Source organism: Plectropomus leopardus, chromosome 14 (genome assembly GCF_008729295.1).
Source record: "Plectropomus leopardus isolate mb chromosome 14, YSFRI_Pleo_2.0, whole genome shotgun sequence".
Lineage (NCBI taxonomy): Eukaryota > Metazoa > Chordata > Actinopteri > Perciformes > Serranidae > Plectropomus > Plectropomus leopardus.
The window spans coordinates 15,434,007-15,506,095 of NC_056476.1; the positions used below are offsets into that span (position 1 = coordinate 15,434,007).

At 40.1% G+C, this 72,089-nt stretch overlaps 1 protein-coding gene across 1 annotated transcript; it reads left to right on the forward strand.

The window, feature by feature from the left end:
- Positions 1-783: 783 nt before the first annotated feature.
- rnf144aa (ring finger protein 144aa) lies at positions 784-40,574 on the forward strand. The gene is made up of 8 exons (XM_042501172.1): positions 784-1,349; positions 22,730-22,880; positions 24,799-24,903; positions 25,917-25,977; positions 28,741-28,957; positions 31,406-31,553; positions 32,269-32,358; positions 35,350-40,574. Exons 2-8 carry the CDS (start codon positions 22,746-22,748, stop codon positions 35,479-35,481), a joined length of 888 nt encoding a protein of 295 aa, XP_042357106.1. The 5' UTR covers positions 784-1,349; positions 22,730-22,745; the 3' UTR covers positions 35,482-40,574.
- The last annotated feature ends 31,515 nt before the right edge of the window (positions 40,575-72,089 follow it).

Sequence of the window (72,089 nt, forward strand, 5' to 3'; positions counted from 1 at the left end):
GCTGCTGAGTCCTGTACTTCTACATGTTTTAGTACAAATGTATTTCATTTATGAAGTCGTACATTCCCTGCATTGCCGACAACACGATCCTGTAAATGTTTCAAGATAAAATGCCTTGTGAGAGCAACTGATGGGATTCTGTCTATAGATACGTTGTTAGAGGGCTTTTATTTTGAGAGGGACCCGGGGGAAGTTGGAGTAAAACAGACGTCTTTGTAGTTCCTCAGCTTTGTGACAGAGAGAGACTTTAAAACTGCAGTAAACGGTGGCACAGAGTCAATATGACTGTCAAAGCACAATTTTCTATTCCTGCTGACAAACGTGCGTGGCACGGGTAAAAAATCGGCGAGCCTCCGTTTCTGTAGACGCGCTGCAGCTGCAGCTGAGACGCTCCTGAGTGCGCAGTGTGGATGCTCTAACTTGATAACACGGGCGCCGAAATTAAAAAAAAAACAAGAAAATTTACAGTTTAGAGACACGCCACCCACGTAGTTGACGACGATATGACGTATGTTTGTCATTAAGTCCATTAGTCCTTTCGCATTAATTGCAGCGTGAAACCAAAACCAACCGGACCAAATATATACAATGTAACAAAAACTCGAACCATGGTGCGGACCCTAGTCCGGACTTTCAGGTGTGAAAGCACCCTTATTCTACTTTCTTATACTTTGCCGAAGTAAAACTGTCAATACATTATTTGTAGTGGTTACAGGGTATTTTCACAGTGTGGCGCTGTCGTGCATGAAAAGCTGGTGTATGCTGAGCTCTCCTTTAAGCGCCAGCAGACGGGAAGCCTCTCACGGACAAATGGCGTCTCTCCGGTGCGGAGCAGCTGATTTCCCACCGAGCACGGCAGCACGGACGGCGGAGAGCTAAACACACACCGCCCCCGGATTTCTTTGCAGCAAGATCGCGTCTTGCTTTCCGCTGGGCTCGTGTAGCAGCGGCGGCTGGACGTTGCGCACTCTCTAGTGGTCGAGATTAGACGCTGTTCCGGTGTAATAACAATCCCACTGTCAAGCAAAACACAGAGGAGAGTGTCAGCTGCAGCTCGTGCTTCCCGCTGCTTTGCTTATTTATCTACGCTGCCTTGTTTTTCTGTTTTGGCCTCCGCTGATGGTTATATGTGTATCACCAGGGCCTGTAGGCGACAGTAGCAGGTCAAATGTTTCCACCCTGACGTTGGAGGGACACATAATGAACATGGGCATCACCCCTTCAGAGATATCCTCCTCCTCCTCTGCCTGACTGGTTGGCCGCCTCTTCGTTAATCCAATTCAGGAGATCATCTTTTCAACCTTTTCCCGAGGTTACACCATCAAGACGGCGTTATCTCAGAAAGCCAGGTAAGCTTTTTGTGCTTTTATTCTTAACACAGACGGAGCAGCTTGTGATGTGGCTCAGTTATGAAGTGCTGTCGCATTTTATTTTCGCCATTTCCTCGTTTTTACAGCAAGATATGCTACACTTTGGCTCGCAGTCGCCCGCTATTAGCTTGAGTATAGTCGTGAACTCTGTTGGTATGTTTTTGTTGTGATCAGCTGTAGTGATAGATGACAAAGCATGGCTGCAGGTAGCTGCTTCAGAATGACATCAGTAAGGCTCCGTGTGTGTGTGTGTGTGTGTGAGAGAGAGAGAGAGAGAGAGAGAGAGAGATACTGACTGTTGCTGCTGATCGAAGTTGCTGTAATTGTTGCTCACCACAGCTTTAAATGACACTTGTTTTCCCCCATGCAGCAGCTCCAGTGTTGCATCTGAGCTCTAAGCATAACACGCTCAGAATGGATGGCTCCACCAGAGCTCTGAAAGGTCACTCAGTGCCCAGCTATTTCCATTTTAAGCAGCAGGTTCCCCCCTTAGGGTCCAGTCAGATTATAGGCAAAGCTATGAAACCAGGCTACTAGACAAACACAGCTTTCCTGCAGTCAGCGCCGGTCAAGGCTGTGAGGTGTGTGTGGTACGTGAAATTCATTTTTTAATGTCTGTGCTACCTGTACATTGTGTTCTCTCGTCTTATCCCCTCTTATCATGTTTGTATGTTTATTTTTTCTATTATTTTCTGCTAAGTAAGCCAAAAATATTGTCAGCATCCCGCAAAGACAAAATGTGCATTAAATGTCATGGGTCAATATGTTGAGAAAATGTCTATGGTGTGTTCAAGTGCCTGGTTTTGTGTGTGTGGCAGCCTGCATTACGGACATGTAATACATGAGGTCCATCCAGTCATAAACCTCAGCTTTTAAAATACCTCTTATTGTGTGCTATTGATTCTGTCTCCAGTTTCATGCTTCTAGCCATGGACACATGATGAGACAGTGGGCCCTTGGGCACAGATATGCCAAAGGCCCCGCCACCTAGGAGCAAAACACACACATTCTTTGTGGTTGTGTTGCTTCTGTTTTTTGTTGATTTGCATCTCTTAGGAGTCATTATGAATGTTTTCATGGCTTTGTGCCTCTATGGTCATTTTGTGTCAATTTTGATTGTTTTGTGTCTTGTGGTTATTTTGCCCCCTTTTTGTAGTTGTTAGGTGCTTATTTGGTTTTGAATAATCTCTTTTTGTGCCCTTTTTGGTCATTGTGTATCCATCTTGTGCCTCTTTGATGTAATCTTGTGTATCTGTGTGGTTGTTTGCCCCCTTTTTAGTTATTTTGAGTCTCATTGCAGTCCCTGTGCATCTATTTGTGGTCTTTTGTGTCACTTTCAGGTAATTTGGTGTCTTTTTTAGCTGTCTGTATCTCTTGGTGGTTGTTTGGCATCTCTTCAAAGTCATTTTGCATCTCCTTTGGTCATTATTTTGTCTCTATGTATTGTTTTACCCCTTAATTGCCGTTATCTTGTGTGTCTTTGTAGTTCTGGGCATCTCTGCATCTCGGCATCTTTTTGTTTTGCCCCCCTTTTTTTGTAGTTCTTTTGTGTGTATTTGCGGTTCTGTGCATCTTTTTGCGGTCTTTTTGTGTCTCTTTGTGGTTGTTGTGCCCCCTTTTTTGTATTTTTTTTTTTTGTGTGTGTCTTTTTGCAGTTCCTGCATCTCTTAATGGTCTTTTTGTGTCTTTTGAAGTAATTTTGAGTCTCTTCCTGATCATAAGTGTTAATGTAAGTGGCATCATGAAGGTGAAGACGACATAGGCTCTGACACTTTGAGCCCCTGGGCTTGTGCTTGTTAGGACTGTTCCGTCTCTCCATGCTGGCAGCCATATCACAGGAGCAACACAAAACACAAAACAAAACACATACGTATGAGCAAACATTTAGGGAATGTTGTATGTTCCTCGTAGAATTTGACTGATATGCAGGCAGTGTTGTGATGTTCTTTTTCCACTCTCCTCGGAAAAAGCCTCAGTTCCCATCGGGAGAGTAAATGCATCAAGCACGCTACTTTTGCTGCAGCAGCAGATTTGTTCATAACAAGAGAAAGATGGTCTTGTACAAAACAGTAACACATTCCTCAGAGTGACCAGAGGCAGTCAGCCTGCTTCCAGAGGAAAGTTGAGATGAGTTTACTTAGGAGTGAGAAGGAATGAGGTTATGATGCCCAGAACTCAGCGTGCCACCCCGGAGGGAGTACAGGTCAAAAATACACACACATGAATGTACATGGAAACATGTACATACACAGGGCAGCACATATAAGGGGCACTTTATATAGACCAGGAGGGGCTGTGATTGTTTTGGCGTGCTGTATTGGCCTCACAGAGCACAGGCTGTCTCTCAGTAAACACTTAATGATTATCTAAGCCTTTCATGGGGCTGCATGACCTTAGCATCACCATGCACTGAAAAATATTACTGCTGCATTTTGAAAAGGACCTCTGCTTAATATGTTTTTGTGATGGTGATGATAAGACAGATAACAACAGATAGATACTCTGATTCCAGGAAATTCTGTAACTGGATTTGTTTTACGTTGACTCAGCTTTGGGTTGGGCTTTTTAAGCAATCTCTAAGCTGTTGTTCTGCAAAACACAGCACCCACCTGACACATTTGTAGTTTTCATAGATGAAAAAAATGCAGTAAGGACGGCTACTCTAAGACTTTCTGGTGCTTGATTTGTAGGATGTCGTTTTACATTCTGTCGCAATCACACAAGTGTGTCTGGGGAATACACAAGGAGTTGCTTTGGTTTTCCAGACTTGAAGAGGCTCTCTGACAGTTTAAGAGTAATAACGGAACTGTAGATCACACAGCAGCACCTAATGTTAAGGAGATTAGTCAGCCTGAGACGGAGTTGATCTAGAAATGTGGCACCCATTTTGTTTAAATACACTTAATCAGTGATTAAAACTCAATTAGTGTCAGTTCCTGGTTACCTAAGTCTTGAGTGGTTTCACTCACAGAGGATGGTCTGTGAGGGCAGTACACTGAATACAAGTCCTCTGTGGATAGATAACTGGCATTTCTGAAGACACTTAGCTGTCTCAGATGTACAGTACATTACTGCAGTGTACACTTGTTGAATCGCGTCTTTTATTCTCATGTACACGTCTAGAGAAGTCATTTTGGTGTAATCTGGCTCCAGGGGTTGTAGTCTGTCTCTGTGCAGTCAGGTTGCCAAAGATTACGCAACGTCTAAAATGCCATTTCAGAAAGGTTTTGTGAGTGAGAGTTCAGGGTGGTGCCGGTTTCCAGGTGTACTGCATGTATGTGTGTGTCTGAGGCTCACGTTGAGGGAAGGGTAGTGCACAAACCAGACAGTCAACAATGCAACCACTTGAGGTTTAAATAGCTCCTGAGAATGATGTTCATTGCTCAGAGAGCGCTTTAGCTCCGTGTGTTATGGCTTGTATCCAGCCAGTTAGGATTGCGTTAGGATGAGATAGGGATTGTTATGAGAGCATTATGCGATGCCTGTGTGTGCCGTGCTTCTTCCACACAGCTGCCTGGCGTTTTGAACTGCTCTCGTAGGCTCCATTTTCTCAGACAGGTAGATCTTGTGAAGTGACAGACTGTTATGTGTCAGTGCACCGGCAGATTCTGCTGACCGCCTGACACTTTCCAAGATTTAGCATTTCAGGAATGTGTAAATTGCAGCATGCCCTTGGGGGTTGAGTGAGTCCCATACGGGCAAGAAAAAGCTTCATCTGAACATTCAGGTTTTGCCTATGAACTCACAAATGTGTGTTCATCTTCTTTGGACATTGAAACAAAAAGCCACTTACTGTTAACTTCAGTCAATGAAAGAACATCCGTTAATGTATTGACAGTCAGCCATATTTTCAAATTAGCCTACTGCTAACAAGTTTATTTTAGCATAATCACATGCTAAATGCTAGCACATCATACTAACATGTTAAATGTGAGCATTTTACAATGCTAGCATGATAAATGTTACAGACTAAAGATCAGTATGGATGCGCTATAATATCAGAATATCAGGATTGAAGAATATTGAGACAAATGTGCAGTTTCATTATTTTAAGGTCTGGTGATTCTAAGGCAAAAATATGAGAAATAACTCGCTTTGAATCATGCCTTAGCATGATACCAATAACCTTCGCGGTAGCCTAAAAAATTAGTAGAATACAGGACTTTAAGGAACATCCATCCATCTAGCCCTGAATGACTGCCTAATGAGGGCAACAGCCATGTTTTTAGAAACAGATGTCACTGCAGCTCTGGGTACATTTTTATTTGGTGGTAGATTTTACTGACTCCTGCAGAAAATGGCCTGAAAATAGATAATGTAACATCATTATGTCAAGATATCTCCACTGCAGCTATAATGGAGTTTTACAGCAGTAAGAAAAATTCTGAAAAGCTTTCTAAACCATTTCCAATTTTGGGGTACATCCCACGCATTCGCACTGCATGGGCTTCTTTCTAAAGTTCCTCATTTGGAAAAAAAGTCAGGAAGGAATATTTTGTTGGAGGAGAGAGTAGTTTTTCCACCCACGGTAGCCTCAATAGACTATAGGCCAACAACAAATGATATTTCACGATCATTAAAGGGGTACAACTCACACTTCAGCTCGACTGGGAATAAGCCAACCTTTTGCTCTTACTACGTCTGTCTCTGTTGCTGATGCTCCCCACCTACACATGAAAACAGCAGAATAAACATGTTCAGGCTCGTACTCCTCTGAAAGTCATTCTCTAAAATGTAGGAAATCACTGAGGTAGAAGTAGATGAGTCAGGAGGTAGGCCGGGATCTGGGAGTGCCAGTGATGAGCCAAAAGCTGGTGCAACCTGGCATAGAGCTCAAGCTCATACCATGGCAGGAAGAAAACAGATGAATGGCGCAATGACGATGTAAAGTACGCACATTTAGGAGAGATCTGGTGACATTTTATCTTGGCATGCTGTCATTTTTTGGGCATATGCTCCTAAAATCGACACCTCTTTCTTTGTCTCCCTTTGGAAGGGCCTGACTAATACTTGGACAACAGTAACTTTCTAAGCACTGGAGACACTTTTTACTCCCCACTGAACCTGCAGCCTTCTAGTTCTATCAAGACTTAATTACTTAAACTTAACAAAAGGTTTTAAATTGTAATCCTTGAGATTTTGATCCTAGTAGATTTGGCAACACTAGTGGTTACCGTGGTAACAGTAAGTGCAGTTTAACACAACAGCAAACATCTCTGGAGGAGCTACTTTGTCAGAAATACAATAGGAGAGCAACTCGTGTTTCTTTTTACCCAGCAGCCAAACACATTGTGGTGTCTTAATGAAAAAGTGAGTCAAACATAATTGCAACCATGATCTGATTAATGCTGCATGTAGTTTTCCACACAACAGCGGGGCACAGTGTTGTTAGTTACCATGCTGAGTTGTGAAAGTAAAAAAAAAAAAAAAAAGAAAATCCATCGTCCAAGAAGGGAGAAATGACTTATGTCTTGTTTTGTAGATCTTTTTTTGATATCCAGTTGCCATTGGCTGCTTCACATTAAAAGCCATCCCTTGTTTGGTCAGTTGAATATAGTCAATATGAAGCAGCTGCAGTAGGAAATGTTCTGTTGAAGTGAAGTGAAAATTTAGGCTTTTATCAATTAGATAAAATTGTCATGGATTACATGCATGCATCATTTTCCATTTTGCATAAATACATTTTTCATTGTATTGCTGATGTTTCCACCCTTAGTTGAAATCATTATTTTTCAGACATTACAAGCAGCACTGTTGTCATCTTTCTTCATGAAATGATGCTGCGTTCTGGAAAGTTTCTTCATCCCTCCATGACTTCTCTTGTTGCAAGTTTCCAGCAGTGTAGACACATGAGTTTGATGTAATTGCTTTGCAATGTGTGACTGTCAGAATAATATACCAGGAGTGTTAAAAAAAACTGATAAGCTTGGAGGCAAACAATTTTGATGGATCAGAACATTTGGAACATGTTCTGAACTAGAACTGGTTCTTGAGCTCCCTGTCCATGGATGATATCAAAATTTGGGTTTTACTGCATGATAATCTTAGTTTATAACTTAAATTAAGGTGAAAATGTTAAGTTATTTTTTTGTCCTTCTGTGATGTTATATGTACATTTCTGAGTTGTATTTGCAGTCACAAAGTATTTGATCTGTTCGCCCTTAGCACTGCTAGTTGTTTGAGTTTGGCCTTCATTGTCAGGGCCCTGGGAAGCTTAATGAGACTACAGCTCTTTCAGGTTATCTGAAAATAATAGTCTAATCAGTAATTCTGATAACAATTTCCTCCCATGCTGATTACTGGCTGATAGCCCTTTAGTATAATCCATTATGTCCAAACCCTGACAGTGATGAGTGCCTCACTTGTGGCAGCTCTACCTACACTCTGACTGGAGATCTTAAACCTTAAAAACGTGCAGAGAATATAACGTCTGAATACAGACTATAAAGTTTTGAATAAGGCCAAGCTGTTATTTTATCAGCGAAAAAGATGAGTAGATGAATAGAAGCGCTGTTCATAGCACACCCTTGAAATGTGTCATCATGGTGTTGTAATTTCTTTTTTCCTCACTCTTTTGATATGTTAAGTCACAAGAAGACATCTGCCTTTTGGAGTGTTTCCTTTCCTCACTTTTAGTGGGTTTGCATCCTTTGTGTGTCGGCAGCAAACCCAACAACAGGACGCCAGCGCATTTCCTAAGGTAGTTTTTGGCTTCCTTCCCATTCTCTTGCAATGGGACTCAGAGACTGGGTTCACTTTACTCGGCAGCAGCTCAGCAAACAGCGAGGATGAGGGTGGAGGGCAGAACAATGAGTAAGAGACAAAATCTGCTGTTGTGGAGCGATATAGAAAATGTGAAAACGCCTGCTATTGTAAGGCTGGGTGATATGGAAAAAAAAACAGATATAACAACATTTTTTACCAAATACCTCAATATTGATATTGAGACAATATTGTTGGGTTGACTATTAGGGCTTTCACAAAATATTTAAATAATGACATTTTTACTAATCATCAGTAAGGTGGATATAATGACTAAGTGGTTAAAGTCGTGTCAGTTCAGAAAATTACACTTCACTGTAATTCTGCCTTTAAAACCAGGAACACTTCTGATATTACTATATCTAAAATCTAAGATGATATCTAGTCTGACATGTAACATGTTGCCCAGCCCTACCTCTACTGAAGATGATATGTTGGACTGTCTGTAGAGACTGAAGAAAGATAGCGACAGAGGATGCCTGAGATCCTGGAACAGAAGAACACAATGTAAAAAATTCCTGAATCCCAACTCAGCGATTACTGAAATTGCTTGTGAATTGTTTTGCCCACTGTTGGTAAAGGAGTCACCGCACTCTGCAGATTAGGCTCTGAGTGCCTCTCTGTTGGAGAGGCTCTCTCCTCCTGTGACCATGAAAACTCTATTGTCCAGTGGAGTGACGGCAGTCCTCACTGTGCAGCAGTCATGCTCATTAGTTTAATGCCAGTTATGTAGTGTTCTCATCAGTCATTTCAGCTAAAGGACAAAACTATTGATGTGATATGACTCCATTAAAGTGTTTTGATCCGCATGCAGTCACTTTTTAGGTGAAGTGAAATGGCAAATGTTCTTTACTTTTTGCCACGTTGTCTGTCAGCTGATTTTCACCATGATCTGCTCTGGTCTTTTAGCCTCCATAAGTGTGACACAGTCAGCATTGCGTGGTGGCATAATTGATTTGACCCCAGGGTTGTTTGTGAGTGTGAGTGTGTGAGTGTGTGTGTGTGTGTGTGTGTGTGTGTGTGTGATAAAGTTGATGAAGCAGGGTCTATACATTGAAAGTGAAGCTATGCCAATAACTCATGGAGTGTTTAACCTCCTCATGACATAAGATAAATCAATTCCTCATACTCATTCATGTGAGCATTCACACGCACTGTTTGAAGTAACCTCAACCAATATGAATGTCTTTATGAGGGGCTGTGCATGGTTCAGTCAGAAATCTAACTGTCAGTGTGTAATTGCCCCTATACAAATGGTTTTATTTGTCAACAGTTACCAAACAACAAAACTAAATGGCTCTTGTCATGGCAACATTTTTCCAAAACTTGAGTTTCCTTTAAAAAACAACCTTGCTTCATCCACCTGGCTCTGACTTACTGCAAACTATGCAATACGTAGTTGGAGTTTCACCCACATTCTCTAATCCCACCCAACTAAACCTTTTTTTCTTCAGGTGAATTGAAATGCTTGCTTGCACCTAAACTCATAGTTTGCCGCCATTTTCTCTTGAGTGCCTGACGCATCAATGACGCATCAATGTATATGCGATGCCACATTCATTCCTATGAAAATTGCTCAGTGGTGCATAAAGCCAAAAAAGTTTGACTTGAAGGCTGTAAAATTACCCAGATCTTCTGCAATGTGTAGGCCAAGCATACTTCTAACTTTACTGTCTGAGCTGGCTTCTCCCTTTTCAGCACTCCGCTAACTTTAATTGGGATAAAATGCTTTAATCGTGCGGCTCTTCTTGACTTGTTTTCCAATCAAATGGATCAAATCCCAATCGTGAAATGAGTCATTTTGTGGGGGTTGTGACGCTCTGAAAAAATGTCTGATTTCCAGACATCTCTTTTGAGCCCCTTGGCATCACAGACTTGAAAGATAGTCTGACCACGATGTCAAATTGGCTTCAAGTTCTGGCACATTTCCTGGGGGCCTGGTCCAGTCAGTACTGCAGGTCTCAACAGAAATGAGAAGGAGGCAAGAAAGCTCTAGCTTTTCCATCATCAGCTCCGGAAGATATGTTAATTTCTTTTTTCGGGCAAGTGAGTTGCTAGATTTACTCGCCCAACAAGGCATTTTACTTGCCTCGGACAGTCCTTATCGATGAGCCCGGCTGTGTTTGCGTGCTTTTCATACCATTCATATTAAGATCAACTGTGTGATGATTGAAGGATAATGTTGCCAATGTTTTTAGTATTATCAACAATTTAAGTTATCAGTTGAATTTAATCCTACAAAGAACTACTGTCTGTATAGCCAGATTTTGGTTTAACTTTTGCCTCCATTGTAATGAAAAATTGACAACGGATGGAAGAGTCTGCATTTGGTGACACATCCCTTCATTCTTCACACAGATCATGTAGTTAATCTACACCTATCAGAGCGACGTTTACGTATTAGACATTTTAATCAGGTTATCTTGGTCAAATAGGGAAGGAAATTAGTAAGCATGACTGGATTCTGATGCATGTCAGTTGCCATGAATCAACTAATGACTTGCTGCTGCACACAAAAAGTAGCATGACTATTGGTGGTGAAAATACAGATTACATTAGTTCATATTCAGCTCTGTTTTGTGGCTCTATTAAGAGGTTTAATATGGGCTGCCACACGTTTTTTGGCTAGTAGCCATTGGGCAGAAACGCTGCCAGCAGTGTGCTGAAGTGTCCACCAGTTACGTCACATTCAGACAGCCTGTGAATACAGCCCTTATTTGTTGGTTTTCAGCCACTGTCCTCAGTGGGTGTGACCTTGTGTTTGTTTACTGTGTTGATGAAAAGTGAGAATTCTTTGGAGAAAAGAACAGTCAATTAGTGAATCTATTCAGTCTCCATTAATAAACAACTAAGTGGATTTGGGGTTTTTTCACATTGTTTTGGATGGAAATTCACAAGGAATTCTAATGAGGTTTACTTCAAAGACGAAAGTTAAAAAAACAACCTGGCAGAAAAATCACTATGAAATAATCAAAAATAGGCCAGAAACATTCACCGACAAAATTTAGGGAGTTGTGAAACTATTAGTTTTGCCAGTTTATATTTTTGTTGGATTCTGTTTTGGATAGAAGTACAAAGGGAATTCAGGATGGATGGATATAACTGTCCTTTAATGACAAACTTAAAATAACTTCCCATGATGACACAAATAAAAGAGCAGTTGAGTCTAAACATGTTTGCAGCCAGCTGAGCGAGCGGTGTCATGACGTTAGAGAAATGTCCTGACTGGTTTTGTGAATTTTTTGCTTCCATAGGTAACATTTCATGATGGTCGGAAAATCCACATTAACGGCCTGTGATCTTAATCAGATTATTTGCTGTAATCTGGTTATAATGTGCATTAATACACAGTGGCTGAAGCTGCAGAACAGTGAGTGACAACAGATTGCCAGCAAAGTCGACCCTTTGCTCGGGCTCTCTGCATCTGTCAATAGAAATAGGCTCAATGTGGCACGCCTGTCGTCTTCACTTAGCTTCTGAGATGCTAATGTGAGCCTGGATGGCTTTTTGGAAGGGAGAGCAGGGCTATTGTCGCTGCTCAGAGCCTTGTTTTAAGCACTTGTTGGGTTGGCAATATATGACTGTCTCAAATAAGGACATTCTTCTAGCTGCCTTATCTTGTTTTTTATGTTCTTTGTTTTTCTCCCGTATGTTGTCACCCTTGTCCAATACAGTCTGCCTTTGATGCCCTTAACAATGAGACTTTGTGGACAAGAATTGCCTCTTGCCTCTTGTCAGGCCCTAGTCTGAAGGTTTTGCTCTGTGCATGTTGCTCATCAGTATGTCATCAAGTTTGCTTTCTCTTTTGTGAGATCAGCACAGCGGGGTGTGGTATTCACTGTCTCCTCCAGGTACAGAGAAGTTATCTTGGGTGTAGAAATGAACTAATTCAAGTGAAAAAAACCCAACAAAAAACACTCTAAATTTTAATTGGGAGTGGAGCTGTAGGAATTTAAAAGTCAATGAGTGTCGCCCAACCAGGGGGTCCAGTTAGGCAAGAATTGAAATTGTCTTTAATGTCGACTCTTTAACACTTAAAGGAAGAAACAGAACATTTCAAATGCTACTGGAACTCATGAATATTTACAGTCAGTCATTAAACACTGCCAAAGCTTCAGCTTGTTGGAGTCCACTTATGAGGCTTACAGGGGTGTGAAAATAGTCATTTTTTATTGCAGTTTCACATTACTTCTTGCATTACCTTCCATTTTCTTACTGTCTGTTTTTTCTTTTCTGTCTCATTGTACTCTCTTTTGCATGATTACTGTTTCCTTCTCCATATTCCTTCCTCTTTTTTTTTGTCCCAGCTCACTTGTCTGTTTTTGTTCCGCTTTGTCTCTGACTTTTGTCTCAGGGCAACTTTATGGTTTATAAGTCTGGGTGGCATTAATGCTGCGAGACTGTTATCTCTGCTGACAGACGGTGTTTTCTGGTAAATGTGGTATAGCTCTGAATGCTAAGTAGGGCTGTACCCAACTCAGGATTATGTCAGTAGAATCGGATTTGGCTGTTCAATATGAACTCGACTATTTGTTACTTTTTCTCCAAATAGAGTTTGAAATTTTGAACAGGGTTTGATGGGATGGTAACATTGAGTTTACATTCAGGTAATAAAGTAAACAGTAGGGTTGAGCTGAATACTCAAATGAAATTAGTATGTGGTACAGATAACACACTTTTTTACAAGTAAATTGTGTCGATATCTGTACTCATGATGAAGTAATCTCTTACTCTTGTGATTGAAAAAAGAAAACAACCTAAAGCTCAATTCTGATGCCGTTCTGTGAATAGCTTTCTAAGAAATAATGAATACGGCAAATTCTAAACAATCCATATCAATGGTTTGCTTAAAATGACAACTGGATAGGTCCCACCTCCTTTAATGGGGTGGCTATGGCTCAGAAAGGGTGTTATCCCCAGCTCCTCCAGGTAGCATGTAGAAGTATCCTTGGGCAAGATACTGAACCCCAAATTGCTCCCAATGCTGTGTCATCAGAGTGTGAATGCATGTGATACAGATGCAGATAATGGTATTCTTGCTCAGCTAACAAGCCAAGGTAGCCTTCCAAGCAGGGTAACTATGTTGACAATGATCAGAATAGTGCAACGTTTTTTGCAGACATTAGATACCAAACAAAAGCCAGAAATTGTATCGTATTAGGTTGCTGTGAGCTTTAAATTCACAACTCTAAGCAGAAGGCAGAAGACAACATTATCTCGGAGCTCGACCGGGCAAAGCCTTTCTTCCTCCGTCTCACTCAGACTCACTCTGGCTCTGGGCCTGCAGCTTCCTGTACGGGAGAGCAGCAGAAAGCTAGGAGCACTCGCTCTGCAGCTAAATCTGGGAACCGAAACATCCCCACAGGTACACTGTACCTTGACTGACAAAAGAAGAAAAAAAAAGAAAACAACCAAAAAATGACCTCTGGGCTTGAAGAATCTCTGTTGGCCAAGGTGATTCGATCAAATCCTCAGCTTTCAGGGGAAGGCTCTAGTGGTTATAGTTTCTGTCCAGTTGCAAACATAATGACCATTAAGCCATTGTAACTTACAAATTGACTACAGATTTGCCATCTAGTTTTTTGCCATTTTTGGTCTTCTGGTCTCTCCATAGGGGTGTGCTGGTAGGAATATAAACTGGTCCTTGGGTACAACCTGTACTTTGTAGTGTTATTGATGCTATGCTGATTTACATTTCTCATTCACTTATTGAATGAGAGTATCAGCAGTGATTGTAGGAGAGCGATGACACCAGGTTTGCTGGATCAGAAATAAACAGATTTAGCATTGCTGAGACAATTTAAAAAAAAGATGACCTAACAGCTCTCCAGCTTTTCAGGCTTGTTGTCACTGTCAACTTAAAGTACAGTAAATGCAAAACAGCAGGTCATTTACAGCTTTTGCAGTAACTGTGTAGAGGCGATATTTAGCTTGCATTGCAGCAGAAAAATGGCAAGAGACCAAGTGGACATGAGACTACGGGTTTTTTTGCCCCACATACCCAGGCATGACCACCGTCAGTGTCTGTCTGGCCCAAACTGCAAAACGGACTTTGACTTGCCTGACACCACCTGACACACACACACACACACACACACACACACACACCACTCACAATGCCAAAATACATCTGGGTGATTGTGTAACTCCTCAGGGCATGGAAAAACTAGGCCTATCACCACTCTTAGCTACCCTCTTAGCGCTTCCCTCAATGCCAAGGACAGACGGAGGCTGTCACCAACCGCTGTCCCTCCACGAAGGCATGTCACCTTTCACATTCAGCGATTGAGCTGTCCAAAAATAAAGTCTCTACCAGTGCACTTTGGGTTACGAATGTGGGTTAGTAGAAGGAGTACGTGGGTCCTGGCTTTGTAACGTAGCGTATGATCTACATCAACCTATGGCCTACATACACCCATGACCTACATACTGCCTACAATAAATGTGCCTGAAATAGATACTGCCATGAATTTATCAATGTTATTTTTCCATCAGGAGATGGTAGCAGTAATATGTCGTTGTAGTGACAAGTCTCACACAGACTGTATTTTAATAGTGCACCAATGTTGTAATTCAGAGGGAGATAGACTATGTAAATATGCTGGGAGCTGTAAAATTACTGACAGGCTATTAATTTTATTTATTATGTCTCAGTTGTAGCCTTAAATGTGCTTCTTGGTTTTGCATTTGCACGACTGTTTCAAGAGGAATCATTTATTACTGTATGAATAATGCAGAAGATTTCCTATCCAGACAAAGGCAGAAGTTGTGCCTGAAATGACTGTTGTGTATGACCAATGTGCTGTACAGCTTTTTTCTACAACATGGAACGTGTTTTGACTGTATATGAGAGCAGATCAATTTCCACACACGTTTATGTCTCTGGCTAAGGTAGAGGTTTTAAACATCGTACCCGGCGTTGGGATTCAGATTTGATTACTATTAGTTTTTCTGCAGGCAGCCATCAAAAGGTAAACCGGTGGTTATTATTTGTTGTCTTGGTAGACTGAACATTAGCGGGGTCTGTTTTAGGTTCACTGCAGTGCTCACTGTAAGATGCAGAGGATTTAATGACAATAGTGTCATATAGAAGTTGTTGTCTTATGTAGGTGTGATTTGTACTCTATGTTGGTCACATTGTGTATTTACCAGCCATGCTTTCATGTTGTCAGCAGGAAGTGAACAAAACAGCATGTGGAATAAAAAGCAACAGAAACACTTGAATTTAAATGTAAACGCTTTATACACTACACTGAAAAGTAAGTACACATTTAAGTCATTACAGTCATTATTTAATGATTCTAAAATTTACTCACTTATTTGCGTTGTGCTGAAAAAATTGTCCTATCATTTCATTTAATGAAAAGAAAAGAGGGAAAATACACTTCTGGGGATTATAAAAACATATTGCTATTTCTGTGACAAGTATTACATTACAGTCTTAATTTTAGGGAGGAATGATAAGTTTTGCATATCATTTTCATGAGGAATATTTGATTTTGCAGCACAATGGTATGTCGTTGCGACATATTTGACCTTTGTCCAAAAAAAAAATACAGCTCCTTCGATTTGCATATTGCACTTGGCCATACTGTGATTTTGATAATAATTTGATTAAGTGTGCAGCCCAAATCATAAGGCAGAAATAAATTGTATTCCTAATGGTGACTACATGCTCTCCCTATAATCCACAGCGCACAGTCTGATGTTGTTGCTCCAGTTTACAGTATGCTCCTGTATTCCATCTGCAGTAAGAGTTTTTAAACCATGTTTGTCTGCATGCGTGTGTCTGCGTGCGTGCGTGCGTTCGTGCATGCGTGTGTGTGTGCGTGCGTGCGTTCTCTCTGTGATTCGTTCTGCCTGTTTGTTCTGTTGCCCAGTCATAGCTTTCTCAACAAGGTGACGAAGACGTAATCGCAGGCAGTAAAGGTGAGCTGAAGGAGTCTGCAAAATGGCCAAAATTGGCGTGTCGCCACTGTCCTACCCTCTCTCACTCCCTCTTTCTTTTTACTTGGTCTCTCTTCTTTTCTCTGTAGCAGTGGACACAAAGAGGATATGACATAATTGAAAGTTAAAGGCCTCACTAATTGGCCATGAAGCGCAGGGCTGGGCTGTGATGGCAGGAAGGAACAGGGGAGGGGAGAGCAGACAGCAGGATCACTAAGTGCTCATTACAGACCCTCAGCTCCCTCGGATCAAATTGCTGTGCTATGATTTCAGGTGATTTAATATATGTGCATTTTGAGGAGGATGAAGTCTCATGCTTTGTGAACATACATGTATGCAGAACGTAATTACAGCTGCAGGTTCAGCAGGACCGTAGCAAATGATTGTCGCAGCAGAATGTCAGACAGAAATGTTGACAAGAGTAAACTTGAGGTTAGATTCGGTTTCGCTGATGAGACCATTTGGAACAAAGTTTGTTTGAGTCGGCTGGTATCATATCATGCTTCTCACTACATTAATTCTGCTGCAGCAAATGATGACACAATTTAACATCTTCTGAATTGGCTTGTCCCCAGACTTTAGGTAGAATATTATCTGCATGGCCGCAGTCCTTATTTCGGCCCTGCCTTTGTTGCTAGCTGGCATGCAGTTTCATCGCACTCTCCGACTTCTCTAATCGGTTCACAGTGCATTCTTGTACATCAGCTGAAGGGTTGCTTTGTGCATGTGTTAGAAGAACATTCATCTGTCGGTTATGTGTGTGCAAGGGAATGAGTGAAAAAAATACGTAGGCTGCTCTCACTCCCCGATCTGCTAACAGTTGTTAGCAGCTTTCTTTCATATCAGCCATAGGTGAGGTATATAAATAGAGTCTTATGCAAATGCTTTGATGTGACATTATATAAATACACACAGTAAAAGTCAGGTGAAAATGGAAAGCTGAAAAATGGTTCACTCTTATTTCTTTTTCTCTCTCACGTCTCTCTCCTCTGTAGGAGCAAGTGGCGGGGTAGGGTGCACACACTGTGCATTGAGAGTACTTCGTTGAGTTTGGTTCCGTGTGAATCGAAAGACTGCATCGCTATGCAGTGTGAGGCTTCATGTTGTATCCTCTGAATCTGTTCAGGAAGAGAGGAGAATTTGCATGTTATGCATTTATGTGAATGCAGAGCAAGGTTTCTTTCCTGTGTGGACACTTGCACTGTAACAGCAAAAACATTGAGGCTGTTGTTTTAAATATCAGTCTCTATCAGACTCCATTTATATTTAAATAGAAATTAAAAATCTTAATCTATTGATCATTTTTCAAGTAATTGTTTGGTAGACTGTAATGAGCATTTCCCAGGTGTTATTGAACAGAGCCTTTAATTTTTTTTTTTTTTGAGTACCAACAGTCCAAAACAAACAAACTTGATTGTTGTGGGCTTATACAAACAATATCTGCACTTCACCCATTAAAGGAATGTGTTGACAAGAACTGCTCAGTGCAATTTGAGATATCTCTTGGAAGCTGCATGAAATCATTAAAAGTTATGAAAACGAGGATATATGGAAGCCACAGTAAAAGATCCTCTCTACAGTCTAATGAAACAGGAAATGGCTTTACAGTGAACATGTGTAAGACTGTGTCTGGTCTTGTGTTTTGGCCCTTGTAAGTTGCAGTTAAAGGTTGACATTACTGGCTTTAGTGATTCTCAATTATCCAGTCATATGCTCAGTTCTTCCCAAACACGTGTTTTTTTTCCCCAGACATTACTATTTAAAATATTTCTGAATAAACAGTCTCATGTTCAGGTAAGTAGTATGTGAGAAGTTCAAACACACAAGCTTGCCCAGGCATGCTACTCATATGCAGATGTGTTTCAATTCGTAAGATTTTAGAGAAAATGGATGTGTTTGGGAAGTACTGAGCATAAGACTGTGTAAATATACTGCATGAGTTGTATAAGAATTTGTAAAGAGATGTTTTGTTAATTTTTTTTAATGTTGTCAAAAGTGACTTTACTGAAGTTTATTTTAGTTTTTTTTTTTGATTCCTCATTTACTGTTAAGGCATGCAAGAAAAGCAAAGTTTTCTTCACAAATTCACTGTAACAGTGGGTGAATAATTGATATACAAATGATCATGTTGTGGGTGGAGTATTCCTTTAATGGATGGTATCATGTATACTGCAGTAAGAAATCCCTTTCACTTCAAGCTCCCTGGAGAATTTCTCCTCAATTGCTCCTACATGACCATTTCCACCCCAGTTATGCAATAGATTGTTAATGCATATCTGTGTGTGAGTGTGTGTGAGTGTGTGTGTGTGTGTGTGTGTGTGTGTGTGTGTGTGTGTGTGTGTGTGTGTGTTTGTCTCTTGGTTATGGAGTCATTATCGCACAAGTGCTGCTGCAGCCAGTGAAGGCATGAGTGGAGCCCCTTCAGACTGATGACTGACACATGGTGACCACTGCTCAGGATGGATGTTTGACTTCTGACTCACTTTCTGACTCTCGCTTTATTGATCGTAAGCTCTCTGACCTGACCTTTTCTGACATATAGTATTCTGCAGGGCTATATTTGAAATGAGCACACATAGAGCATGAGAAGCCTGCATGCAATAGTCCCGTTGCTCGGAATATATGGTACGTGTGTGTGTTTATGTGTGTGTTTCTTGGCGATAATGGACCATCTAGTTAATAATGCAGCAGGGGGATGGCACTGCACCACCTTTTCTCATGAAAACTAATTTTCGCTTTCGCTCTTTCTCACTCTCCCCTCCTCTCCTCAGGCCATCCTTACAAAACTATTTCATTTGTCCCCATCGACCCAGTGTGTCAGTATTAGCACAGCCAATATAAAGTCTGGGAGGAGAGAAACAGATTTGAATGTAAAAAGCACACACTGTATTAGAAAGTCCCACTCTTTACAGTGCAAATTACTTTTTACTGTCAGTTTTTTTTGCCACAGGGGTAATGGAGTTCAGCAGCTTAGACATGGAGACAGATAAAGAAACAGACTCATTTCAGTCCTCGTGGAACTGCTGTCATTCGAGTCATGAGCTGCACAGTTTGAGACTCTACTACAGAGGTGTTGATAAGGTTCCCGGGGCCTTTACTTTTAGTGTTAAGCACGTGCCGTCTGAAGTGTCTGTCAGTCGCAATAAGTCAGCTTTCACATAAAATTTCTGTCTCTTCGCCTGTGAAGTTTTTTGAGATCGCTTTGATGTTTTTATCATTGATGCTCCTATCACCTGCACTTTTCTCCTTTTGGTACTCGTGTTGCTTTTTCTGTCAGACCTGCTTTAAAAGTGACAAACACGATGTATTTGCACATAAATATGGCTCAATTCCAATTGTGGGATTTAATTACTTCAGTAGTAAAGTTCTCTTCCGTGTATTATTTTGGATCACCAAAGCGCATGCCTTCCCACACACTCCCCAGAGGGTCGTGTTTGTAAGTCCTTGGCTCCATCCTGATAACAAATTGCCATTTAAGCTTTTGTATACGAGCTCAGCACCTTCATAATAGCGCTTCCTCGCCACTCAGTGCTTTCTGGTCAGCGTGATGGATGGCAGATAGATGGACGGATGCCAGGTGATTTGAGTGAGTCAAACATGAGGTGCATCTCATTTTTTCTCACTTGGCAATTTCCTCCTCTGTCCTCCTACTTAAAACACGATGAAGAGATGCGAAGGAGGAAACATTGAGTGAATCAGATTTCATCAAATGAGACATCTTTTCTTTGTCTAGCATCATGTGAATGGATCCCTTACTGAGTTACAGGTGCACAGCTGGATCACCTGCTCTGTATTGTCTGGTTATTTAAGAGTTTGTTGTTGTTGTTGTTTTTACAAAATTAGATGAAATATTTTGCATGTTTTCACTTAACTCTGCCCTTTTGACGGGCAGTTTCCTTCCTGTGAGTTGCTTTTTTCAAATCTGCATCTGAAGTTATTTGACCTGACTTACAGCTTTTCCTCCAGTAGGTTCATTACTAAAAAACTATGATTAGGCTGGTCTCATTATGTGTTGAAATAGGTCACTTATCATTTTAGGGAAATAAATGATGGTGTATCTGCCCAATATGATCATTATTATGGATACTTCTCTGTGACTAAATGGGAAACTGTTACCGGCGGGAATCTCTCACAATTGCGATTCAGAGGTCTATAATGTGATGATAAAACGATTGATTCTTTTTGATGCTTAAAAATGTTTGATACCTATACGTGTGCAAAGATGCATATTAAAGTAGTGAAAAGATGATGCCATCTGGCTTCTGAAACCCTCACTTAACACGTATCCGATGAATCTGTCTAAATGATGAATCAGAACAAATATCATCCGACACCTACATGCCTTCCTCTACTGTCTCTGCTTGTAGTCTGACAAACCTGCAGTGAAGTATAGTGATGCACTTCGCCTGCAGTATCCAATCACTCACAGATTTCCAATGAGTGCCTCTCTATTAATAGACTTCCACACAGGAGGCACTCGTGTATCCTCACTCAAGTCTCCTTTGGGAATCTTGCTCTCTTCTTGAGCAGCAGTGAGAGGAGCGAGATGTCCTTACTGATGGCAGACCCAGTATTTGTCTGTGTTACATGAGGACAAAGAACAACAAGAAATGAAATAAAAGACATTAAAAGGAGAAATATTTTTCCTGACAAACCATACTCCCAACATACTCTTTATGAACAGATAGGTCAGATTCAGATAAATGTATTCATCTCACCAGGGGCAATTTGTTTGAACAGCTTTCCTCACATACATACATACTATAACATACAGTGACATGCAGACGCAGGGTAAAGGATAAAAATAGAAAATAAAAATAAAAATATGCCAAGGAGTTCAGTGCAATAAAAGAATCTATAAATGGAAAAGAGTTAAAAGTTTAATTAGTTTTTCAATAAAATAAATAAAAACAATAAAATAATTGAACAAAAACATTTACAGAGAATTTCAAAGAATTGCAGAGGTGAAAAAAGATTTGATCTGAATATATATGCAGAATCTGTAGGTAACAAACCAAGATTTTGGTATCTGGTATCTCATTGTACTTTCTGGTTTTAGTGCCTGGTAAACAGTGTGTGTGGAGAGGGGAAACGCATTGGCTGAACTGCAATCTTACAGCCAATCACCACTTGGTTTTATGTTTTGAACTGTCAATTTTGGCATTTTGGCCGTTGTCATCTTGGATTTTTGAAGCCAGAAGTGACCCAAAGTTGCCATATTTGGACGAGAGGGGTGGGCCTTACTCATATACTGTGTGTTCCTTAACAGATTGTCTGTCACTCAAACCAGCCACACTCTTGAATCTTGTACCTTCAAGCCTTAATAAAATGTAAACAAGTGACTTACATAGATATACACTTCCATAAAGTTGTTGTAAGTATTGAAATTAGTTAAAGAGATCAAAGCATTTTTAGTACCATACTGTAAACATTATTATTTCTGCTGTAAAGTTGGGAATTTTAAGATAGGGATCTATGGGGATTTATTCACTTTTTAAGCCAGGTGCCCCGTAGTGGAAGTGCAGATTTTCACACTTGTATGCTGGCTTCGTTTTACAGCTCTGGAGTTTGCTGCTTGGTTTTGTCTCATTACCACAACGGATTGGTCTCTGCCTCATTTGTATTGTATTGCTCTTGCATGTATCATCTGTCGTTTGCCTTCACCTAGCACCTTAATTAAGATGATCCATGGTGGATGCATTTTTCTTCCTCCTTAACAGAGGTTTGTTAAAAGGGCCGGTGTGAAGTGATATCATATCTGCTAAACCAGGACACACTGTCTCTTTTTCTCTCCACTCCCCTCTCCGGGTGACACATGTACACAGCACAAGAGTCCAGGGAGCGATCATGTGAACTCTCCAGCCCCTCTCCTCCCACTCACTTTCCTCTTCTTGTTTGTCTGTGAACAAGCAGCTGCACACTGAGGCAGACTGCACCATGACCAGCAAAAGCAAACCGTGATCTCTCCCTGCCTCTTCTCCTTTGCCGTGCCTCCTCTCCCTCCTATCCATTGCCCCCTCCACCTCCGAAATCCTCCTTCAGCCGGTTGCTAAGCAGCGCAGGGAGAGCTTGACGGTGTTGACGTCGTGTGCGCGGTACCACTTCCTGTAAACAGCCGAGTGGGTGCACTTCGCTCTCAGCTGCAGAGGAAAAGGGGAGAGTGAGACGAGACGGCCTAAAATAACCCTTTCTGACTCTCACAAAAGAGACACGATGACGTGCAGTGGGGAAAAAAAGTGTTATTTCATCCAGAGTGAAAATTTCACAAGGAGATAACAGATAGCTGCAGGAGTTTCAGGTGCTTCGGAACGTTGTTTTTTTTTTTTTGGTCTGGAATAAAAATGAACGTCTGAGAATATAAGAGGCCTGTTTGTGTGTGCACCCTTACTGGACACAACTCACAATGTATTTTCAGCCACTGCTCATACTGTCCTGCTGATTGTGTCACAACAAACAAAGCACAGCTTGGACTCTGGATTTATTATGTAGACACACTCAAAAAATAACCACATATATTTGCACTTTAAGGATTTTCTTTGTCATTAGTAGGATTATGAGCATTACCCACTTTGTTCACTTAATTTCAGGATGCATTTGGCTTCATTAACTGAAGCTCTCTGTTGTTTTCTCCTCTGTCTTTTGTGTTGCAGCTCTGTGGCGGTGAAGATGACCACGGCACGGTACCGTCCCACCTGGGAGCTGGCCGTGGACCCCCTGGTCTCGTGTAAGCTGTGCCTTGGAGAGTTCCCTCTGGAGCAGATGACCACCATCACACAGTGCCAATGTGTCTTCTGTACACTGGTGAGAAGGCAGCTCTACAAACAGCAACACATTTCCTGCAGCTGTGAACAGAATGATGACTTAAAATAAATTATCCTCAAGTGTATACAATATACCAATATTCAAAGCTGAAACAGAGATTTAAAGTTATTGTTCATTAGGAATTCACTTCAAAGAGCATGAGTCGCCTATGACAGTTTTATGCAGTGCAAGCATTTTCAGAAGTAAATGTTTAAAGTTAATGAGAGCCACACAGGATTTTCACCGTATTAAATCAGTAATGACCTCAGGATCTCACATCCCCACTGTGAAACTCTGGTCTCATGTAAAAGGTGGGGACAGAGAAATGATAACACCCGCTGGCTGTCAGATCTTAAGCAATCTGGTCCAGAGCGGAGGAAGCAATGTCCAAGAATGACCACTAAAAATAGAAACTACTTCCTAGAACACAGTCTGGGCGGCGGCGGTAGTTACCAAAGTTGAGTTTGTACAGTTTATTCCACCACAGTGTAAACACAAAGAGTGCCTGATATCTCACTTTGGCGATCTTTCAATCACCGTGATATTCACGGCGTCGTAAAATACACAGGGTTCCCATGGTCATGGAAAACCTGGAAAAGTCATGTAATTTCACAATCTCATTTTCAGGCCTGGACAAGTCGTGGAATTAGTAGAAATCATTGAAAGTTTTGCAAAAGTCACAGAATTTTGTTGTGTCTAATGAAATTAATTTTTCCAGTAATCATCTATGACTAACCATCCACGTAATGTAAAACTAATATAACCAACTATTAGAGACTGGAAAAGAATGCTATTTAATGTTCTTTCAATAATTAACATTTAGAGTAAAGTGTATATATACAGGTTTTTTGGTGTCAGGAACATTGGGGAAAAAAATAACTTAAAAAAAGAATAGTTCATGTATATCTTCTAAATGGTAATTAGATTAAATTTCAAACAATTTCTAACAGCTTTGTAAGATCAGTTGTTTCCATGAATGTAAATTTGCAACCAAAGATGCCTCACCGGCCTCCTCCCGTAAAGTGCTAATTTGCTAAGTTATATGCTTCAGATGCTACTCTTTAGCAATGATTATTTTTTAGAGGGGCTACCTGAGGGCAGCAGAACAACCGTGACTCAAACTAATATATTAACATCTTTAAAAGTTAAACATGTTAGCTAACAATTACAGTTTGTAAGATTTAGGGTGATTTAGTGGCATCGAGTGGTGAGGATTGTGGATTGAAACCTCAGTGTTCATTGTTCAGGAGGTTTTTACTGGGAGCACAATTATCCTCCGAGGTCTCCTTCTCTCCATAACAAACCGACCAGATGATTAAAACTAGTTACACTAAGCACGGTAAATACACTAAATAAAGCAGTTTCACATTGAAAGAATTATGTTTATGTGTGTTTAATGAAAATTATGGAGGCTGATGCAAAACACAATTGGCCCTGTCTAGTGTGAAGTTTTTTCTGTTTAGGGCGACTGTAGAAATGTGGAGGTGCAACATGGTGATCTATGTGGACAAGGACTTGCTTCTTATGTAGTTATAAACGACTTATTCTGAGGTCACAAAAACATGATGATTCTTAATTTTAATGATCAACATCAAAGAAAAAATAATTATTAAAATATATTCTGTATCCCCCTACATCCTATACACTGGACCTTTAAACTCCCAGCAGACACACAACATTATGTTTTGGTCTCGTCTCCAGGGAAATATCTGACTCTTTGGCTGTTAAATGCGCCATTTATCACTCAGCTAGCTCTCTCTGAGGCGACAGACAAATAGTGATCAAGAGCGACTCTCAGACCAGTGTGTGTTTACCAACTTCTCTGGTGTGTGTGAGTTTTTTCTTCCCATCTGACAGGCTGACTGGATATTGAACTGGGTCAATGTTGTATTCGTCTGTCTGTCTGCCTTTTCCACAGTGCCTGAAGCAGTATGTGGAACTCCTGATTAAAGAAGGCCTTGAAACTGCAATTAGCTGTCCAGACTCTGCCTGTCCCAAAAGAGGACACTTGCAGGAGAATGAGGTATTGACAAAAACGGAAAAGTCTGATTTTTACTTTGGCATTAGATTAATTTGTCTTTTAGAAAGTGACTTGTTGCCAATATTGGTACAATTGTCTGCTGTTGCTCGGGCTTGTAAACATGTCTGATAGTTTCCAGTAGACTGGACTTGATCACTGCCGCAATTGCCAGAAACACTTGTTTATTTACAGTGATGTGTAGAATTATACATGGAACTTACACAAGCTATTACATGCATGCAAATATAGCTGAACTGGTAATTCATGTGCTTGAAAAGGGCAAAATATCTATGCAGGTCATTTTTTTTCCCATGCTGCTGCTCTTTTTCCTCCCACATATAAAAGTACAAATTGGTAAAACTAACAGTTAGTTTAACAGCGTCACACCCCCTCAAAGCTCCAGCTTTACTCAAGATAACCACTGCACTCCACCTGCCACTTTGTTTATTCCATTATAATGAGTGGCTGAGGTCAATCTGAGGGCAAAGCGCTCCTTATCCTCTGGGCAGTTTGGTTGATGGACTTGACGACTCTCTCCCTATGTCTCGGAGACCCCGTAGGCGCAGCACGCCTCAGCACACACCACGGTCTTATGCTTCTAATCAATCAGTGTCACTGGCCTTTAATGGAACTCTGCTACTCCTGCCACTCAGGCAAAGCATGCCTCATCCCTGTCTTCTCTGACAGCAAAGCCCTCACCTTGTAATTGACTGCACTTTTACAAAGCCCAAATGCTCATTTCATTGCCCAATAAATGAGTGCATTTAACCTTGAGTGGGCCTGCGTATGCACCTGGAATACATTTTGGATTCTCCTTTTCTTTTTGAGAATGGCATAAAAAGCCTCATTGGTAAGCAAGTAGCAGGTTCTAATCTTGAAGAAATTTGAATTTGACATTGTTCTGGAAATCCTGTTCACATACTGAATGTATAATTGCTTCTTGCAGCTTCTGTCTATAAATATGCACAATGACCTGCTTATTTCCCTCCCACTCCTCATCTCCTCTCTCCCTGTAGATCGAGTGCATGGTGGCCACAGAGATGATGCAGAGATACAAGAAGCTTCAGTTTGAGAGGGGTGAGTCAACGCAAAAGCAGCCGCAGTACGTCAGTTATCCAGTGTTCTTAAGTGGGTGGTGCGTAGGTAACGGCTGTCAATCGCACACTCACATGGACCTTCCTGTCCACCAAGGATACCACTGTATGTTACTGTGACACACAAAAGGATGAGCACAATCCTGTCTCACAAGTGTAGCCAAACTGCTGCTCACTCAGTCTGGAATCAGTCATTCACACCCCGTGGACACGTTTGCTCTTGAAACGCACCACGGGGGATCTACAGAAAGTTAATAGAAAAGATTTGAGAAATGCTGGTTTGCTCAGTAGATTTCAGTCTTGCCAGTCAATTTTGCAACTAACAGCAGTCCACTGCTTCAGAATTAAAGGGATGCTTTGCTGATTTTAAACCAGCTTTTTATCAAAACGATCGATCGATTTACAGGCTGTTACTTGAACTACTGGCTGTGCTTCGGTATTTTTATATTGCCCGGCATCTATGCCGCCACTACGGACACAAAAACTATAGGAATTCTTAAAGAGACAGACCCACTGCACTCCTGAAATGCAATTGGACGGTAAAACTAGGCAGTGCTGATCAAATATAAATCAAGATTAAGTTACTGCTCTGCCTATTTCTTGCCAAAAATGTTCTTAGAAACACCATTGTGAGAGCTTGTGAACAGGAAGTGAGTGAATACTGCATCCTGCACACTGAAAACGGGCCAAAAAATTGGAGCTCAAACAGTAAAACTAAGCAGCAGTGATGCAATATAAACCAGGATTCTGTTACTGCGTTGCCTATTTCTCACCTCAAATGCTTTCTGAAACACATTTTAGCATACTTTTAAACTTTCGTATGAGATTGTTTCCAGTCATGTAGCACTGATTTCAAAAAGGTTTTTTTGTCTTTCTACTGCATTGACATCCTAGTTTTATTAAAAGGCCATATAATAAGCAATGAAATACTTCTTTAAGTGTTTCAATTTTGGCAACTGACATCAAAAATTATGGATTCAATACCATTCATGAACCACAAATAATCATTTAGGCAAGGAATATTCTCATGACAGGTACTCAGGCCTAACATTTGTCTGATTTGTACTGTAGTATTCTGACTCAACCCTGTCATCCTCATCAAAGCGTAACACCAGCTCCCATCAAATATACATGAAAGGGAAAGCCTCCCAGACTTTGTTTAAAGAGATTCTAATTGGATTGGTTCGGCTCTTGACTCGTAAACTGTCTGACTGACTCTGATGGGGGCAGGTCTCTTAGCATAGCGAGATATTTTAGTTAAATCCTTTTATCTCTGCTTCAGCTATGTATTCAATGTCTGCGGTTTACACTCTGTTTGTAGAATAAATGTTAACCGGCTGGTAAAAGCTTTGGATATGAGTGCTTGGAAAGATAATGGCAGGTCTGTGTCACTCCATGCTGTCAATGTAGACATGCTAATCTTTAATATTAGAGTTCCCTAGCTACTGGATAAAGCAGTAACCACGCTGTGCTATCATCTTTGATGGTACTCGCCCCGCAGGTTCTCCACCTACACACAGGCACAAATTGTACACAGAACATGCAGATCTCACTTGCGCAAATGAATGCATGAAAACAAAGACACAAAAAAACATACATAGGAACACAGAGGGGGGTCCTGTAAATGAACACAAATCCGCAGAAAGCCTCAGAAATGGCTGTTGATGGTGCCAGGATAAGGGCAGTCAGCCGTCTCATCAATGTCCCAATCCAGTCAGGCAGAACAGTTGCTGTAACCGTTCCATATTTCTCAGGCTGAGCCAAGAGTGCATGTGGAATGTGTGCTCGGCGTTCTTGGCAGAGAGGCAAGGGGAAGGAAGGAGAGGATACGAGGGCAAGTGCATCACGCTACGAACTTAGATCAGAACTGGCAAAACACACAAAAAAATGGTCTCTTTCACACATATTCAGAAGAGTTGGGAAAAGTCATTAAAATGAGTCAGACGAACAAAGGGGCAGGGATACAAAAATGGACCATTCTATAAAAGCTATTTTCTGAGAAATGAACTTGATTTTCTACTAATTGCATCACTTTTCCAGGCCCGGAAAAGTGATGCAATTAGTAAAAATTATTGATTTAGATCTATAATATAGATTGTTATAGTAATCTTCCATGAATAACCCTCCATGTGATGTAACTTAACAGCGCATTTATTTTCAGTTGCTGTCGATATAACATAGCTCTAATACGCCTCGATGTGTGACAACATTTTGTTTACCATCAAGTATATTCACTCCTTGTGCTTGTCTTTCCCTTTATTAAATTAAGTTTGAATCTGATGCAGGAAAGTGGGACAAGAAAAAAAATGAGTATGTGAGTCATGGAAAAGTTATGAAATTTTTGTAGGGATCCCTGTATAAATATGTATGAATAGAAGACTTTTTACCAGTTTGTAGGGTTACCATCTCATCACGCTGTGCAATAAATCGTTCCTTAAAATATCTGCTCACAGACATCACAAAAGATTTTCTCACATACTCCTGGTGATATGTAGCCAAGGACGTTGTACCTGTTTTTATGTGCTGAGCTTTGGAGATACCTCTGAAACATCAGTTGCCACCACAACAATGGAGCTCTGCTGCTCAAAACAAATATTTTGAAACATTTGAAAAACTCTACACCAACTCGACAACTACCTTCTGCAAAAAAAAGTTCCAATAAATACAATTTATGTATGGTTCTGGTTTAACTGACCCTTTAAGATAGCTACTGTCCAAGGCGCTGACATGTTTTTTGTTCCATTAGAGGTGCTTCTGGACCCATGCCGGACATGGTGCCCTTCTTCGACTTGCCAGGCCGTGTGCCAACTAAAGGAAGCAGATTCTCCTGCGCTGCCCCAGCTGGTCCAGTGCGCCGTCTGTGCCCTTGAGTTCTGCTCGGCCTGCAAGGCCAACTGGCACCCCGGACAGGCCTGCCAGGAGAACAACTTGCCCATTACCTCCTTCCTGCCAGGAGAAAACAGGTACTGTCTTTCAAGTGTTTCTCCATTTATGATCCAGTGTGCTGTTGAATTTTAGATTTTTGTTTTCCCTGTTTCTCGATCATGTATGTAATTAATCAGACATTCATCACATTGTTCCCTCCAGGTTATTGAAGCTGGTGTAGGCAGTTTTATTTTATTTTTATTTTATCAGCAAAAATCTAATAAATAAACTTTAAGCATATTGTAGTTCAAGTTGTCTGGGAGAAAACTACACTTCAAACAAAATCTAGGTTGTGACAGGAGACTTTGGCCAATCACAGGTCATTTTCATTTTCCTGAGCTGTGGTCAAACAGCCAATCTAGGCAGCTGATTCTGTTATTGCATTGCCAATTTCTCGTCTCAAATGTTTTCAGAAACATATTTTATTGCACTTTTTAACTGTGAAATAAGACCATTAGTGATCTGGCACCATGTGGGATACATTCTAGCAAACACTAAGTACTGCTCACCCTCTGAAGAAAACGTTCTTATTTTAAAACTAAATAGTATGCTAAAATATATTTCTACAAACATTTGAGGAGAGAATTAGGCAATGCAGTCACAGAATTTTGATTCATATCTAGTTTCACTGTTTGGTGGCAGTTCACAAGCAGTTATTGACAACTGTGTTCGAGACTCTTAGGTTCTGATTGATAGTTTTCGAGATTCTTGCAAATGCCATTAGGAGCACTATGAGTTGACAGATGAGCATGATTTTTTTTCATGTAGCACTGTGAAAAAAATGTCAAATTTATACAAATAAAAAGTAACCTACTGAAGCTTTGAGGCTTTTAGTATTAATTGATTTATTAGTCAGCAGAAAATCATCCTGCAGCTATTCTTATATTGTATTTGTCTAATTCCTCTAATTGTATTCTAATTGTTTAGGACATTTTTTAAAGATAAAATGCCAAAATTCTTTAGTTTTAGCTTCTCCAATTTGAATTCTTGCTGTTTTTCTTGGTCTTTTTAGAAGAAATATATAAAAAAAAAAAGCTTGGACTTTGAGAAACTGTCATGGACATTTCCTATTTTTTGTTAAATACATTTTATGGGGCATAATCAAGAAAACAATGGATGGACTTTTCAGTATAGAAAACAATCGCTAGTTGCACTGCTAGTATTAACTACTAGGCACAAAATGTTGTAAAATAATTAGTAAAAATAATCATTAAAATTGGTCAAGAATTTAATGTTGATGTAAATTAATTTGCATAGGTGATTATTAGACCAGTCGAAATAAATATGTTTAACTGTTTCAAAAACCTGAATTAATTTTTTTTAGCAACAAAGTGCAAAAATGTATCCTTAGGTTATCAGTGTATTCAAAGTTTTAATACATTATTAGTCAAAAGTGTTAAACACTAGCAGTATTTAGTACTCCAGTATTAATTTTTCTACATTATTTGAATGTTTTTACTACCTCCTCAGCCTCAAAAAAGATCATTTATCCTGTCACTGTATGTTGTAACAGTATCAACTATACATAAAGTCTCTGCAGATGCAGTCCCTGGAAATGATATGCATTTTCTAAGAAGTGGAGTGGCAATCTATACATCATGTTCAGACCACTTGACTGGAGTTCTGAACCACTTGTCAATATTCAGCTGGATTCATTCAGTGCATCCTTATACACAGACTGACAGCTTGCCTGACTGGCTGTTTTGCAGCCTCTGCTCAGTTGAGCATCAGCCAGGGCTCAAGCACAAATTAATAGGACGATATAAAACAATCGGCTGAAGCTAAACTGCAGTAAAGCAGTCTGGGATGGACTTATTACTGCTTTTAAGGATACAGGATCTGCCTGCAAGGTTAGAGGAGGGCTGCCGGGGGACATATGCGGCTGACCTCTTTCTTTGTGATATCCTCTTACTCTGGAAACGTCATTAGCTCTGCAGAGCTTTCCTCTATCAGCACAGGTTCAGGACCAAGCTCAAAGGCCACAGTGGAGGGAGAGAGGATTAACAGGTCGACTCTTTATAGTTGTAAAGAGCCTCTTCGTTTGAACTACACTTGTTCACTGTAAGGATGTCTCTAAAAGCTGGATTCTTCTTTACAAAAAATGACTGCCCCCTCTGCTTGAAACACTAGTTGTCATAGGATAATGCCCAGAATGACAGCTACCTGCTTGCCTCAGCACTTTACTGACACAGGAGAAATAGATACAGACAAACTGACACCAAAAGGATGGGAGAATAAGAGTGTCAGAGGGAGTTCAATGCCATTTAGTGACTGGTGGTTTTTAGAAGAGTTGTCAGCTCCTGAGCCGAAGCCATTCACGGCTTCACACAATCCTGTTACTCTAAAGATTGTAAATATTGATCGCTGCATTAAAGCAATCTCATCCCTAGCACTTCTTGTAAAGTGAATGTTGAGTGATTTTGGGCTTTATGTTGTATTTGGAATAAAAATCACATCAAGGCATCGTGTCTCTCTTTTCCTCTCAGTTCTTTCTACAAGAATGAAGAGGATGACGCACCGATCAAGCGCTGTCCTAAATGTAAAGTTTACATCGAGAGGGACGAGGGCTGTGCACAGATGATGTGCAAGAACTGCAAACATGCCTTCTGCTGGTACTGTCTCGAGTCCCTTGATGTGAGTTGGTTCGTCTATTAATCCTTGATGTTCACTGCAATAGAGAGCAAGATGCAATTTTTTTCTAATTCTGAAAAACTCCATACAGTTTCATGTGCTGCATTCAGACACCTTTCACAGTATTTATACCTTTGAATGCCGAGCAGATCGGTTTGAGGAAGAAAAGGCAATGAACAACTTGGCAAGAAATTACTTTCAAATTGCAAGAAATTAGTAGATTTAGAACTTTCAGATAATTTTATTTCTGATTGTCATGATTATGTTTGAAATTATTCTACAGAATTATACTTTTTACTTACATCGTGAAAGTTCTTGTTAATTTCTGTTTAAGTTGCTCATAGCCTTCCTCCCATGTTTTTGAAAGAAATCAAGCCAATTTGCCCATTTTTCAAATGGTTAATATTGTAATACAGTGTTTGCACACAGTGATATGCGCGGAGGTAGACATCATGTGTCTCCTGGTTACAGCAATAGCTTTTATTATCAGGAAATTGTAGCTTAACCTTGATAGGAAAAGGATGAGATTGTTTTTTTTCTAGAAATTAAGCTTGTATAAGGGTTACTTATGAGCCGTGGTGCCTTATGTAATCTTAATTGTGGACCAGAACATGCAGGTCATTTAAAAAGCAATTTTCCCAGAACAGCTGACTGTGTCTTTCAGGTTGTTAATGGTCAATCTTTATCTGTACTATGTGTGTGTGTGTGTGTGTGACAGGACGACTTTCTCCTGATCCACTATGACAAAGGGCCCTGTCGAAACAAACTGGGACACTCCAGGGCTTCTGTTATCTGGCACAGAACACAGGTGAGAAACCCATCTTCGTCCCCATGTCTCACTCTCACTCAGGGCTCCCCTCCTTAAATCACACTGCAGCATGTGGCCATACACGTGCTCTGTGGGTCTGCCTCTTTCTGGCTCACACTCTCGCATTCAGTGATGGACTAGCATTATCTTGACAGCACAATAGCAAAAGGACAGCTTGATCCGCGTGCAGTGACAAGTGCCTGCTGTTGGTCAGTGTCCTGCTGTTTTCAACTAAGCCTATTATGTACACCTTTCACTTTAAAAAAAAAAAAAAAAAGGTTTACGTAACAAAGGTCCTTCTTTTCCGATAGGTTACCAGATGAAATGACAGATTACATAGAATTTATGCAATTTCCCACATGTGAAATGTAGGATTACACATGATCAGGATTAGATATGACATGTTTTTAAAGTCTCTGACAGAGAATACTCTGTTGTTCAGTTCCCAAATTTCTCCTCAGGATCTCTCCTTCGCCAAATAATCTATTCATGGCATGACATGTCCCTTTGTCCAACATACTTGTTATTTTGTCAACATTAGCATACACACTGGCATCTGTTGCCCAGTGGGGCAGACTGAGTCATATGATTACAGTTCAGCTGGTTGAAGGCAGCTATAGTTTCCCTGCTCTCTGTCTCGCTCTTGCTCTCCTCATTTCACCCCCCTTCGCTCCTTCCACATCTAAAAAGCCTCCCTCATAAATACAAGATGTACCAGAGCAAACCTATCTTGCAACAAAATGGGAACCCTGTCTACCATCAGTTACTGATGGCCATGTCCTAAACATATAAGCATCATCTGAGTCTGCTAATCAGGGCACATTGTGCTCAGCACACTGTGCTTTCCTCCATAGTACAGCCTGTACATCAGCTGTAAGGACAGTTAGCTATGTACTCTTAAATAAGAGGCAGAAACCTGTTTGCAAGAAATACCACAAAAAGGTGTCTGTTTGCCTTCTTAACAGGAGAAAGAGCATTGAGCTGATATAAGTCACTGTTGCATGTGACTTCATGTTATGTATTCCATTTTGAAGCTCTGGACTTGCTGGTGTCTGGCTCCCCCATGTGGACAATGTACTAACTTGCTGTGCTCATAATAAAGAGTTTTTCTCTGATATTGTTAGCATTGCACAGAATATTTTTTAATCCATTAATAGTTAGAAAATGTTAATATTTGTTCAGAGCATCATGTGTTGACCTAAACTGCAAATGCCTATCAACAGCTTTAGTGGAATTAATGCTGGAATAGAGAACCAGTGAAGCTTTAACAGTGATGTCATAAGATTTGGGAGAGCAGTACACTCACTGAATGATGGCAACCACAGTAGATTTCAGGCGACAACAGCAAGTAAATAAACCATACACAGGTTTAAATTTGTGAAATTTGAGGCAGCTGGTGGCTTAGTGGATAAAGCAGGTGCCCCATGAATAATGGCCCTGTCCTTGCCACAGTAGCTGCAGGTTCAAGCCCAGCTTATGGCACTTTACAGCATGTCATCCCCTCTCACTCCCTCCTTCACACTGTTGATCTGCCCTATCTTATAAAGGCAAAAATGCCAAAAAAAATAATCTTTAAAAAAAAAAGAAATTTGTGAAAACTTGCCAAGATCACTTGTGGTGTTTACCAGCATCTTGTACATTGTCTCAAACATGGCTGTCACCAAATTAAATTCCTCATTTTGTTAATTTTCCAGTCTTTTTGCTAACACCTTATCTACAAAGTCAAAATGTATCCCTCTCCTGTATTGCACATTACAGAGCAGCATTTTTTCAGTCTCTCTTGTTGCACTACATCAAGTGGGTTTGTCCATCACTTTCCAAATTTTTGTGTACACTTGAGTTTGAGTTACCCGTCCATACAATATAAATGAGTAGTATGTAAATTACTGTTACCTGAAGAGATGGTCAGTAGGAAGGGAAAGCCTAAAATTTATGCTGTTAATTTAAAAAAAAAAAAAGCCTTGCAGAGTCACTGGGAAAACAAAACCTTTGTGAAGTGACTGTCTGGGAAGTGTTGTTATTTTGAGGCATGGACTGCCATCTGCAGGCCAACTGGTGGTATTGCAGTTGATTAAAAGGATTTTTGGCAAGACCTTGTGAAACACTGAGATGACAAAAAATTAAAATCTTTGATATTTTGTTCAGTACAAGTTGCACAGTTTAAAGTAAAAATACTGACACCGATACATTTTGGTGCAATATAGGATGCAGCGTTAAGCCTTTAGCTCTAAAGCAACAGTCAGTAACTTTTATGAAAATGACAAATTTGCTGAAACTGTTACTAACTCTATAAAGTATTTCTGAGGAAAAACAAATCATGCTCCTCCTTATCCTCCTTTGACCCTATTGGCATCGCACACATTGTGGCACACACCCAAAACAACCAATCGGGGCTGAGGAGTCTCAATCACAATTGTCAGTTGTGTCAATCAATGCTTGTCAACTGTGGTCAAACAAGGCTGCACTGATCAATTATGCTTCAAGATTCTGTTTCTGCATCCCGTAATTCTTGCGTCAAATGTTTTCAGAAACATATTTTAGTGTATTGTTTAGCTGTAAGATTAGAGTTTTGACAGCCACCAGCAACGCATCAAGCACTGCCCACCAGATAGACCAACTTTCTCGTTTCACAGGTTAATGATACACCACAATATGTTTCTGAAGACATTTGAGGCAAGAAGAAGACAACCAGTAACAGAATCATGATGCATATTTGACAGATTGGGCAGTTTGACAGTCTAATTTCTTGTTTTTGTCACTTGTGGTTATTCTATTTGAAGAGCTACAAGGAGGCAAAGAAATATGATTTTTTTCATCATCAGCTGTGTCGATATTGATACTTTAAGCATTTATGAAAAAAATTATTTTTATTAAAGGTACCAACTGTAGCTTTCAGTGTAAAATCGCTAAACCCAACCTCTTCATATATATGGTAGTGTATGCAGAAGAGTGCTGTATATAAATATATCTTTTTCCAATGTGTGCCTGCAGGTCGTGGGTATCTTTGCTGGCTTCGGCCTGCTCCTGCTGGTTGCCTCCCCCTTCCTCCTTTTGGCCACTCCCATCGTCCTCTGCTGCAAGTGCAAGTGCAGCAAAGGAGATGACGACCCATTGCCAACCTAAACACACCATCAGAGCTGGAGCGGAGAGCCGCTTCATGGATGGGCCATGTTTTCTTTTATCCTTTTCACCCCTTTGCGTTCCTCTCCTCCCACCAGCTTTGAGTGCTTCATTTATTTTGGGCTGAGCCTGCACCAGCCCCGGCCGCTTCGGGATCCATCGCTCTGCATGAGAGAGGCATGGCAGGAAAGCGACCCAATACCTTGGCCTGAAGAGAGGTGCAAGGTCAACGGTCAGAGGTCAGACTTGTCTATGGACCACTGTGTCCGCGTGTTTGACGGTGGTGGTTTGGGCATGTGGAGGAAGTCTGGGTCATTTCAAGTGGTCTTTTTGTGGGTTACTGTGGTGTGGGTCACTACAAACAAAGGAAAAATCAAAGTTAAGAAATGCTTTTTCTCTTGTATGGACAATACAATGCAGTAGCCACCTTAGAAAGAACTTTTACTTTATCACTCTGTTTTGTCGGTTTGTCGTACGCAACAAAAGCTTTTTTCCTCACCACCACACTCAATGTAGCTCTACAGATTCAGTCAGTAGCATTAGAGTTACACCACATGTTTGGTGTTCACTCGATTTGCACACAGGACATGATTTCTACGTCATGTTCACGGCTGAGGTAGAGACGGGAGGCTGTTCACTCAACTCAATGTACAGCACATCCTCTTGATGATGTCAATGTTTTATAACCTTTTGCTTTTATTAGAACTGTGCTCAGAATAGTGTCCATGTGTTGTACTTTTGAGTGTTTTCCTAACTGTAAGGTACACTTATTAAAGGGGATTGCCACTCAAATCTAAAAAATACAATTATTTTCTATGGTTAAAGTGACAGTGAAGTTTAGTTTTGTTTGACTTTCAGCTTCTTTTCCCCATACCTTTTCGCTGAATTTATTGTCTTTAAGACATTATACATCTTTGTGAGAGAGTTTTTGTTCACGGAACATTTTTATGATCTTATATCCAGAAGTTTCCGAAAAAGAGTGGCGCTCCCCTTTAAATTCAGCATTAATTGAAAGTCTATTAGAGGACTTTGTATCCACATGTTGTGGAACCATTTTAATACAACAGTAAAAGAGATGTCACTCCCGTAATACTCAGTCCCCAGGTGGTGGTTGAGCCAAATAGAAATGAATAGCCTTAAATTGAGACTAGCCAAAATCGGGCATTTCCCCCCTGTGCATTAAAAAAGTGAAGTCCAAATAATCCCAGGGAAAGCATGTTTAACAGCATTTTAGAGCATTACAGACAGTCAGTGAAGCCCTTTATATCCAGATGATTCTATGATGTCATCCATATGCCACACTGTTAATAGCCATACTGTAAAAAAAAAAAAAAATAAATAATTTTAAAAAAAGGAAGAACAAAACTGTCCTAAACTGATGTTTTGTGTGACCTAGGGTCTGTATTTCCTAAGCCTTTTTGAGCAGGAGAGCTACACCATCACAAGTTATCTAAAGCTTAAAGCTGCAGTAAGTGACTTTTATGAAAAAAATATGTTGTTATATTTGCTCAAAGTATTACTATTTCTCTTTCCTTTCTTTCAGTAGCGCATGAGAATATGATAATCTGTTAAAAAATGTGGTTCTCGTGGCCTAGCGCTCCTGATGGCATTTACGAGGATCCACTGTGCCTAAACAAAAATACCCAACCAGTGTCTGGGGCTGTATTTACAAAGCTTCTTAGTACAAAGAGCTGCTCCTAGTGACGAACGTCGAAGAAAATTCTTTTGACATTTTCTATTAATTTCTACTTAAAGTTAAGACTAGATCTTGCTAAGGATCAAACTTATTCACAGCATCTTAACCCCTTAAGGAAGCCCCAAAGGTAAAAACGTGTTGTAGTAGAGGAGGACTTTTAAGAGGCTTTAGAATTTCTGAGGCAGAGTAGAAAATGACAAACACAAAGAGGTTGGAGAAAAATTATCCAAATGCTGGATGACAGTGAGTTAATGAAATGCCACATATTAGATTGTGCAGGGATTGTGGTCGCTTTCTCCCATCCAACGCAACAACCGTATAACGCCAGAAAAGATCACTTCATAAGATATTTGGCGAGTGAAAAAAATGCAACAATGCAGCAGTGTGATCACACAAAAAGCACTTTCACTGTCTCATATTCAGGCAGTTAATTTCAATTCCTCTGGGTGTCCACACCTTGCAGGCACACAAAAGCACATCTGTGACAACCAATCACGCCTTTTAAAAGAATGTATCATACCTGGCAATGGGGTCAACTGCACCTCCTCACTAAAGTCTCTGTCCCTTTCTTGCTCACAGTTGCTCTTAGACTTTTCCTCAATCATTCTAAAGCTGGGACTCCTTGCTATAATTTTTTATGCTAAGTTAGGAGCTCTCTATAGAGTTTTTTCCGAATGTTTGTAAATACAGTCCCAAGAGTAGTCTCTAATGCATGATGCAATGCTAACAACAGCGTATAGGGCAAAGACAAGTAAACAGAAGACGACGACAATGAACAGCTTGCTTTCACTTTCACACCTTCTGGTTCTTATTGGTTATTTTCCTTTAGCAGTGGAGTCTTGTAAATGCCATTATGAGCACTAGGAGCAGCCAGACGAACATGTTTTGTGTTTGTTTTTTTGAGATTGCCTGTCTCCTGTACTACTGTCAGGAAATGACAATAGTTTCATCAAATATGGCAAAAAGTTATTTTCATTAAAGTAACTTACTGTACCTTCAACTCAGATCATATCTCCCACTCTTTTAGGCTTAACAAATACCTGCCCAAATTGCAAACTTGCATATGTTAGTGGTCCGAGTGTCAGTGTTTTGTTTTGTTGGTAGTTAGACCTCCAACAACAAGCAGCTACTCCCGGCAGGGGCATCAGAAAATCCTATAGAGTAAATATTTAAAAAAATGTTCCGTTTTTGGGCACATACAATTATGAAGCTGCTCTATACTATATCACTTTATCTATGCAAGTTTGTACATTACCATTCTTCTATAGATTTATCATAACCAACTGTATGTCATGAGTGGGTTTATATAGTGAACACTGCAGAATGTCACCATATATGTGCATATCATGGCTTTTATTTAGTCAGGGAGTTATTCAGAAACTATCCATTTTATATTCATCTTCTGTGTTGCTGTAATCTTTCTTTTAGTTTTATGTTAAGTTTGTGAGCTTGACAACCGGGACAGAATTTGGCCATTTTCAGTTGTAAGTGTCTTCATTTTTTGGGGAGGGGGCGGGGGAGCCTCACAAAAAAAGTAAAGGAACAAAGGTGAGGCTATTTACTTCTAAATGAATTATTTTAGCATGTTTGTCGACATTTCATAAATTCAGTTTTTTGTTCCCATGCAAAGCCATTTTAACAATTTGCAAAAGCCATTTACTCCTGCTTTCTTTGCCCCTCGGTCTGGTGTAATTTACCAGTGTTTATGTAGCATTTCATGAGAAGTGTGGCTACAGTTACCAAAAAAAAACAATGATCAATAGCTAACAATAGTAGCTAATCTAAGTTTAACAGTAGCTAATCTGCAACTCTCTCCAGTCCTCAAATTTAGCTCCAACATTCAATATAAGAATCCTAGTTATTAGTAGCCTTACATTTTCAGAAATTACCTGTAGCCTGTGTTGCTTTCACTGACCTCACCTGCTGTATAAGCATGATAATTTGATATCATAAGCAGTCAAATTTTCTATTTTAAAAGTTTGGTGCTTTTCCCCAAAAAAGTTAGTATCCTCAAGCTTTTGTCGTTTTAATGACAATCGTGCCAAGCAGATTTCCTGGAAGGGATAAGGAAACAGAGCTGTCTACTGTATGTGCATTTTGACCATGTATTTGTAATGTATTAACAGTTTTTACAGGGTGGAAAATAATATTTTAATGCTTCTTTATGTAAACGCTGCACTGTACATGGGTTTTATTGTTTTACTTCTTGATATGATCCGTGATGTGCGTGGTATGGTGCCTGCTGTGTTTAACAGGGGAGTTTAGCAGCTGAAATCGATGTCTATTCGATAGAAAACCCAATACATGTGAGAGGTTGCAACTGTACTTTTTAGGGGGTTAATGTTATCAAGGCTCTGATATCACCAGGATCAAGTTCAAATAGTGCAAAAATATTAATTTAAACACAACTGTCACCACCATTTAAGTTTTGGATGGGCACAAACGTACTAAAGTCAAACAAAATTATGACCACTTCCATTTTTTTTTCTGCACAACATTCTCCTTTACTTATGTTTGCTGGCATCACTGAACAGGTAGATACTGTATTATGCAACAAACACATAAGGGCCAAACAGCAAACATTACAATCACTGCGGTATCACATTGCATATTGTTTTCTACACTCAACACTTGTTAGGGCCTGTAGAAAAATTCAAGCAGACAAAACATCAGCGCAGGTGTTAGAAATGGGACAGTCGGACCGAGTTAAGGGCTTGCTTCCAAAATTTGGCTCATGGAAGAGAAGCAAGGTCAAATTTAGGGCAGGTACAGAGGCTGAGTCCTTGCCGCAGTGGTTGCGGGTTCGACTCCGGCCCTTTGTTGCATGTCGTCCCCTCTTTTTTTTTACCCCCTTTCACACGTACACTCTGTCCTATCAAATAAAGGCCAAAAAAAGAAGCCCTAAAAATATCTTTAAAAAATAAAAAAATAATTTGGCTCTTTGAAGAGAAGCAAGGCAAAATTAATGCTACAAAAGCTCAAAATTGACTTAGCAACTATCCTAAGATCAAGTTTGGTTACGAGCAGCAATTTATATTTTATAACCAGTTGTGTCAAGAGATGAAGCTGCATGATTTTTCTCTGACTTCTACATGTTAAATATTACAATATTGTAGCCTCTAAAGATCTTTGGAATGGTAGCGTTGTCACTCTGTCACTCAGCTGTCTGGTTTTTGTTTTAGTTGTTTTTTTCCCCTCTTTAATAATCAGCCATATAATATTATACAGTGTTGGTCCGCCTTCCTCAATTCAGCAGGTTGGCTTCACGTGTGTTACTTTTTTTTTTCTTTTTTTTTTATACGGCTGTTTTACATTGTAGTTTGTTGTATTTGCATTATCTGTTTTATGAACGGAATTCTTCAGGCCTGATTGGTCAATTAAAATTAAATCAGTCACCTCAGTAAGTGGATTATTGTCAAAGGAAATGCTGTCTGCACACAAGACTACTGTATTTGGAAATGATAAACAATGTCAGTAATTGGAAGCTAATTGACCTGGGTGATACAAAAATATCAACATTGTAAAATCGGCAAACTCTAACACTTTGACACCAGGAGGCTATTGCACAAAAGTAGAATTTAGATATCCAGGATAACGGAAAAAGTGAGGCTTGACCTAGTCTCATCTGTGACTCCTGGCTTAATCCATTGCAGCTGCAAGCAGCAATGAAAGGGCCCTCCAACCCCACGTATGTCAGGATACTGGTGGGACTCCAGCTAAAGCAGTCGTTCGTGTAATCTTGGTGTACATCATTGAAAGACCAAATCATGTAAAAACATGAAGTAAGCCTTGGGGGACAGTTATCAAAGGATTTACTTGATAATCCTTTGATAACTGTCTCTCAAGGCTTACTTCCTGTTACCAGTAGGTGGCACTATTACAACAAGTGAATATTGTCATACAGATGTGTTCAGGGCAGGACCCTTACAAAACTATGAAGATTCAGGCAGATTGGACAATGTGCTATTGAGGCATGTTAGCACACAGACAGAAAATTAGCATATAGACCTGCTCAGGGCTGGACTGTTATCCACCATGCCAAGTTTGGAGCACATTCAAGCATTTACAGTTAAGTTATAATAATTCCCCCCTCTATGGCAAAACATCAGTATTAAATGCTAAGTCACAGATAAACAGTAAAAGTTTTCTGCGGACCTTTCATGACTTCAATACTTCAATACTTCAATAGTGAAGGTCACAAAGATCATACAGACAGAATTTCAACTGGATCAGAATAATTATGGAGGACAAGTTTGTAAAAGTATGAAAAGACATCATTTTCTGTGTCCTCTAAGTGGCGCTATTACAAATGAGGTTGCTGGTTCAAGTCTTATCTGAGAAAGGTGATTTTTGAGAACTGCTGTCCAAGGCACACAGCTAAAGGGAACATTGAGAACATGCAAAGAGTCAGGAGGTTTGGCTCAGTGGGTAAATCAGGCGGTTAGTGTGCCTAAGGTTGCTTGTTCAAGTCTTATCTGTGACAGGTGAAGCTGGGTGGATAGCAGGAAGGACAGTCAAGACACAGGAAGTTGGGGGAATGGCAGGAAGTTTGGTTAAGAGACAGGAAAGTCAGTCAAGTTACAGGAAGTTGGGTTGAGAGACAGGAAGGTTTGAAATTTTTTGACATACTATACAATGTAATTTTTAGCCATTTTTTCCGCAATCAATACAATTTCAAAAACCATCAACATTTCAAATGTCGAAAAAATGGCTGAAAAGAATATATTATAGCTTATAGAGAAATGGCATAGTATGTCAAAACATAGAATGTCAAAAACACCATAATATGGTATGACGAAAAAAATCAGAGTATAGTAGTTCAAACAAGGTCCAAATATGACACATCCAAAAAACAGCTGAAAAATAGCATGAAATTGTGTGGAAAGATATGCCATAGCATGGAATGTTGCAAAAACTGCAAAAAAAAAACAAAACAACAAATTAATATAGCATAAATTAAAAATAAAATAGTGTGCAGAGACACGCCATAGCATAGCAAAATGCCCCAAAAGGCAAGGCTATAGTATGGTAAAAATGTCAAAATATGATGTCCCAAAAACAGCTGAAAACACCTCAAAACAGCAAAAAATAGCATGCCAAGATGGATATAGCATAGAATGTTGCAAGAACAGTCAAATATATCATAATAATTTATGTAGAAAAAATGACCGAAAAGGCAAGGCTAAAATATGGCTAAAAATGTTAAAATATGACACGTCCCTAAAACAGCTGAAAACGACTGAAAACAACAAAAAATAATGTGCTAAGACACACCATAGCATTGAATGTTGCAAAAACAGGCAAAAAACCCTGATTTGGCATGTTGAAAAAATGACAGAAAAGGCAAGGGTAGAGTATGGCTAAAAATGTCAAAATATGACATGTCACAAAAAAAGCAGAAAACACCCCAAAACAGCATAACATAACGTGCCGAGACACACCATAGCTTAGATTGTTGCAAAAACTGCCAACATCCCCATGTCAAAAAAAATGACCGAAAAGGCAAGGCTATAGTATGGCAAAAATGTCATAATATTACATGTCCCCAAAACAGCTGAAAACATTCAAAACAGCATAAAATAGCCTGCAAAGACAGGCCATAGCATAGAATGTTGAAAAAACGGCCAAAACAGCAAAATGATGCATGTCAAAAAAATGACAGAAAAGGCAAGGCTACCTCTCCCTGAGCTACCACCTTATCGTGGTGGAGGGGTTTGCGTGTCCCAATGATCCTAGGAGCTCAGTTGTCGGGGGCTTTATGTCCCTGGTAGGGTCACCCATGGCAAACAGGTCCTAGGGGAGGGACCAGACAAAGCGTAGCTCACCAGACCCCTTATGATGAAATACATAAATGGTCCAAAGTTTCCCTCGCCCGAACGCGGGTCAGTGGGCTCACCACCCATAGGAGGGGCCAAAGGGTCAAGAGCAATGTGAGTTGGGCGGCAGCCGAAGGTGGGGACCTTGGCGGTCCGAGCCTCGGCTGGAGAAGCTAGCTCTAGGGATGTGGAATGTCACCTCTCTGGCGGGGAAGGAGCCTGAGCTGGTGCATGAGGTTGAAAAGTTCCAACTAGATATAGTCAGTCTCACCTGGACACAGCATGGGCTCCGGAACCAGTCTTCTCGAGAGGGGTTGGACTCTCTTGCCACTGTAACTATGGTCCAAACAGCAGTTCAGAGTATCTATCCTTTTTGGAGTTCTTAGAGGGGGTGCTGGAGAGTGCTCCTTCTGGGGATTCCCTAGTTCTGCTGGGAGACTTCAACACTCACTTTGGTCGCGATAGTGAGAACTGGAGGGGCGTGATTGGGAGGAATGGTTCCCCCGAACTGAACCTGAGTGTTGTTTTGTTATTGGACTTCTGTGCTCGCCACAGATTGTCCATAACAAACACCATGTTCAGGCAAAAGGGTGTCCATATGTGTACTTGGCATCAGGACACCCTAGGCCGTAGTTGGATGATCGACTTTGTAGTCGTGTCATCGGACTTGCAGCCGCATGTCTTGGACACTCGGGTGAAGAGAGGGGTGGAGCTGTCAACCGATCACCACCTGGTGGTGAGTTGGCTCCGATGGTGGGGGATGATGCCGGGTAGACGTGGCAGACCCAAACGCATTGTGAGGGTCTACTGGGAACGTCTGGTAGAGTCTCCCGTCAGAAGGAGCTTCAACTCCCACCTCCGGGAGAGCTTTGATCATGTCCTGGGGGAGGCGGGGAAAATTGAGTACGAGCGGGCCATGTTCCATGTCTCCGTTGTTGAGGTGGCCGATCGGTGCTGTGGCCGTAAGGTGGACAGTGCCTGTTGTGGCGGCAACACCCGAACCCGTTGGTGGACACCGGCGGTGAGGGATGCCGTCAAGCTAAAAAAGGAGTCCTATCAGGCCTTCTTGGCCTGTGGGACTCCGGAGGCAGCAAACAGGTACCGGCAGGCCAAGCAGAGTGCAGCTATGGCGGTCGCCAAGGCAAAACCCGGGCATGGGAGGAGTTTGGTAAGGCCATGGAGAACGACTTCCGGACGGCTTTGAAGAGGTTCTGGACCACCATCTGGCGTCTCAGGAGGGGGAAGCAGTGTTCTCTCAACACTGTGTATGATGGGGACAGTGCACTGCTGACCTCGACTCGGGACATTGTGGATTGGTGGAAGGAATACTTCGAAGACCTCCTCAATCCCACTGACATGCCTTCCAGTGAGGAAGCAGGGCCTTCGGACTCGGGAGTGGGCTCTTCCTCGGCTGAGGTTGCCAAGGTGGTCAAAAAGCTCCTCAGTGGCAGGGCCTGGGGGGTGGATGAGATTCGCCCAGAGTTCCTTAAGGTCCTGGATTTTATGGAGCTGTCATGGTTGAAACAACTCTGCAGCATTGTGTGGACATCGAGGACAGTGCCTCTGGACTGGCAGACCAGGGTGGTGGTCCCTCTTTTAAGAAGGGGGATCGGAGGGGGTGTTCCAACTATCGGGGGATCACACTCCTCAGCCTCCCTGGCTAGGTCTATTCAGGGGTACTGGAGAGGAGGGTCCACCGGATAGTCGAACCTCGCATCCAGGAGGAACAATGAGGTTTTAGGCCTGGTCATGGAACTGTGGACCAGCTATGGACCCATGGCAGTATCCTTGAGGGTGTATGGCGGTTTGCCCAACCAGTCCACATGTGCTTCGTGGACTTTGAGATGGCATTCGGCCGTGTCCCTTGGGGAGTCCTGTGAGGAGTTCTCCGGGAGTATGGGATATTGGACCCCCTGATACAGGCTGTCAGTTCCCTGTACGACTGGTGCCGGACCTTGGTGAGTTGTCAGTGAGTTGGACTCTTTTCAGGTGAGGGTTGGACCCTGCCAGGGCTGCCCTTTGTCACCGATCCTGTTCATGACTTTTATGGAAAGAATTTCTAGGCGCAGCCAGGGCGCTGAGGGGGTCCTGTTTAGGGCATGTCCCACCTGTAGGAGACCCCGAGAAAGACCCAGGACAAGCTGGAGAGACTATGTCTCCTAGCTGGCCTGGGAACTCCTCGGACCCCCCGAGAAGAACTGCATGAAGTGCCAGGGACAGGGAAGACTTGCCTTCCCTGCTCAGGCTGCTGCCCCCGCAACCTGACCCTGAATAAGCGGTAGAAAATGGAAAAATGTCAAAATATGACATGTCCCAAAAACAGCTGAAAACACCTCAAAACAGCATAAAATAGCCTGCCAAATCACGCTGTAGCAAAGAACATGGCAAAACCGGCAAAAAACAGCAAAATAATGCATGTTGAAAAAATGACCGAAAAGGCAAGGCTATAGTATGGCAAAAATCTCAAAATATGACACGTCCCAAAAACAGCTGAAAACACCTCAAAACAGCATAAAATAGCCTGCCAAATCACGCCATAGCATAGAATGCTGCAAAAACGGCCAAAAACAGCAAAATAATGCATGTTGAAAAAATGACCGAAAAGGCAAGGCTATAGTATGGCAAAAATCTCAAAATATGACACGTCCCAAAAACAGCTGAAAACACCTCAAAACAGCATAAAATAGCCTGCCAAATCACGCCATAGCATAGAATGCTGCAAAAACGGCCAAAAACAGCAAAATAATGCATGTTGAAAAAATGACCGAAAAGGCAAGGCTATAGTATGGCAAAAATCTCAAAATATGACACGTCCCAAAAACAGCTGAAAACACCTCAAAACAGCATAAAATAGCCTGCCAAATCACGCCATAGCATAGAATGCTGCAAAAACGGCCAAAAACAGCAAAATAATGCATGTTGAAAAAATGACCGAAAAGGCAAGGCTATAGTATGGCAAAAATCTCAAAATATGACACGTCCCAAAAACAGCTGAAAACACCTCAAAACAGCATAAAATAGCCTGCCAAATCACGCCATAGCATAGAATGCTGCAAAAACGGCCAAAAACAGCAAAATAATGCATGTTGAAAAAATGACCGAAAAGGCAAGGCTATAGTATGGCAAAAATCTCAAAATATGACACGTCCCAAAAACAGCTGAAAACACCTCAAAACAGCATAAAATAGCCTGCCAAATCACGCCATAGCATAGAATGCTGCAAAAACGGCCAAAAACAGCAAAATAATGCATGTTGAAAAAATGACCGAAAAGGCAAGGCTATAGTATGGCAAAAATCTCAAAATATGACACGTCCCAAAAACAGCTGAAAACACCTCAAAACAGCATAAAATAGCCTGCCAAATCACGCCATAGCATAGAATGCTGCAAAAACGGCCAAAAACAGCAAAATAATGCATGTTGAAAAAATGACCGAAAAGGCAAGGCTATAGTATGGCAAAAATCTCAAAATATGACACGTCCCAAAAACAGCTGAAAACACCTCAAAACAGCATAAAATAGCCTGCCAAATCACGCCATAGCATAGAATGCTGCAAAAACGGCCAAAAACAGCAAAATAATGCATGTTGAAAAAATGACCGAAAAGGCAAGGCTATAGTATGGCAAAAATCTCAAAATATGACACGTCCCAAAAACAGCTGAAAACACCTCAAAACAGCATAAAATAGCCTGCCAAATCACGCCATAGCATAGAATGCTGCAAAAACGGCCAAAAACAGCAAAATAATGCATGTTGAAAAAATGACCGAAAAGGCAAGGCTATAGTATGGCAAAAATCTCAAAATATGACACGTCCCAAAAACAGCTGAAAACACCTCAAAACAGCATAAAATAGCCTGCCAAATCACGCCATAGCATAGAATGCTGCAAAAACGGCCAAAAACAGCAAAATAATGCATGTTGAAAAAATGACCGAAAAGGCAAGGCTATAGTATGGCAAAAATCTCAAAATATGACACGTCCCAAAAACAGCTGAAAACACCTCAAAACAGCATAAAATAGCCTGCCAAATCACGCCATAGCATAGAATGCTGCAAAAACGGCCAAAAACAGCAAAATAATGCATGTTGAAAAAATGACCGAAAAGGCAAGGCTATAGTATGGCAAAAATCTCAAAATATGACACGTCCCAAAAACAGCTGAAAACACCTCAAAACAGCATAAAATAGCCTGCCAAATCACGCCATAGCATAGAATGCTGCAAAAACGGCCAAAAACAGCAAAATAATGCATGTTGAAAAAATGACCGAAAAGGCAAGGCTATAGTATGGCAAAAATCTCAAAATATGACACGTCCCAAAAACAGCTGAAAACACCTCAAAACAGCATAAAATAGCCTGCCAAATCACGCCATAGCATAGAATGCTGCAAAAACGGCCAAAAACAGCAAAATAATGCATGTTGAAAAAATGACCGAAAAGGCAAGGCTATAGTATGGCAAAAATCTCAAAATATGACACGTCCCAAAAACAGCTGAAAACACCTCAAAACAGCATAAAATAGCCTGCCAAATCACGCCATAGCATAGAATGCTGCAAAAACGGCCAAAAACAGCAAAATAATGCATGTTGAAAAAATGACCGAAAAGGCAAGGCTATAGTATGGCAAAAATCTCAAAATATGACACGTCCCAAAAACAGCTGAAAACACCTCAAAACAGCATAAAATAGCCTGCCAAATCACGCCATAGCATAGAATGCTGCAAAAACGGCCAAAAACAGCAAAATAATGCATGTTGAAAAAATGACCGAAAAGGCAAGGCTATAGTATGGCAAAAATCTCAAAATATGACACGTCCCAAAAACAGCTGAAAACACCTCAAAACAGCATAAAATAGCCTGCCAAATCACGCCATAGCATAGAATGCTGCAAAAACGGCCAAAAACAGCAAAATAATGCATGTTGAAAAAATGACCGAAAAGGCAAGGCTATAGTATGGCAAAAATCTCAAAATATGACACGTCCCAAAAACAGCTGAAAACACCTCAAAACAGCATAAAATAGCCTGCCAAATCACGCCATAGCATAGAATGCTGCAAAAACGGCCAAAAACAGCAAAATAATGCATGTTGAAAAAATGACCGAAAAGGCAAGGCTATAGTATGGCAAAAATCTCAAAATATGACACGTCCCAAAAACAGCTGAAAACACCTCAAAACAGCATAAAATAGCCTGCCAAATCACGCCATAGCATAGAATGCTGCAAAAACGGCCAAAAACAGCAAAATAATGCATGTTGAAAAAATGACCGAAAAGGCAAGGCTATAGTATGGCAAAAATCTCAAAATATGACACGTCCCAAAAACAGCTGAAAACACCTCAAAACAGCATAAAATAGCCTGCCAAATCACGCCATAGCATAGAATGCTGCAAAAACGGCCAAAAACAGCAAAATAATGCATGTTGAAAAAATGACCGAAAAGGCAAGGCTATAGTATGGCAAAAATCTCAAAATATGACACGTCCCAAAAACAGCTGAAAACACCTCAAAACAGCATAAAATAGCCTGCCAAATCACGCCATAGCATAGAATGCTGCAAAAACGGCCAAAAACAGCAAAATAATGCATGTTGAAAAAATGACCGAAAAGGCAAGGCTATAGTATGGCAAAAATCTCAAAATATGACACGTCCCAAAAACAGCTGAAAACACCTCAAAACAGCATAAAATAGCCTGCCAAATCACGCCATAGCATAGAATGCTGCAAAAACGGCCAAAAACAGCAAAATAATGCATGTTGAAAAAATGACCGAAAAGGCAAGGCTATAGTATGGCAAAAATCTCAAAATATGACACGTCCCAAAAACAGCTGAAAACACCTCAAAACAGCATAAAATAGCCTGCCAAATCACGCCATAGCATAGAATGCTGCAAAAACGGCCAAAAACAGCAAAATAATGCATGTTGAAAAAATGACCGAAAAGGCAAGGCTATAGTATGGCAAAAATCTCAAAATATGACACGTCCCAAAAACAGCTGAAAACACCTCAAAACAGCATAAAATAGCCTGCCAAATCACGCCATAGCATAGAATGCTGCAAAAACGGCCAAAAACAGCAAAATAATGCATGTTGAAAAAATGACCGAAAAGGCAAGGCTATAGTATGGCAAAAATCTCAAAATATGACACGTCCCAAAAACAGCTGAAAACACCTCAAAACAGCATAAAATAGCCTGCCAAATCACGCCATAGCATAGAATGCTGCAAAAACGGCCAAAAACAGCAAAATAATGCATGTTGAAAAAATGACCGAAAAGGCAAGGCTATAGTATGGCAAAAATCTCAAAATATGACACGTCCCAAAAACAGCTGAAAACACCTCAAAACAGCATAAAATAGCCTGCCAAATCACGCCATAGCATAGAATGCTGCAAAAACGGCCAAAAACAGCAAAATAATGCATGTTGAAAAAATGACCGAAAAGGCAAGGCTATAGTATGGCAAAAATCTCAAAATATGACACGTCCCAAAAACAGCTGAAAACACCTCAAAACAGCATAAAATAGCCTGCCAAATCACGCCATAGCATAGAATGCTGCAAAAACGGCCAAAAACAGCAAAATAATGCATGTTGAAAAAATGACCGAAAAGGCAAGGCTATAGTATGGCAAAAATCTCAAAATATGACACGTCCCAAAAACAGCTGAAAACACCTCAAAACAGCATAAAATAGCCTGCCAAATCACGCCATAGCATAGAATGCTGCAAAAACGGCCAAAAACAGCAAAATAATGCATGTTGAAAAAATGACCGAAAAGGCAAGGCTATAGTATGGCAAAAATCTCAAAATATGACACGTCCCAAAAACAGCTGAAAACACCTCAAAACAGCATAAAATAGCCTGCCAAATCACGCCATAGCATAGAATGCTGCAAAAACGGCCAAAAACAGCAAAATAATGCATGTTGAAAAAATGACCGAAAAGGCAAGGCTATAGTATGGCAAAAATCTCAAAATATGACACGTCCCAAAAACAGCTGAAAACACCTCAAAACAGCATAAAATAGCCTGCCAAATCACGCCATAGCATAGAATGCTGCAAAAACGGCCAAAAACAGCAAAATAATGCATGTTGAAAAAATGACCGAAAAGGCAAGGCTATAGTATGGCAAAAATCTCAAAATATGACACGTCCCAAAAACAGCTGAAAACACCTCAAAACAGCATAAAATAGCCTGCCAAATCACGCCATAGCATAGAATGCTGCAAAAACGGCCAAAAACAGCAAAATAATGCATGTTGAAAAAATGACCGAAAAGGCAAGGCTATAGTATGGCAAAAATCTCAAAATATGACACGTCCCAAAAACAGCTGAAAACACCTCAAAACAGCATAAAATAGCCTGCCAAATCACGCCATAGCATAGAATGCTGCAAAAACGGCCAAAAACAGCAAAATAATGCATGTTGAAAAAATGACCGAAAAGGCAAGGCTATAGTATGGCAAAAATCTCAAAATATGACACGTCCCAAAAACAGCTGAAAACACCTCAAAACAGCATAAAATAGCCTGCCAAATCACGCCATAGCATAGAATGCTGCAAAAACGGCCAAAAACAGCAAAATAATGCATGTTGAAAAAATGACCGAAAAGGCAAGGCTATAGTATGGCAAAAATCTCAAAATATGACACGTCCCAAAAACAGCTGAAAACACCTCAAAACAGCATAAAATAGCCTGCCAAATCACGCCATAGCATAGAATGCTGCAAAAACGGCCAAAAACAGCAAAATAATGCATGTTGAAAAAATGACCGAAAAGGCAAGGCTATAGTATGGCAAAAATCTCAAAATATGACACGTCCCAAAAACAGCTGAAAACACCTCAAAACAGCATAAAATAGCCTGCCAAATCACGCCATAGCATAGAATGCTGCAAAAACGGCCAAAAACAGCAAAATAATGCATGTTGAAAAAATGACCGAAAAGGCAAGGCTATAGTATGGCAAAAATCTCAAAATATGACACGTCCCAAAAACAGCTGAAAACACCTCAAAACAGCATAAAATAGCCTGCCAAATCACGCCATAGCATAGAATGCTGCAAAAACGGCCAAAAACAGCAAAATAATGCATGTTGAAAAAATGACCGAAAAGGCAAGGCTATAGTATGGCAAAAATCTCAAAATATGACACGTCCCAAAAACAGCTGAAAACACCTCAAAACAGCATAAAATAGCCTGCCAAATCACGCCATAGCATAGAATGCTGCAAAAACGGCCAAAAACAGCAAAATAATGCATGTTGAAAAAATGACCGAAAAGGCAAGGCTATAGTATGGCAAAAATCTCAAAATATGACACGTCCCAAAAACAGCTGAAAACACCTCAAAACAGCATAAAATAGCCTGCCAAATCACGCCATAGCATAGAATGCTGCAAAAACGGCCAAAAACAGCAAAATAATGCATGTTGAAAAAATGACCGAAAAGGCAAGGCTATAGTATGGCAAAAATCTCAAAATATGACACGTCCCAAAAACAGCTGAAAACACCTCAAAACAGCATAAAATAGCCTGCCAAATCACGCCATAGCATAGAATGCTGCAAAAACGGCCAAAAACAGCAAAATAATGCATGTTGAAAAAATGACCGAAAAGGCAAGGCTATAGTATGGCAAAAATCTCAAAATATGACACGTCCCAAAAACAGCTGAAAACACCTCAAAACAGCATAAAATAGCCTGCCAAATCACGCCATAGCATAGAATGCTGCAAAAACGGCCAAAAACAGCAAAATAATGCATGTTGAAAAAATGACCGAAAAGGCAAGGCTATAGTATGGCAAAAATCTCAAAATATGACACGTCCCAAAAACAGCTGAAAACACCTCAAAACAGCATAAAATAGCCTGCCAAATCACGCCATAGCATAGAATGCTGCAAAAACGGCCAAAAACAGCAAAATAATGCATGTTGAAAAAATGACCGAAAAGGCAAGGCTATAGTATGGCAAAAATCTCAAAATATGACACGTCCCAAAAACAGCTGAAAACACCTCAAAACAGCATAAAATAGCCTGCCAAATCACGCCATAGCATAGAATGCTGCAAAAACGGCCAAAAACAGCAAAATAATGCATGTTGAAAAAATGACCGAAAAGGCAAGGCTATAGTATGGCAAAAATCTCAAAATATGACACGTCCCAAAAACAGCTGAAAACACCTCAAAACAGCATAAAATAGCCTGCCAAATCACGCCATAGCATAGAATGCTGCAAAAACGGCCAAAAACAGCAAAATAATGCATGTTGAAAAAATGACCGAAAAGGCAAGGCTATAGTATGGCAAAAATCTCAAAATATGACACGTCCCAAAAACAGCTGAAAACACCTCAAAACAGCATAAAATAGCCTGCCAAATCACGCCATAGCATAGAATGCTGCAAAAACGGCCAAAAACAGCAAAATAATGCATGTTGAAAAAATGACCGAAAAGGCAAGGCTATAGTATGGCAAAAATCTCAAAATATGACACGTCCCAAAAACAGCTGAAAACACCTCAAAACAGCATAAAATAGCCTGCCAAATCACGCCATAGCATAGAATGCTGCAAAAACGGCCAAAAACAGCAAAATAATGCATGTTGAAAAAATGACCGAAAAGGCAAGGCTATAGTATGGCAAAAATCTCAAAATATGACACGTCCCAAAAACAGCTGAAAACACCTCAAAACAGCATAAAATAGCCTGCCAAATCACGCCATAGCATAGAATGCTGCAAAAACGGCCAAAAACAGCAAAATAATGCATGTTGAAAAAATGACCGAAAAGGCAAGGCTATAGTATGGCAAAAATCTCAAAATATGACACGTCCCAAAAACAGCTGAAAACACCTCAAAACAGCATAAAATAGCCTGCCAAATCACGCCATAGCATAGAATGCTGCAAAAACGGCCAAAAACAGCAAAATAATGCATGTTGAAAAAATGACCGAAAAGGCAAGGCTATAGTATGGCAAAAATCTCAAAATATGACACGTCCCAAAAACAGCTGAAAACACCTCAAAACAGCATAAAATAGCCTGCCAAATCACGCCATAGCATAGAATGCTGCAAAAACGGCCAAAAACAGCAAAATAATGCATGTTGAAAAAATGACCGAAAAGGCAAGGCTATAGTATGGCAAAAATCTCAAAATATGACACGTCCCAAAAACAGCTGAAAACACCTCAAAACAGCATAAAATAGCCTGCCAAATCACGCCATAGCATAGAATGCTGCAAAAACGGCCAAAAACAGCAAAATAATGCATGTTGAAAAAATGACCGAAAAGGCAAGGCTATAGTATGGCAAAAATCTCAAAATATGACACGTCCCAAAAACAGCTGAAAACACCTCAAAACAGCATAAAATAGCCTGCCAAATCACGCCATAGCATAGAATGCTGCAAAAACGGCCAAAAACAGCAAAATAATGCATGTTGAAAAAATGACCGAAAAGGCAAGGCTATAGTATGGCAAAAATCTCAAAATATGACACGTCCCAAAAACAGCTGAAAACACCTCAAAACAGCATAAAATAGCCTGCCAAATCACGCCATAGCATAGAATGCTGCAAAAACGGCCAAAAACAGCAAAATAATGCATGTTGAAAAAATGACCGAAAAGGCAAGGCTATAGTATGGCAAAAATCTCAAAATATGACACGTCCCAAAAACAGCTGAAAACACCTCAAAACAGCATAAAATAGCCTGCCAAATCACGCCATAGCATAGAATGCTGCAAAAACGGCCAAAAACAGCAAAATAATGCATGTTGAAAAAATGACCGAAAAGGCAAGGCTATAGTATGGCAAAAATCTCAAAATATGACACGTCCCAAAAACAGCTGAAAACACCTCAAAACAGCATAAAATAGCCTGCCAAATCACGCCATAGCATAGAATGCTGCAAAAACGGCCAAAAACAGCAAAATAATGCATGTTGAAAAAATGACCGAAAAGGCAAGGCTATAGTATGGCAAAAATCTCAAAATATGACACGTCCCAAAAACAGCTGAAAACACCTCAAAACAGCATAAAATAGCCTGCCAAATCACGCCATAGCATAGAATGCTGCAAAAACGGCCAAAAACAGCAAAATAATGCATGTTGAAAAAATGACCGAAAAGGCAAGGCTATAGTATGGCAAAAATCTCAAAATATGACACGTCCCAAAAACAGCTGAAAACACCTCAAAACAGCATAAAATAGCCTGCCAAATCACGCCATAGCATAGAATGCTGCAAAAACGGCCAAAAACAGCAAAATAATGCATGTTGAAAAAATGACCGAAAAGGCAAGGCTATAGTATGGCAAAAATCTCAAAATATGACACGTCCCAAAAACAGCTGAAAACACCTCAAAACAGCATAAAATAGCCTGCCAAATCACGCCATAGCATAGAATGCTGCAAAAACGGCCAAAAACAGCAAAATAATGCATGTTGAAAAAATGACCGAAAAGGCAAGGCTATAGTATGGCAAAAATCTCAAAATATGACACGTCCCAAAAACAGCTGAAAACACCTCAAAACAGCATAAAATAGCCTGCCAAATCACGCCATAGCATAGAATGCTGCAAAAACGGCCAAAAACAGCAAAATAATGCATGTTGAAAAAATGACCGAAAAGGCAAGGCTATAGTATGGCAAAAATCTCAAAATATGACACGTCCCAAAAACAGCTGAAAACACCTCAAAACAGCATAAAATAGCCTGCCAAATCACGCCATAGCATAGAATGCTGCAAAAACGGCCAAAAACAGCAAAATAATGCATGTTGAAAAAATGACCGAAAAGGCAAGGCTATAGTATGGCAAAAATCTCAAAATATGACACGTCCCAAAAACAGCTGAAAACACCTCAAAACAGCATAAAATAGCCTGCCAAATCACGCCATAGCATAGAATGCTGCAAAAACGGCCAAAAACAGCAAAATAATGCATGTTGAAAAAATGACCGAAAAGGCAAGGCTATAGTATGGCAAAAATCTCAAAATATGACACGTCCCAAAAACAGCTGAAAACACCTCAAAACAGCATAAAATAGCCTGCCAAATCACGCCATAGCATAGAATGCTGCAAAAACGGCCAAAAACAGCAAAATAATGCATGTTGAAAAAATGACCGAAAAGGCAAGGCTATAGTATGGCAAAAATCTCAAAATATGACACGTCCCAAAAACAGCTGAAAACACCTCAAAACAGCATAAAATAGCCTGCCAAATCACGCCATAGCATAGAATGCTGCAAAAACGGCCAAAAACAGCAAAATAATGCATGTTGAAAAAATGACCGAAAAGGCAAGGCTATAGTATGGCAAAAATCTCAAAATATGACACGTCCCAAAAACAGCTGAAAACACCTCAAAACAGCATAAAATAGCCTGCCAAATCACGCCATAGCATAGAATGCTGCAAAAACGGCCAAAAACAGCAAAATAATGCATGTTGAAAAAATGACCGAAAAGGCAAGGCTATAGTATGGCAAAAATCTCAAAATATGACACGTCCCAAAAACAGCTGAAAACACCTCAAAACAGCATAAAATAGCCTGCCAAATCACGCCATAGCATAGAATGCTGCAAAAACGGCCAAAAACAGCAAAATAATGCATGTTGAAAAAATGACCGAAAAGGCAAGGCTATAGTATGGCAAAAATCTCAAAATATGACACGTCCCAAAAACAGCTGAAAACACCTCAAAACAGCATAAAATAGCCTGCCAAATCACGCCATAGCATAGAATGCTGCAAAAACGGCCAAAAACAGCAAAATAATGCATGTTGAAAAAATGACCGAAAAGGCAAGGCTATAGTATGGCAAAAATCTCAAAATATGACACGTCCCAAAAACAGCTGAAAACACCTCAAAACAGCATAAAATAGCCTGCCAAATCACGCCATAGCATAGAATGCTGCAAAAACGGCCAAAAACAGCAAAATAATGCATGTTGAAAAAATGACCGAAAAGGCAAGGCTATAGTATGGCAAAAATCTCAAAATATGACACGTCCCAAAAACAGCTGAAAACACCTCAAAACAGCATAAAATAGCCTGCCAAATCACGCCATAGCATAGAATGCTGCAAAAACGGCCAAAAACAGCAAAATAATGCATGTTGAAAAAATGACCGAAAAGGCAAGGCTATAGTATGGCAAAAATCTCAAAATATGACACGTCCCAAAAACAGCTGAAAACACCTCAAAACAGCATAAAATAGCCTGCCAAATCACGCCATAGCATAGAATGCTGCAAAAACGGCCAAAAACAGCAAAATAATGCATGTTGAAAAAATGACCGAAAAGGCAAGGCTATAGTATGGCAAAAATCTCAAAATATGACACGTCCCAAAAACAGCTGAAAACACCTCAAAACAGCATAAAATAGCCTGCCAAATCACGCCATAGCATAGAATGCTGCAAAAACGGCCAAAAACAGCAAAATAATGCATGTTGAAAAAATGACCGAAAAGGCAAGGCTATAGTATGGCAAAAATCTCAAAATATGACACGTCCCAAAAACAGCTGAAAACACCTCAAAACAGCATAAAATAGCCTGCCAAATCACGCCATAGCATAGAATGCTGCAAAAACGGCCAAAAACAGCAAAATAATGCATGTTGAAAAAATGACCGAAAAGGCAAGGCTATAGTATGGCAAAAATCTCAAAATATGACACGTCCCAAAAACAGCTGAAAACACCTCAAAACAGCATAAAATAGCCTGCCAAATCACGCCATAGCATAGAATGCTGCAAAAACGGCCAAAAACAGCAAAATAATGCATGTTGAAAAAATGACCGAAAAGGCAAGGCTATAGTATGGCAAAAATCTCAAAATATGACACGTCCCAAAAACAGCTGAAAACACCTCAAAACAGCATAAAATAGCCTGCCAAATCACGCCATAGCATAGAATGCTGCAAAAACGGCCAAAAACAGCAAAATAATGCATGTTGAAAAAATGACCGAAAAGGCAAGGCTATAGTATGGCAAAAATCTCAAAATATGACACGTCCCAAAAACAGCTGAAAACACCTCAAAACAGCATAAAATAGCCTGCCAAATCACGCCATAGCATAGAATGCTGCAAAAACGGCCAAAAACAGCAAAATAATGCATGTTGAAAAAATGACCGAAAAGGCAAGGCTATAGTATGGCAAAAATCTCAAAATATGACACGTCCCAAAAACAGCTGAAAACACCTCAAAACAGCATAAAATAGCCTGCCAAATCACGCCATAGCATAGAATGCTGCAAAAACGGCCAAAAACAGCAAAATAATGCATGTTGAAAAAATGACCGAAAAGGCAAGGCTATAGTATGGCAAAAATCTCAAAATATGACACGTCCCAAAAACAGCTGAAAACACCTCAAAACAGCATAAAATAGCCTGCCAAATCACGCCATAGCATAGAATGCTGCAAAAACGGCCAAAAACAGCAAAATAATGCATGTTGAAAAAATGACCGAAAAGGCAAGGCTATAGTATGGCAAAAATCTCAAAATATGACACGTCCCAAAAACAGCTGAAAACACCTCAAAACAGCATAAAATAGCCTGCCAAATCACGCCATAGCATAGAATGCTGCAAAAACGGCCAAAAACAGCAAAATAATGCATGTTGAAAAAATGACCGAAAAGGCAAGGCTATAGTATGGCAAAAATCTCAAAATATGACACGTCCCAAAAACAGCTGAAAACACCTCAAAACAGCATAAAATAGCCTGCCAAATCACGCCATAGCATAGAATGCTGCAAAAACGGCCAAAAACAGCAAAATAATGCATGTTGAAAAAATGACCGAAAAGGCAAGGCTATAGTATGGCAAAAATCTCAAAATATGACACGTCCCAAAAACAGCTGAAAACACCTCAAAACAGCATAAAATAGCCTGCCAAATCACGCCATAGCATAGAATGCTGCAAAAACGGCCAAAAACAGCAAAATAATGCATGTTGAAAAAATGACCGAAAAGGCAAGGCTATAGTATGGCAAAAATCTCAAAATATGACACGTCCCAAAAACAGCTGAAAACACCTCAAAACAGCATAAAATAGCCTGCCAAATCACGCCATAGCATAGAATGCTGCAAAAACGGCCAAAAACAGCAAAATAATGCATGTTGAAAAAATGACCGAAAAGGCAAGGCTATAGTATGGCAAAAATCTCAAAATATGACACGTCCCAAAAACAGCTGAAAACACCTCAAAACAGCATAAAATAGCCTGCCAAATCACGCCATAGCATAGAATGCTGCAAAAACGGCCAAAAACAGCAAAATAATGCATGTTGAAAAAATGACCGAAAAGGCAAGGCTATAGTATGGCAAAAATCTCAAAATATGACACGTCCCAAAAACAGCTGAAAACACCTCAAAACAGCATAAAATAGCCTGCCAAATCACGCCATAGCATAGAATGCTGCAAAAACGGCCAAAAACAGCAAAATAATGCATGTTGAAAAAATGACCGAAAAGGCAAGGCTATAGTATGGCAAAAATCTCAAAATATGACACGTCCCAAAAACAGCTGAAAACACCTCAAAACAGCATAAAATAGCCTGCCAAATCACGCCATAGCATAGAATGCTGCAAAAACGGCCAAAAACAGCAAAATAATGCATGTTGAAAAAATGACCGAAAAGGCAAGGCTATAGTATGGCAAAAATCTCAAAATATGACACGTCCCAAAAACAGCTGAAAACACCTCAAAACAGCATAAAATAGCCTGCCAAATCACGCCATAGCATAGAATGCTGCAAAAACGGCCAAAAACAGCAAAATAATGCATGTTGAAAAAATGACCGAAAAGGCAAGGCTATAGTATGGCAAAAATCTCAAAATATGACACGTCCCAAAAACAGCTGAAAACACCTCAAAACAGCATAAAATAGCCTGCCAAATCACGCCATAGCATAGAATGCTGCAAAAACGGCCAAAAACAGCAAAATAATGCATGTTGAAAAAATGACCGAAAAGGCAAGGCTATAGTATGGCAAAAATCTCAAAATATGACACGTCCCAAAAACAGCTGAAAACACCTCAAAACAGCATAAAATAGCCTGCCAAATCACGCCATAGCATAGAATGCTGCAAAAACGGCCAAAAACAGCAAAATAATGCATGTTGAAAAAATGACCGAAAAGGCAAGGCTATAGTATGGCAAAAATCTCAAAATATGACACGTCCCAAAAACAGCTGAAAACACCTCAAAACAGCATAAAATAGCCTGCCAAATCACGCCATAGCATAGAATGCTGCAAAAACGGCCAAAAACAGCAAAATAATGCATGTTGAAAAAATGACCGAAAAGGCAAGGCTATAGTATGGCAAAAATCTCAAAATATGACACGTCCCAAAAACAGCTGAAAACACCTCAAAACAGCATAAAATAGCCTGCCAAATCACGCCATAGCATAGAATGCTGCAAAAACGGCCAAAAACAGCAAAATAATGCATGTTGAAAAAATGACCGAAAAGGCAAGGCTATAGTATGGCAAAAATCTCAAAATATGACACGTCCCAAAAACAGCTGAAAACACCTCAAAACAGCATAAAATAGCCTGCCAAATCACGCCATAGCATAGAATGCTGCAAAAACGGCCAAAAACAGCAAAATAATGCATGTTGAAAAAATGACCGAAAAGGCAAGGCTATAGTATGGCAAAAATCTCAAAATATGACACGTCCCAAAAACAGCTGAAAACACCTCAAAACAGCATAAAATAGCCTGCCAAATCACGCCATAGCATAGAATGCTGCAAAAACGGCCAAAAACAGCAAAATAATGCATGTTGAAAAAATGACCGAAAAGGCAAGGCTATAGTATGGCAAAAATCTCAAAATATGACACGTCCCAAAAACAGCTGAAAACACCTCAAAACAGCATAAAATAGCCTGCCAAATCACGCCATAGCATAGAATGCTGCAAAAACGGCCAAAAACAGCAAAATAATGCATGTTGAAAAAATGACCGAAAAGGCAAGGCTATAGTATGGCAAAAATCTCAAAATATGACACGTCCCAAAAACAGCTGAAAACACCTCAAAACAGCATAAAATAGCCTGCCAAATCACGCCATAGCATAGAATGCTGCAAAAACGGCCAAAAACAGCAAAATAATGCATGTTGAAAAAATGACCGAAAAGGCAAGGCTATAGTATGGCAAAAATCTCAAAATATGACACGTCCCAAAAACAGCTGAAAACACCTCAAAACAGCATAAAATAGCCTGCCAAATCACGCCATAGCATAGAATGCTGCAAAAACGGCCAAAAACAGCAAAATAATGCATGTTGAAAAAATGACCGAAAAGGCAAGGCTATAGTATGGCAAAAATCTCAAAATATGACACGTCCCAAAAACAGCTGAAAACACCTCAAAACAGCATAAAATAGCCTGCCAAATCACGCCATAGCATAGAATGCTGCAAAAACGGCCAAAAACAGCAAAATAATGCATGTTGAAAAAATGACCGAAAAGGCAAGGCTATAGTATGGCAAAAATCTCAAAATATGACACGTCCCAAAAACAGCTGAAAACACCTCAAAACAGCATAAAATAGCCTGCCAAATCACGCCATAGCATAGAATGCTGCAAAAACGGCCAAAAACAGCAAAATAATGCATGTTGAAAAAATGACCGAAAAGGCAAGGCTATAGTATGGCAAAAATCTCAAAATATGACACGTCCCAAAAACAGCTGAAAACACCTCAAAACAGCATAAAATAGCCTGCCAAATCACGCCATAGCATAGAATGCTGCAAAAACGGCCAAAAACAGCAAAATAATGCATGTTGAAAAAATGACCGAAAAGGCAAGGCTATAGTATGGCAAAAATCTCAAAATATGACACGTCCCAAAAACAGCTGAAAACACCTCAAAACAGCATAAAATAGCCTGCCAAATCACGCCATAGCATAGAATGCTGCAAAAACGGCCAAAAACAGCAAAATAATGCATGTTGAAAAAATGACCGAAAAGGCAAGGCTATAGTATGGCAAAAATCTCAAAATATGACACGTCCCAAAAACAGCTGAAAACACCTCAAAACAGCATAAAATAGCCTGCCAAATCACGCCATAGCATAGAATGCTGCAAAAACGGCCAAAAACAGCAAAATAATGCATGTTGAAAAAATGACCGAAAAGGCAAGGCTATAGTATGGCAAAAATCTCAAAATATGACACGTCCCAAAAACAGCTGAAAACACCTCAAAACAGCATAAAATAGCCTGCCAAATCACGCCATAGCATAGAATGCTGCAAAAACGGCCAAAAACAGCAAAATAATGCATGTTGAAAAAATGACCGAAAAGGCAAGGCTATAGTATGGCAAAAATCTCAAAATATGACACGTCCCAAAAACAGCTGAAAACACCTCAAAACAGCATAAAATAGCCTGCCAAATCACGCCATAGCATAGAATGCTGCAAAAACGGCCAAAAACAGCAAAATAATGCATGTTGAAAAAATGACCGAAAAGGCAAGGCTATAGTATGGCAAAAATCTCAAAATATGACACGTCCCAAAAACAGCTGAAAACACCTCAAAACAGCATAAAATAGCCTGCCAAATCACGCCATAGCATAGAATGCTGCAAAAACGGCCAAAAACAGCAAAATAATGCATGTTGAAAAAATGACCGAAAAGGCAAGGCTATAGTATGGCAAAAATCTCAAAATATGACACGTCCCAAAAACAGCTGAAAACACCTCAAAACAGCATAAAATAGCCTGCCAAATCACGCCATAGCATAGAATGCTGCAAAAACGGCCAAAAACAGCAAAATAATGCATGTTGAAAAAATGACCGAAAAGGCAAGGCTATAGTATGGCAAAAATCTCAAAATATGACACGTCCCAAAAACAGCTGAAAACACCTCAAAACAGCATAAAATAGCCTGCCAAATCACGCCATAGCATAGAATGCTGCAAAAACGGCCAAAAACAGCAAAATAATGCATGTTGAAAAAATGACCGAAAAGGCAAGGCTATAGTATGGCAAAAATCTCAAAATATGACACGTCCCAAAAACAGCTGAAAACACCTCAAAACAGCATAAAATAGCCTGCCAAATCACGCCATAGCATAGAATGCTGCAAAAACGGCCAAAAACAGCAAAATAATGCATGTTGAAAAAATGACCGAAAAGGCAAGGCTATAGTATGGCAAAAATCTCAAAATATGACACGTCCCAAAAACAGCTGAAAACACCTCAAAACAGCATAAAATAGCCTGCCAAATCACGCCATAGCATAGAATGCTGCAAAAACGGCCAAAAACAGCAAAATAATGCATGTTGAAAAAATGACCGAAAAGGCAAGGCTATAGTATGGCAAAAATCTCAAAATATGACACGTCCCAAAAACAGCTGAAAACACCTCAAAACAGCATAAAATAGCCTGCCAAATCACGCCATAGCATAGAATGCTGCAAAAACGGCCAAAAACAGCAAAATAATGCATGTTGAAAAAATGACCGAAAAGGCAAGGCTATAGTATGGCAAAAATCTCAAAATATGACACGTCCCAAAAACAGCTGAAAACACCTCAAAACAGCATAAAATAGCCTGCCAAATCACGCCATAGCATAGAATGCTGCAAAAACGGCCAAAAACAGCAAAATAATGCATGTTGAAAAAATGACCGAAAAGGCAAGGCTATAGTATGGCAAAAATCTCAAAATATGACACGTCCCAAAAACAGCTGAAAACACCTCAAAACAGCATAAAATAGCCTGCCAAATCACGCCATAGCATAGAATGCTGCAAAAACGGCCAAAAACAGCAAAATAATGCATGTTGAAAAAATGACCGAAAAGGCAAGGCTATAGTATGGCAAAAATCTCAAAATATGACACGTCCCAAAAACAGCTGAAAACACCTCAAAACAGCATAAAATAGCCTGCCAAATCACGCCATAGCATAGAATGCTGCAAAAACGGCCAAAAACAGCAAAATAATGCATGTTGAAAAAATGACCGAAAAGGCAAGGCTATAGTATGGCAAAAATCTCAAAATATGACACGTCCCAAAAACAGCTGAAAACACCTCAAAACAGCATAAAATAGCCTGCCAAATCACGCCATAGCATAGAATGCTGCAAAAACAGCCAAAAACAGCAAAATAATGCATGTTGAAAAAATGAACGTAAAGGCAAGGCTATAGTATGGCAAAAATCTCAAAATAAGACACGTCTCAAAAACAGCTGAAAACTCCTCAAAAGAGCACAAAATAGCCTGCCAAATCACGCCATAGCATAGAATGCTGCAAAAACGGCCAAAAACAGCAAAATAATGCATGTTGAAAAAATGACCGAAAAGGCAAGGCTATAGTATGGCAAAAATCTCAAAATATGACACGTCCCAAAAACAGCTGAAAACACCTCAAAACAGCATAAAATAGCCTGCCCTTACGAGGACAAGCGGTTACAGAAAATGACTGACTGACTGACATAATACGGCAAAATGTTTGTGAAAAAAATTCATTTTAATCTATCAAATATGTCATTCGATACTTGATCACAAAAACAAACGTTATAAAGTATGACATTTTAGTAATGGATAAAAAAATCATTGCATATATCAAAGTATAGTATGGCACAAAATCAAGTATAGTAGTCCATAAAAACTGCCATACTACAAAATATTTTTTAAAAAATCATTTAAAATGTGATTGAATAGTATGTCATAAAAAAATCATGCAATATATCCTAATATAGTACGCTGTATTATAAAATATAGTACGGTAGTATGTCGCCAAAAATAAGTAACAGTATTGCATGTCAAAAGGTCATATTATAATGTATTTTTTAAGACATAAAATGTGTCATAGTATAGTTCACATAAGCATGTGAAAGTTGAACAAATATATATTTTTGAAACCTGAAATAATACCTCGGAAATTTATGTTTAAAACTTCCAATACTTCCAGAGCCTGCGGACACCCTGCATTTCACAAGATGCACAAATCCTCATATCAGTAAAACAGGAGATTATTATATATAGACCAGTCTGCAGAGGATTATTAATAATAATAAAAATGAACAAAAACACCTTTTTCAAACGACTAAGACAAAATCACAATTTTGAGTTATTTATCCTTTATGCTAAAAAGGTTTCTGAAAGACCTTTTTTTTTCATGTCCTTTTCTGAACAATGTTCACATCCTCTTGTGTAGTCATTGTTACACTTGTGTCAAGCATCTTTCGTTCATATTCACAGCAGCTCTGTCTGTTCTATTGCAGCTCTGTGTGTTCATCAGACGTGTGTCAGCCTTTTGTTAAGGTCTGCCAAAGAACAGGTTGTTCTCTCCCTCTCTCTCTGCCTTTGTGTCTATTTCCTGCCAGATGCTGGATTGGGAGCATTAACAAGACAACCCTGAAAATGAAAGTGCAAATGCTCGGTGATATATCATCCCTCACCAGCTGTTGTCTGTTTGGAAGTCTCTCCACCAATCACCGGGCAGGACCACAGGAAGTTGCCATCTGTGGGCATCGTAGTGACAGAGTTTGTGGATGGCTGTTGAAGCTGATGTGTTATCTGGAGCAAATGAAGTATGATACAGGGAGGGGGGGGGGGGGGCAGGAGGTGTGGGGACGGAAATGGAGAGATGGACAGAGAGACCGGGAGGAGGGCATTGCCTGGAAGACAAAGAGCCAAGCTGGGAGAGGGATGGATGAAAAGACAAGAGACAAGGCCTTTGCACCTGTTCTGTATAGAACACAAGGTTCTGCTATCACACGTGTGCTGGCTGCAGGCCGATCAGGCTGGTCTGCTCTGGCTTTACCTTCCAACACTTCGCTGCCAAATCCTCCTCCTGCTCCCCATCAACATCCTCTCCTCTGCTGCTCTGCACTTACAAACCAACTAACAAAATCTTAACCTTTTGGTCCTTATACTACATGTTCAATGCAGGAGAGTATACACAATGCTATGATGTATGGAAGTCAAACTGGCATATATCAGAACAGTTTAATATTAAGTGGAATAGTGGCTAAGCAAATGTATTCTGGATATAGTCCAATAATAATAATAATAATAATAGATTGTATTTGTTATGCACTGTATTCATTTTGCCACAGTTTACAGTTTGTGACAGTTAACAACTGCATTGAAAATAAAATACTGGATACAAAATGTGGTAGTTTACCAAACTTGCATTGCTTTTTTTTTTTATTTAACTCAGAGTATAATTATTTTAGCAATTCCATGAGTGTTTTTTTTTTTTTTATAAACTTCTTAATGGTCCACTGTGTAGGATTCAGAGGAGTATATTATCAGAATTGAATATTATATGTTTTCATAAAGGTTTGCACACCTGAAACTAATAAAATCTTTGTGTTTCGTTTCCTTAGAATGAGTCATATACAGTATGGATACATGCATGGATCAGCTCCTCCATTGCCATTTGCATTTTTGTGCTGGCCAGTGTAGCTCTCCTACACGCTCTCCTTCAGTTGGTTACAGTCTGCAACCTTACCAGCAGATGCCACTAAATCTTAAACATTAGACCTCTAACAACAATCCCATGTACCCCTTGCAGTACTCAAAGTACCCTCTGGGGTAGGCCTACCCGTACCCCCATATGAGAAACAGTGGTTTAGTCCAGTCGTTCCTGGCCCTTTTAATGTGTGTGACCCCTAATTTGAGGCCACATCTATTTGTGACCCCTCATTAGAGGTGCATTTCTTTGATACTGTTAGCACTTCAATCAAGACTGATTTGTCAAGAAGATGAAACTATCCAGTATTTCACAAGAAAATAGTAAAGATTACAGAAAAGTTTGAAACATAAACAATATTGTGTCTCGGAAATTAAGAATGGCTGAGACTTTTTGTTTTGTTTTGTTTTTTGTTTTTGTGTCTGTGTAACCATCTCACAACCCCTAGGTTGGGAACTACTGGTCGAGACCATGCAAGATTTAAAACAGAACAAATAAGATGGAAATTCAACAACAGTTTATAGAAACAGAAAAAAGCCTTACCTCCTGGAATCTTTAAGCACGCTGACCAGGAAAGGCACCTTAAAGAAAGAAGAAAAAACAGAGTTACATATATTGTTTTTATCTTTGTCATAACTGAGTCTACACTGGCATCTAGACTACTAATGATGTTACAAGTATTAGTTAACTGGAAAAAGTAAGCAATTGGTTGTAATGTTTTCCCCTGTTCCAAGCTGCAATAGACTAAGGTTTTGCCTCATTATCTGTATGAAGTCAAAGAATGCCATTAGATAAATATCTCTGCTTTGTCTTACTCAACATACTGCAAATTAAAAGTATGGGTGAGGATCCTTTCATGAGCAGGATTCAGTCGTGACAGAAATGTTTATTTCCACAGGAATACTGAAGGTAAAATCCCAAGAGCGTGATGGCCGAGCAGAATGTTGTTACATAGTTGTTTTCTGAGTAATGTTATGATTGACTTGATGTTAACAGTAAATCTGCTTACCAGAAGAGGGAACTAGAGAGCTGACAAAGACAGCACAGCCTGTTTGTCAGTAATGATACACACACTGACTGTTGATACATCAAATAATAAAAGGTGAAATGTCCTCAGTGCCACATTTTAGAGCAGCTAGGGTCAAATAGATCACAGATTCATTCACGCTCTTTTTTGTTCACTAGTGTCACCATGGCAGGCGACGGTGTAGAATACAACAACATACTGTTTTCTGTTCCACTGAGCAGTGATGCCTATTCGAGAGGGTCTCTCCTCAGTCCTGACATGTCACGCTGACGGGCAGCATTCGCCCCTGCCAAGGAAGGATTCAAGTAAACACAGGTTGACATTAGAAGCTATGAGCTCCCTGCCAGCTCCCAATGGGGGGTTAAGGGTTAATAATAGGCATGTATATTTGCTCATACTTGCACACACAGCACACAGGACACTAATTGTGACCAGGGGCCATTGTACATCAGCCGGTGACTGACATAAGAAGACAGGGTCCCGCCTCTGATCTATTTTAACCCAGCATGCAATTGTACTGCTCATTGTCCCTTAGGCCTGTGGACACCTATTAGCCCTCATTAGCTCCCTGTGGTTCAGCAAGACAAGCTGTCAAATCAACAACAAAGGATGTACAGTATTTGTTGTTCCAACTATGATTTGCTTGGATTGTGACTTGGAAAAGCACATTTCAGGCAAAATAGCACTGACATTACAAACTTACTTCCTCTCAATAAAGACTTATAGATCTCATCTCAGAGTTTAGATCTTTTATTTTCCTTTCAGTTGCAGGATTTTCCTAAAAACAATGTATGGACTCATACAAAAGAATTCCCTCGTAGTAATAATTTATGATGCAGAAGTGTGTGGTAATGTATTTATCTGCAGAGACTCTGCCCTCTGCCCTCTAAGCACTGGCTTTTCCATTAAAACAAATTACAATAATTGTAGCTTGCAGTGTACATACAATCGTAGGAAGGAGGGGCCAAGTTTAAATACAATATTAGCATGCAAGTTTCTGTAAAACCCTAAAATGTTGTTTATACATTTGGCAATGTTTTCTAAAAGACATGGGTTAAAATTGGGACAGGTGGACTTTTAAATCATGAGACAAAGCCAAGTTAGCTATTTACTCCTCTTCCCAAAAATGAATCCATTTCTGCTCCTGAGTTATGATGGTGAATGGTGACCAGTTTTTGCAGAACATTGTGATGCCACAGTGATGTTGACTTTTGACCTTTTGGACATAAATTATCATCACTTCATAATTATATCCTTTTACACACTTGTGCAAATTATTTCATTTTATTTTTGAGTCCAAGTGGACAATTGTTCCAAAATTGAAAAGATTCCCTCATGGTGCATGTCGTGTTTACGAGGATAAGATGAATGCAAGGTCGCTGTAATCTCTGACCACCATAATCTAATCAGTTTATCTTTGATTCAAAGTTAACATTTATGCCAAATTTGAAAAAAGACAACAACCTTTGAGGTGTTCTTGAGATACTGCGTTCACAAAAACGTGACAGACAAATTCACAGTGACCTCGACCTTTGACCTATGACCACCAAAATTTAATCAGTTCATCCACATGAATGTTTGTGCCAAAGTTAAAGAAACTTCCTCTGGGTGCTCTTGAGATATCATTTTCACAATAATGGGACAGACCTATGAACATATGGATGTACAGACAGATGGATGGGCAGACTAATGGATGGAGGTATAGACGGAACGGATGGATGGACGACCCAAAAACATATTTTTTTATTCCTCCACACCACGGATAGCCATGGCCAGACGTATAAAGAATCATGCTCATATTTAAGTGAACACTGTGTTAACTGTTGCACGCCTACAAAATACAACACAGCTGATTTACACAAGGGGTTCCTACAGAAGAACCTGTCAATATCACTGAGAGATAGCACTGCGTACACTCCTTATTCCCTCCACTCTGTTTCTACTCCTTGTGTCATCACATACCTTCAGTTTTGCTTCAGTTGCCACACTCTGCACCTAAAGAAAACTCATCTACCTCATTCCACTTCTTGCTCTACAACCCCCCGTGTTTGCTTTCTTGCTGCACTTGCCTCCTGTCTCATTCCCCACTCTCCCTCCTTCCTCTCGATTTTATCTGGGAGAAGTTTGCCTGGGGTCATTCACCTGAGCCTCCTCACCTGGCCCCTGACAGGCCTGTTGGCACGGCAGGTCTGCTTGGTGAGGATAACGGTTGTCGAGGGCCGCGGGGGAAAGCAACAAACTCTGTTTTCTGTCATGATGACATACCTGAGAACAGCGCAGACTTTTGGGATTCAGTTTGCAATGAGCACATAGTCAAATACAAACGAGCTTGAGTTGATTACAATATTGCCAGGTGGAGAGAGAACTGTAGGGAAATCACTCAAAAAAATGTTTTCAAGTTGCCTTTATATTTGGTTAAGCAAGAAACTTTTTCTTTTCATACAGCTGACAAATGGATTTTTTTTTCAAATACCTCAGGCTACAGTAGAGAAAAAAAAACATATTTTTGTCTGTGGATTTAACATGAAGTTTATGAAATGGAGCTGGATCAATTTACAGCCTGCTGCTCTTTATGCAATGTCAGTCATGTGTCTTTTAGTCACTGGCAGTTGATGTGTGTTTGATTAGTGGGACTGGAACCGTCAGCGATTAGAGATGACGTACTGTACTGAGCCCCTACTGCTCCTTCCACTACCACAGCTTCCAGCCATGCACCTGTTCCCTCAGCCTGCTGTATCTCTCACTTGCTCTCTAACACACACACACACACACCCACACACACACACACACACACACACACACACACACACACACACACACACACGCACGCACACACACACGTCTGCGCCTGTGGTTTCAACTTGGCTTTTTCTCATTAAAGACTCAGTGAAATTTGACAGGTTTTGACAGCAAAGGTTTCCACATAGATCCTGCCATAGTGACAGATATCCGACAGCTTGATGATAACTGCTGCCTTATGGCAGAAACACAGGTGTCCCTCATGGCTGACGACAATAGGCAGTTCTGAGTGATGGGCGGGTTTGATGAAAAGTTACAGAGCTGGAACAAGTGGAAAGTGTGCATGCTGGGACAAATACAAGATAGGGACTGTGAGCCTATGTGAGGTCACTGTGAAACTGACTCTTCTGAATCCCACTGCTTCCAGCTGTTCCACGACTTTCTTAAATAGGTCGCCAGTCCACATTTTCGTTCCATCCATGTACTTTAATATATTCAATTCCTTTAGCTGACGCAACATAAACTCTGTCTCCTCTCGCCTTTTCCTTCTACAAATTTATGCTGTTGAACTTCCAGGTCAAAGCCCAGCATGGGAAATCTGGAGCATGAGCTGAAAACTCCTACTCAGGTCCTACTGAGGTATACACGTCAGAAAAAATCAATTCCCAATTGAATCATCTGGGTGTGTTAGTCCAACTTGAGATGGAGAAAAAAGTGAGACAGAGATATTCAACTTAGTACGATCAGTGGTGGAATGTCACTGCATACATTTACTCAACGAATGTATTTCAGTATGAATTTGAAGTATTTGTTATTTACTTGAGTATTTTCCTTTTATGCTTCTTTATACTTAAAAATAAAAAAAACCCCATAAAACAGTTTATAAAATATGATGTTTTGTTTCAAATTAAATTATGAAGAAGTTTATACTAGAACAGTTGCAAAAATTAGTTGATTTATCAATCAGTCAATTTATAGAAAATTAATTGCCAACTACTTTGATAAACATTTAAATCTTTTTCTGATTTTTAAGTGATTTTGATTTTCGGGGGTGTTATTTCCTATTATGGTTATAATGCTGAGTTTTTAAAATATTTGTTCTTCTTTTTAAATAAAATTGAATTTGGAGGTGTTAGTGTGCTGTTTTATCATTTGATTTTTTTTTGGTATATTTTTTCTCCTTTTTTAGAAATCATTTTGATGTTTTTTTTAAAGATTTTTCTGGATCAGGTACTTTTACTTTTAATACATTAAGTACATTTTCCTGATTATACTTACTTTTACTGAAGTACCGTTTTTAATGCAGGACCTTTACATGTAACAGATAACTTTCACAGGGTGTATTAGTGCTTTTACTTAAGTTAAGGATCTGAAAACGTCTTTCATAATATGTTTACATGTGTTTTAAAAGATCAGTTTTAGTCAGTATAATACAATAATTTGACTTTTTCTAACATTATGTAAATGTGCTGAATGAGAATACTCTCATCAATTAGGTTTAAATGTTTTGTCCACTAGTTGTACTTTGATGCAAGTTTTAAGGATGACTTCCCCTGTTTTGAGGTTATTAATGAGCACACTCAACCTCACCAATGCTTCCAAGACCCCTCCAGAATTTTACACTTACTCTTTGCCCCCGCCCCTCTCCCTCTATTCTTTACCTCCTCCTCCACCACCACCTTCTGCTTGTAAATCAGCTCCTTAGCACTGCTTTTAATATTGCTTGAGTGTGCAGTCTTTTTAACGCGCTCTGGCGTTCACTCCTCTCGCGTGCCCTCTGTCAACAGTAAACTTTCTGAAAAGCGAGCTTAACAGGCCGTGAAAGGGCGGCACAGATGGCTACATCCTAGGTGGTAATTATCAACCACTACCTCCCAACACACAAAAAAAAGAAACAAGCCAAGGTGTTGCCGTCAGGTCAACTGATGCCGCTGACACCTTCGTAGGCTCTCTGGCAGTGAGCTCAAACCGACGTACAGGAAAGGGCCTTCTGGAGCCCAGACAGCACGTTGACAGTGTCACAGGTCAAGCACAGCCATAAGAGGATGATTTTTGGCTTCAGTGCACATCAGTGAGGCAGAGATCTATATTAAAACACAATCCTACTGGGCAAGAAAATAACCATTTTTTCTATATACTATGAGGCAGGCGTTAGTTTAGCTTGGTGTCACATCTTGTTTAAGTGAACTTCTTGAGAAGTGTTTTAATTGCATTCTAATGGGTGAGCTCTGATGTTGTGTAATGTACAGTAGACAGGCAATAAAAGCCAATTAGTCCAAAACTGTTTCATTCGGCACAAGGTGTTGGGAATGGCTGAATTTATGCGCACTCTCAATAAGCATGAGGCTGCGTTTTGAAGAGCTTAACCATTTATTTTGCTGCAGATCTATTAAAATTGAAGGTGACAGCTAATTTGAATCCTCTTTAATTTGGGAGAAATTTAATACACTACAAGGTGATAGGCGAGGCTCCCCCTACCTCCCGTACAAGCCGCCCGCCGCATGCAAAAATATGTAAATGCTGCTCGTATTAGAATCTTTGTCTGGTTGTCATTCTCACATGGGGCACATCAAAGCCATATGACCTGATTTTGCACCTGCTGTTTAATTAAATTTACAAGACAGACACAGTCTCCACTCCCGGTGATATACAAATCTGGCTTTATTACCCCGGCACTGTAATTTACAAGGCAATTTACTGCTGGGCGGTAATGGTGCCTGCCAAAGTGCTCCCTCTGAAAAGATACACAAACATGCACAACAACAAGTTATCCCATCTCCCTTCCTGAAGATGGGACCAAGAATGCCAAGACCACTCTATAAAATGTAACTACCTGACTAGTGGTTGTGTTGCTGAGGCCCACAAGGCATCTTCTGAGTGCTCGACTTATTGGTGTCTTTCTTCTAC

Coding starts and splice junctions, on each gene's coding strand:
- rnf144aa (XM_042501172.1), top strand. CDS start 22,746: ATGACCACGGCACGGTACCGTCCCACCTGGGAGCTGGCCGTGGACCCC. Junction 25,978..28,740: donor GAAGCTTCAGTTTGAGAGGG/GTGAGTCAACGC, acceptor TTGTTCCATTAG/AGGTGCTTCTGGACCCATGC. Junction 28,958..31,405: donor TTCCTGCCAGGAGAAAACAG/GTACTGTCTTTC, acceptor TTTTCCTCTCAG/TTCTTTCTACAAGAATGAAG.